The 72089-nt window shown below is 37.0% G+C and overlaps 1 protein-coding gene and 1 pseudogene across 3 annotated transcripts; both read right to left on the bottom strand.

Moving 5' to 3' along the window:
• Positions 1 to 20968: 20968 nt before the first annotated feature.
• On the bottom strand, positions 20969 to 22993 carry LOC101042213 (mitochondrial intermediate peptidase pseudogene; annotated as a pseudogene).
• A 21443-nt stretch (positions 22994 to 44436) lies between these two features.
• On the bottom strand, positions 44437 to 71495 carry TMEM168 (transmembrane protein 168). 3 transcript variants are annotated; one of them, XM_074379205.1, is made up of 6 exons: positions 71405 to 71483; positions 69696 to 69790; positions 64957 to 66212; positions 57848 to 57990; positions 55481 to 55755; positions 44437 to 50128 (listed from the first exon to the last, which is right to left on the bottom strand). In XM_074379205.1, the coding sequence occupies exons 3-6, from the start codon at positions 66082 to 66084 to the stop codon at positions 49581 to 49583; spliced, it is 2094 nt and encodes a 697-aa protein (XP_074235306.1). In that variant the 5' UTR covers positions 66085 to 66212; positions 69696 to 69790; positions 71405 to 71483; the 3' UTR covers positions 44437 to 49580. The 3 variants fall into 3 exon arrangements, with proteins under 3 accessions (XP_074235306.1, XP_003921122.1, XP_074235307.1); XM_003921073.4 differs by lacking the exon at positions 69696 to 69790 and having other exon boundaries at positions 71405 to 71495; XM_074379206.1 differs by lacking the exons at positions 69696 to 69790; positions 71405 to 71483 and adding an exon at positions 67229 to 69688.
• Between the last annotated feature and the right edge of the window lie 594 nt (positions 71496 to 72089).

Here is a 72089-nt window from a genome sequence, read left to right as displayed (position 1 = left end):
CTTGAAAAAAAAATCAGAAAATTAAAGTTCTAAAAATCTGAAGGTTTTGATTTTAGCTCATTTTATTTTTTAAGTTGGTTCAGAGCTGTTTTTTTCTATAAGTGATTTTTATGTGGTGACAAACAAAAAGATTTAATATATTTTAAATATGCCGGAGAGATTGTTTCAGAAAACCCTGTAGGCTTGGGAATTTTCAAGGCTGTAAGAAACACAATCACTATTAGAACTTGAGCTGGGTTAGAGGCAGGCCATACCAGCAGAGTGTAGCAGGTGATTAAGGAAGTTCTCTCAATGGATGATACGAGGTAATCAGTGCACAGGTGAACCATTCAGGGAATCTTGTAGCACGCAAAGGTCGGAGGTCAAGCCAGAAAGGTCGGAGGTCAAGCACGCAAAGGTTGGAGGTCAAGCCCTCAAAAGGCCCACTGCTGGCTCATTGGTCAGTGCACAGGTGAACCATTCAGGGAATCTTGTAGCACGCAAAGGTTGGAGGTCAAGCCAGGAAGCTCAAAAGACCCACTGCTGGCTCATTGGTGGAATTTCAGCCCTTGGGATTCCACAACACAAAAAGATCAGTGAAGAAATTGAAAAGGAACCAGGAAAGACCCTTGTGCTGGGACTAGAGTACAAAGATCCTGCTACTGGAACTGGGGCCGTTTCCAGGACATCCAGACATGAGGTACAGTTGTGAAATCATTTGTTTCTTAAATTTTACTGATTAAGGACTGTTTTGAGAGCTGAAGTGGGGCCAAGTCTTCAGGTTTCAGGTACATTGTCTTGAGATAAGTTCTGTGGGGGAATAGGTGAAGCCAAATTGCAAATGAAATTTTACTAATCCAATATAATTGCAGTGGTGATAAATCAGTAAATGATAAATTTCCAGTGTGAAAACCTAGCAGTTGCAAAATTTCACAAAGTGTTTCTGAAAGCATTTCTAAATTCTAATTATTATGGGACTAGAAGTCCTTAGGTGACATTTTAATAAATAGATTAAGATGCACGGTTGTATAATTAGCACATCAGCAGAGGTCCCCAAACAATTGTGCTTGAATCAATTGCTTTAGAATCACCTGGTGCACTGCAAATGGTCTAAGGAATCAGATCCGAAAGAAAAGCCAGAGAATCTGCATTTTCTGCAAGCTTCCCAGAGAGCCACTGATGTTGATGACTGAACTCCCCTTCAGAGTCCTGTCCAATTTATTCTACAGATAGCATTTTTTTTTTTTTTTGAGACGTAGTCTTGCTCTGTCACCCAGGCTGAAACGCAGTGGCATGATCTCAGCTCACTGCAACCTCCACCTACCGGGTTCAAGCTATTTTCCTGCCTCAGATTCCTGAGTAGCTGGGATTACAGGTGCACACCACTATGCCAATCTAATTTTTGTATTTTTCGTAGAGATGGTGTTTCACCATGTTGGCCAGGCTGGTCTCGAACTCTGTCCTCAGGTGATACATCTGCCTCACTTCCCAAAGTGCTGGGATTACAGGCATGAGCCACCATGCCTGGCCCACAGATAGCATTTGAAGTGTTTCAAATAATTGAAGGATTTGAAGTCTTTTTTTTTCTCAAATAGTTAAGCATCCTTTCTACCAATAGTATGTAAATGTGAGTAAAGACATTCTTGTATGCCATAATGTGTACCTGTAGCTCAATGTTTCTCAGAATTATCATGAATTCCAGTTTAATAAATCTGAATTAACCTTTAATTACAGAAAACTGTCTCCTTAAATCCCTCTATTTCATTACAATTCCATCATACTCCTCTGGGCACACCTTCTCACAGAGAACAATGTTTTTGGAATAATCCCTGCTGAATTCCAGTTGTGTGTGTCTTATGCCCCACTATCATTCCTGTCATGCTGGAGGGACTTTTGTCTGTTGTAATTGAGATGTGAGAAAAAGCGTTGATCCAGATCATCGGGATGTAAGGACTCTATAGCCAGTCAGATTTTTATCCCCAGTACACAGATAAAGACACAGGGGTTGCATCAGACTGGGACACCTGAGTAGGGTTTCTGCCACCAATTCTCTGGGCAACTCACTCTTTCTGGTTGACAGTTGAAAATGGTTTCTAAGTTTATTCATAAATCCTAGGCTATCTCAGAATCCTGGAGGAAGGGGAGTCGAGTGACTCAAATTCAGTACTAGCCAGCTGTGTGGCCTTAAGCTAATAGTTACTCTGCTCTAGGCTCAATTATCTTGTGTAGTGGTAAGAAGGGTTTGAATCCTCACTGCATTTCCTACTGTTTATGTAATTTTTGGCAAGTTATTAACATCTAGTGCAGGCGTCCCCAAACTATGGCCCGCAGGCCGCATGCGGCCCCCTGAGGCCATTTATCTGGCCCCCCATCGCACTTCAGGAAGGGGCACCTCTTTCATTGGTGGTCAGTGAGAGGAGCACAGTATGTGGTGGCCCTCCAGCAGTCTGAGGGACAGTGAACTGGCCCCCTGTGTAAAAAGTTTGGGGATGCCTGATCTAGTGTCTCAATCTCCTCACCTGTAAGCAGAGGTAATAAAAGGACTGTAATTGTATACTCTCATGAATTCATATTTATAAATTTATTGTTATAAATTATTGGAGCAGTTTACTCAGATATTGCAAGTTTTAGCTATTGTTTAGGAAGAAAGGAGATAATGGATATGAAAAACACTTTGAAATGACTGAAAGTCCAGATGTACATAAGAAAAGTGAAAAAGATACAGTATTAGCTATCTAATTCTGTGTAGCAAACTACCCCCAAGCTTTGCAGCTCACGTACTATCTCACATAGTTTCTAAAAATAAATGGTTTTGCCTTAGTGTGTCTCCTAAGAGTCAGGAGCTCAACTAAGCTAGAGGACCTGAGATGTCAGTAGCTGATTAAACAACAAGCCCACACAGAAGCGATAGGACTTTCATCACTTACTGTGACAGTGTTAGTAAGAGGTTAAAATGGGAGAAAGCTCCAATCACCTTCATTTCCATTTTTTCCCCTTGGAATAGTTTGTTGGTTGAGAGTCAGTGAATTGTCTCAGTGTTGAAGGAGCCCTGAACAGAAGACTGCTGAAGTTTTATGGATGTGGGGTGGGAAGGAGGACTAGGAACAGGGAAGTACAGTGATGCATTGCATAACATTTGAGTCAACCGTGGACTTCATATACCCAAGTGGTCCCGCAAGATGATAATGAAGCTGAAAAATTCCTATTGCCTAGTGATGCTAGAACCATCATAAAGTCGCAGCACAATGCATTCCTCGTGTGTTTGTGGTGATATTGGTGTAAACAAACCAATGGCATTATCAGTTGTATAAAACTATAGCATATACAATTATGTATGATATGTAATACCTGATCATAATAATCACTATGTTACTGGCTTATGTATTTAGTATAGTGTAGTTTTAATCATTATTTCAGTGTGTACTCCTACTACTTATTATTTTTTTAAGTTAGCTGTAAAACAGCCTCAGGCAGGTCCTTCAGGAGGTATCCAAAAGAAGGCGTTGTTATCATAGGCGATGACAGCTCCGTGTGTTATTGCCCCCGAAGACCTTCCAGAGGGACAAGATGTGGAGGTGGAAGACAGGCATATTGATAACCCTAATCCTGGGCAGACCTAGGATAATGTGTGAGTTTTTGTCTTAGTTTTTAACAAAAAAGCTTTTAAAAATTGAAAAAATTTTTCAATGGGAAAAAAGCTTCACAGAATAAGGATATAAAGAAAATATTTTTGTATAGTTGTATAATGTGTTTGTGTTTTAAGATAAGTGTTATTACAAAAGAGCCAAAAAGTTTTTAAAAATTTAAGTTTACAAACTAAAAAGTTTAGTAAGCTAAGGTTAATATATTTTTGAAAAAGAATTTTTTTTTAATAAAGGCAGTGCATCCTAAATATACAGTATTTATAGTCTACAGCAGTGTACAGTTACGTCCCAGGCCTTCACATTCACTCACCACTCCCTCACCAGAGCAATTTCCAGTCTTGTAAGTTCCATTTATGGTAAGCACCCTATACAGGTGTACCGTCTTTTATCTTTTAAAAGATGAAAAAGGCTGGAGTGAATGGTATGATCTGGGCTCACCACAACCTCCGCCTTCTGGGTTCAAGCAATTATTCTGCCTCAGCCTCTCAAGTAGCTGGGATTACAGGTGTGCACCTGTATCCCATGCCTGACTGGATCTTTTCTCTTTTTAGATAGTTTTAGATACACAAATACTTAGCATTGTGTTACAGTTGCCTACAGTATTCAGTATAGTGACATGCTATATAGGCTTGTAGCCTAGGAGCGACCAACCATACCATATAGCCTATGTGTACAGTAGGCTATACCATCTAGGTTTGTGTAAGTACATTCTGTTTCACAGGGTGATGTGCCGGGACCACCCATGTGGTCACCTGAGGAACCTGCTACACTCCAGGCCTGTGCTTGTTTTCTCACACACTAGTTTTGAAATGGAACCAGGACATTTAACATTTTAAGTTCACTTGTGATTTTGCCGCATACAACAATTTGAGAACCACCAGATGATGAGGCTGAAAAGGAGGGAGAGCATAAGACAGAAACAACCAGAAAGGATTGGCAATGGCACGGTCAGGCAATCCTCACTTACTGTGCACTACACATGCTCTACTTGTTTTTCCCTTTCCCATGTAGGAATGTTCCATTGCTGGCTAGATTCACCTGGAAACGCACAAGGAAAGGTAACTGGGAATTTAAAAGGTCGGGATTTAGTAACTAAGAACAGGTGTGGCTCTTATAATGGTACCCAGTGATAGCACTATCCCAAACACCAGGGCTTGTTTTGGTTATAGAATCATAGAAGTAAGAAATTCACATCTCTTGTTCTTGTTAACATGTTAGAGCATTATCAACATTTCATATTTTGCCTGCCATCCACACTGGCCCGAATAAACAGCAGTCTGGAAAATCCCAGAGAGTATGTATAAATTTCTTTCCTTAGGGTCTTAAAACGCCCAAGGGCATGGTCTAAGAAATGTGATTAAGTTTTCCACTCATCTACGGATTGCTTTCTGACCAGATTACACGTTACACAGAGCTCCAATTTAATGAAGAGAAAGATCTCATGCTTAAGACAGTGAGGATCTACTTCTAGGGGTATTGTGGGTCCAATACTCTGAAAAGCCATCCTGCTGAAACACACAGATCTTGAACAACAAATATATTTTTAAAAATGGGTGTGCTTGCAAGAAAGTGAATTCCCAAGAGTCAAAATTTAAAACTGAGCTGAAATCAGGGCTGCAAGTGAACATGGAAGCCTAGCCTACCCTAGGGCAGATGCTGATACCTAGATTCTAGAGCTTTGGGGTTTATACTCACTAAGAAAATTAAAGGACGGGCTTTGTGCCTATGTAAGAAAGGGAAATAGAGCCTGGGATGCAAATATAATGTCAGGGCCTGTTGAAGGAGCTATGACTTCAATGAAATAATGAGTTAGAAAAAAATCTGACAAAGGAGCAAAAGGCAGCTAAGAGGAGAGTGTCTGGGCTATAGCACTGGGTAGAAAACAACAACAACAAAATAACATTGTGTGTCTCCTGAGAATTTTTAATGTCATCCAGTCACTTGTGATTGTGGAGTTGACATTTATGCTGTGCATTGAATCAGGAAAATCCCAAACTGGAGAAAGTAAAGTAGTTCAGGTTGGTAGTATTTCCTGGTGCCTGTCATAAGCAAGTTCAAGTCATGGAGAAGCAGTACCTACTTGAACCCTTAGGATTCTCAGACATTAGATTAAATTAGATTAGATCAAATATAAACTCCTAACTGAAAAATTATCAGACACAAGAAGGCAAATCATGATAACTGAAAGTCAGCAAACACAACCCACATTAGAGTTAGAACATATATAATTCAGAGAATGGAACTTTCTGATATTGAATATAAGTAAGTACTGAAAGAAAGGAAAAGTAAAAGTAAAAAATATCTAGAATGAAAAAATAAAAGAATATTAGCAAGCAGAATCCACTACCATGTCAAGAAAATAAATCCTGACCAAGTGGGATTTATTCTAGGAATATAGAGGTCGGTTTAATATTAGAAAATTTATTATTATGTAACATTAATAAACAGAAGTGGGAGCATACCTTTAGATAGCTCTGTTGCAACATAACCCACAATAAATAGCACATATTTAAAATGAACTATTTAATGAATTTTGACACATGCACACCTGTGAAACCAGCACCAAAGGCAAGAAAATAAACACGTCACCTCAAAAAGTTTCCTCATGCTATTTTGTAATCCTTCCCTCCTTTTTCTTTTTGTGAGCCTTTTCCCATAGTCATGCAACCACTGATATGCTTTCTGTTACTATAGATTAGTTTGCATTTTCTAGAATTTTATATAAGTAGAGTCATACAGTAGGTACTCTTATTTCATCTGGCTTGTTCCACTCAGCATAATTATTTTGGGATTTGTTTGTGTTGTGTGTATCAGTAAATCATTCTTTTTTTTGCTGAGTGTTGTTCCAATCTTTGTTAGACTTTAGAATATTAGTGGTAGGTTATCTGCAGTGGAGTGGGCTCCAGCAATTCTGCAAGGTAGAGAGCAATGGAAGAATGGGAAAGGCCTCCACTTGCTCCTTAAGGTCAATAGCTGCATGTCTATTTGAATTCAGAAGTAGAGGTAATCTTTAAATTTGGTTTATGCCCTTGGAGTAAACAGAGCTCTCATGGGACTGTGGCTCTAACTTGTTCTGGTTTGTGTCTGTATTGAGGCATAGAATCTGGCTAATGAGCTTTGAATCTATATATATCTATGTTCCTGGGTGGTTGCACTAGCATGCATGTTGGGAGACTTTGACCCACAGTCTAGATTTTCTTCTTGATTTTTTTTCAGAAAAATCAAGGTCCAAAAGCTTGTTTAGTTCACTCTGGCCACACCCGGGTCCCTCTCAACCTCATCACAGGACCCCAGAAGGAAACTAACCCAACTCTTTGCTGGAGGTTATATAATGTGTAGTGGGGGCTGAGGAGTCCGGGAGATCACAGCTTTGAAATAATGACTTATAACTGTCTTCTCATGAACATATTGATCATTTCTTGGATTTCTTATAAAATGCTCAGGTAGGAGGAAGAAGATATAGAACAAAAAGTAAGAAAGGAGTTCAGGAGGATTCATAACTCTTCCCAGACACATGGAGACCTGTGAGTCCATAGCAGTTTCCTTAACTGTCTGTCATGCTAGGGTACAGCCAGCATCAGACCTGTGGAACTATGGGAAGCCAGGACCAAACAAATTGTCATAGGGTTTAAGTGAAGAGTGTGGAATCGAGAGTAGATCAGAATGGTCCTGAGATATACCCCAGTGGTGAGCCTCATCTGATGTCTGTGAACCACTGAGAAGAATCAGGACAAACATTGGCTGAGGGTCAGGAGGACAGATCTGAGTAGGCAGGGAGGATCATAAGGGTGAGAAAGGAGCCGGGGAACCAGCCTGTGACCATGTCAGGAAAAGTAAGAGTGGCTGGTAATAAGAAAAGTAAATGCATGATTTTCAGACTGTGAAGGTTTATCAGCTAAGGTCTTTTGCCATCTCAGCGCTTGTAGCTTCCTCCTTCCAATCCAGGCTGGAACCAGTTCTCAAGCAGGTTGTCACAGAGGCCAGCTGGAACACCTGCTAGGGGAATGTTGCAGCAGAAGGGAAATTTACTTTCTTATGGGAATCTTTCCTTAAAAAATTGATTATGTGCTTTAAAAAGTCTTTTGAATAGTGGCTCATCTAGTGGTTTAGAAATTACTTGATTCATACAAAGAATTCCTGAGAGTAACCAATGTATCATATTTTAAAAACAATCATGATTGTAATTCCAACATAACCATGATCCCACTCTGATCTTCGCTAATGCAGATAAGCAGGAATTATGTTTGTCAGCTGCAAAAGCAGCAACAGCAACAGCAGCCAAAGTGAATTTGGCTTGCTATGTGCCAGAGACTATTCTGAAAGCATTCCAAATATTAATTCATTTAATTCTCACCACAGTCTTATGAGGCAGGCATTGTTATTCCCGTTTTATGGAGTGACCTTGGTACATTTCACTGGGCTAACAATGTTTTCATTGAGTTAATAGTTCTGTACAAAATTCATGTAACAAATATGTTAATAGTATGTAGATAAAATTTAAAATCAATTCAACTAATGATATGAAATGTTTTAATCATAGTCATATTTAATCAATGAACTTCATTAATTAGAGTTTTGGGGATCATGTACAGAGAAGAGGATCTTAAGCAGAATGTATCTGTGATTTCTATCTTTTGAAACAGCTTTTGCTTGATTATAAGAGAAATAATCTTTATTTTAGACACACAAAATAGAGGGATCTGTGGGTTTGGTTCTGTTTTAAACTTAAGTCTCAGTAACTTCTGATTACTCAATTTTAGTGACAAATTGTATTGACCACTTAGGACAATTTATAATAAGCAAATTTTTTAGAAAGAGAAATTGAAATATGGATAGGATAAGTATGTTATATTTTGGAACTAATTCTTATAGATAATTTGGTTACATCCAGTATTTTTAACACTGTCATACTATGACAGAATCTCATTTTATTAAGGAGAAATTAAGTGTGAAATACATAGATTGAAAGTTCATTAGTAATATATCAAAGATTCTGGTGACACCCAGGTTTATGTAAAAAGGATAACCACAATATATAAAGGCAATGTTTTCTTTTTTCACAATAAATTCAGTTCACTGATGAGTGCATACAGGAGATTGACAAATCTCTTTCTGCTCTGGGTGCATTCAGAAAAGTGAGAAACAGGAGAACTTCTTCCAGAAGGACTGAAAAAAGGAATAATAGGTAGAGAAGGTAGCAGAGTCATGAAGAGCATGAAACTGCCTTCCTGTCTAAAAATGTATCCTATTTGACTGACTTGGATCTTTATATGATACCTGGAAAGGGTAAAGTATTAAATCTGTACCTTCCATTGACATTTCAACATCATGTTCCACTTTAGACCGCAATCAGTTTTCCTAATTTCTTTCCACCCGTTTCCCTTGAATAAAAGAGTTGGGAGAGAGAAATCATACCGTAGGGATGAGGAGTTTATTGTTCCAATAGGACAGATTCAAAATGAATGTCACCATAAAAATGCTGGGACCTGAACACCTTCAAGGCCCTCTCAGAGCATACACTACACTGGGTTTCCCACAGATGGGCGAGGATGATAATCAAGTGATTTGGCTATGACATAGGGTGTTAGAGAGAGCTGTTAACAATTGAGGTGGATGCTAGCCCTGGATCTTGTCTTTCCCTAGTCCCCCGCCTCATGAGGAGCTAGTCATTGTCCTGACTTCTGACAGCATCTGTATACAGCTGACTTCCATATTTTTAATTCAAGCCCAAACCTCTCTTCTCAACTAAGAATCCATGTAATTTCACTGCTTATTGAACATGTCTACTTGACTATTTCCTAAGGCCCTGGATGCATCAGTGAACAAAACAGGCAAAAAGTATCCTTGGAGAACTTACATTCTAGCTATCTACTCAGTATGTCCCAAACTGAATTCATATTCCCTAAATACACCCTATCTAATCAGTTGCTCTGCCTGGAAACCATGTCTTCTTAGCTTACCTCTCAGGTATTTTTCTTGTTATTTGTTGCCAACACAATAATACAAGAAATCCATCATTTCTTTCCTGAACTTCTATAAAAGGCTTCTAATTGGCCTCCCTCCATGTTCTCCTCCAATCTGGGCCAAAATGATTACTTATTTCATTCCTCAAGAGTGATCCTTTTAAAATGCAAATCTGATTATGACTGGGTTAAACCCTGCTTAAAAATTCTTCAAATGCAACTTGAATAACATTCAGAGCCTATTAGACCTGGCATAGTCTGGCTCCTGCCTACCCCCCTAGCTCTCCTCTTTTGCTTAACTCTGAGTTCCAATCACAGTGACATTCAGTGTGCTTTTAACTATGCCAAAAATTCTTCTCACTCTAGTGACACTTATTCCGTTGAACCAACTCCAAATCTTTTTCAGATCTCAGCTTGAACATCTTTTTCTTGCCTACAATTTTTGCTAGGTTATATTGAGTCCCTTTATGCATACATTTCCCCATACCTGCATATATACATACACACACCCCATACACACACACACACACACACACACATACACACACACTCTTTCTCACACATACTCTCTCTCTCACACACACACAATCACACACACACATGCACTTTTTTCTTATGCTTTCTAACATGGTAATTACTTGTGTGATGATCTGCTTAATATCTGTTTTCACCGTTGGGGGGAACTATATCTGCTTCACCACAGAATATCCAGTGAAATAGTAGAATATCACAGTGAAAATAGTAGACACTCAATGAATATGTGTTATAGTTGTATAGAAATATGTGTCACAGTTGCTATTGGGAAATGCTATAACTTCAAGTAAGTCAGTATTACATTAATGAGAGATAAATCATTATTAAGGGCTACATAAATATTGATAATAAGAGTGACAGGAACAGAGACATGGCAGCTCCAACCTGGCAATTATAATGGTAGAAATGTCATCAAAGATGAAAATTGACTTTCATTTGTATAAAATGAACCAGCAGACACTCATGATTGTACATAGGATTTCTGGTGATTTGCCCTGCACTGAATGCCTTTGGATCTATGGTCTCCCTATAACAGATATTCAGATGTGGTTGAGTAGAGTTGTATAGAGGGTAGCATGAAATGTTAAACTGGAATGGGCAGAAACCCAGGTGGCTGGTAAGTATGGAAAGAAAATCCTACATGGTGTGTATGCAGGTAGGTTCTTGTAATGGCTTTTAAAGTCTGGTTTAGTATGCTCATGCAGACATATGTAATGAACTGAAAAGCTTTAAGGTTGGGGGTGGTGCCCCACATAAGCAGAACATGAATGTCTTTTGCACGTAACTCCTGTTGACTTCAGATTTCAAGAAAACAGAGCAGCCCAAAAAATCAGTTGCTGTGCAGTAATGATTTCATAATGAATGTATTGTGCCTCAAGGTTTGGAACCTTCTAAAGTATTCAAAAAAACTCTGAAATTTTTATTTTTCAACCTTGAAGGATAGGGCTTATTTTGTTTGGGGAAGAAAAACTGCCTCTTTCTGAGAGCTTGTTCTTTAATAAAAATAAATCAAGATAAGTGTGTGTGTGTGTGTGTGTGTGTGTGTGTGTGTGTGTGTGTGTGTTTGTATATATGGCATATGTTTCCTATATCTTCATCCCAGAAAGTTGAGTAAAACATTCAGCGTCTGCTTACTGCCAAATAATTGCATCAATGCACCATGGAAGTACTACTGTTGTTGAGCTCCTAGGTCAACAGTGTACTTATCTGCAAAATTTTAAGTTGACTTTAGTAATAAATTACTTTTTTTTTCAAATATGCTTTGATCATAATGTACTGTTGCCTTTTCTCACTAATTAAACATGATAAGGGAGTCTGAATAGACTTCCAATTTCCTATTCCTATAAATGACCTTGAAAAAAGATATGTTTCCTTTTATTTTTTGTCTGGTCCTGGTTAACAATAAACAGAACTATTTTTTAAAAGAAATTCTCAGCCACTATGGAAAACAGTTTGACATTTTCTTCAAGTAAACATGTAACTACCATACAATCCAGCAGTTGTACTCTTGGGCATTTATCCCAGAGAAATGACAACTTAGCCTCACATAACATACATGACTGTCCATAGCAGCTCTATTTGTAACTACCAAAGACTGGAAACAACCTAAATGTCCTTCAGTGGGTTCATGGTTAACAAATTAGTATGTGTGGTACGTACCATGTGTATTAGGGTTCTCTAGAGGGACAGAACTAATAGGATGTATGTATATATGAAAGGAAGTTTATTCAGGAGAATTGACTCACACAATCACAAGGTAAAGTCCCACGACAGGCCATCTGCAAGTTGGGGAACAAGGAAGCCCCAAACCTCAAAAGTAGGGAAGCCGACAGAGCAGCCTTCAATCTGTAGGCAAAGGCCCAAGAGCCCCTGGTAAACCAGTGGTGTAAGTCCAAAAGTGATAATGCTGAAGAACTTGGAGTCTGATGTTCGAGGGCAGGTAGAATCCAGCACTGAGTGAAGGTCAGAAGACTCAGCAAGTCTGCTTTATTCTAGTAGTTGTCTTAGCGTCATTTGCAGAAAAGAGTTTTCTTTTTTCCACTGAATTGCTTGACAAAAGCCCCCACTCTCTTCTGGCTTGTAGGGTTTCTGCTGAGAGACCTGCTGTGAGTCTGATGGGCTTCCCTTTGTGGGTAATCTGACCTTTCTCTCTGGCTGCCCTTAGCATTTTCTCCTTTATTTCAACCCTGGTGAATCTGACAATTATGTGCCTTGGGGTTCCTCTTCTTGAGGAATATCTTGTGATGTTCTCTGTATTTCCTGGACTTGAATATTGGCCTGCTTTGCTAGGTTGGGGAAGTTTTCCTGGATAATATCCCGAAGAGTATTTTCCAGCTTGCATTCATTCTCTCTGTCACATTCAGATACACCTATCAAATGTAGATTAGGTCTTTTCACATAGTCCCATATTTCTTGGAGACTTGTTCATTCCTTTGTACCCTTTTTTCTCTAACCTTGCCTTCTCATTTTGTTTCATGGAGTTGATCTTCGACCTCTGATATCTTTTCTTCTGCTTGGTCAATTAGGCTGTTGAAACTTGTGCATGCTTTGTGAAGTTCTCGTGTTATGTTTTTCAGCTCCATCAGTTAACTTATATTCCTCTCTAAGTTTTCTATTCTCCTTAGCATTTCATCAAATCTTTTTTCAAGGTTCTTAGTTTCAGAACTCATAAACTCCCCCTTTTTCTCCCCTAGGTGCTCTGTCCCGGGTTGTTAGGGCTTTATTTATGAGTTTCCGTTGTGCTGCTGCCTTTTTATCAGGGTTGCCCTGCCCAGCGAGGAGGCAGCCTAGTCACTGTCTGCCTGCAAAGGCTTTGCTGAGCTGCTGTGGGGTCCGTCCAGCTGCTGTGAGAACTTCCCTGCAGTACTGTTTATGTGGGTGTAGTTAGAACTGCCTCAGCAAAGCCAGCCCACCTCTGTAATGGCAGACTCTCTTTGTAGTGGCCAGTTGCCTCAGCAACAGCGGGCTGCCTCAGCAATGGCGGACTACTTTGTGGTGGTGGACTGCCTCGGTAATGGCGGATGCCCCTCCCCCACAGAGCTGGACCTTCCCGGGTTCAGCTGTGCTTGCTGTGAAACTCTCAACACAGAGCATTTCCAATTGCTGTTTTTTTTGTTGGGGTGGGACCAGCCAAGCCTGATCACCTGACTCCCTGCCTCAGAGCCATTTTTTTTAGTTGAACGGTCAACTCTCTCCCAGGTGTTCCAGTTGCCCGTTGAAGAGGCCCCAGGATTTGTGTGATTTCCTGTGTGGCAACCCACTGCGCTGGCTGAAACAGTGGGGCTAAGATTCGTGGCCCTTTTTTGCCTGGGAATCTCCTGGCCTGGTTCTCAGTCCCCTTTTTAATCAGATGAATGGGCAACTCTGCCTTCTCAGAGCTCCAATCGCCAGCTAAAATGGTGCCCAGACCCGTGTATTTTGTATGGAGAACTGCTGCCCCAGGGCGCCGGCAAAGCAGCTGTGCCAGCCAAACCAGCTGCGCTGGCAACCCATGGGGCTCCTCTGCCTGGGAATCTCCTGGTCTGTGGGCAATAAAAATCCACCTGGAAATGCGGCGTCCACTCACCCTCTGCCCTTTCACTGGGAGCTGCATTCCTGAGCCGCTCCTAATTGGCCATCTTGGATCCAACCCATCTCACTATGGTTTTAATTTGCATTTCTCTAATGACTACTTATATTGAGCATCCTTCCATATGCTTGTTAGCCATTCATATATGTTTAAAACAAAATGTCTGTTCAAACCTATTGCCCATTTTTAAATTGGGTTACTTATGTTCTTGTGATTGAGTTTTAAGAGTTATTTACATATACTGGATACAAAAATACCTCTTTATCAAATAAATGATTGGAAAATATTTTTTTCTTAGACTGTGGCTCATCATTATATTTCCTTAGTTATGCTTTTTAAGGAGCAAATGTTTTTAATTTTGAAAGTGTAGTTCAACATTTTATTTAAATTGAACATGCTTTTGGTGTCATGTTTAAGAAATTTTTTCTAACCCAATGTCACAGAGATTTTTCTCATGTTTTCTAGAAGTCTTATATTTTTAGCTCTTATGTTTAGGTCTATAATCCATTTTTGATTCTTTTCTTTATAGTGTGAAACAACAATCTAAGTTCTGTTTTTTTGTTTGTTTGTTTTTTGCATGTGGACAGCCAATGGTCTTACCGTCATTTGCATCTCTTCTGTTACATCTCTCTTCTGTTACATCTCTCTTCTGTTACATTGATCTATATGCCTATTGTTATGTCAGTACTATACTGTTTTGATTATTGCAGCTTTATGATAAGTTGAAAAATCAAAAAGTATAAGGTCTTTACTTTTGTTCTTCAAAATTGTTTTAGGCCAGGTGTGGTGGCTCACATCTGTAATCCCAGCACTTTGGGAGGCCAAGGTAGGCGGATCATGGGTCAAGAGATTGAGACCATCCTGGCCAACATGGTGAAACTCCATCTCTACTAAAAATACAAATATTAGCTGGGTGTGGTGGCGCATGCCTGTAGTCCCAGCTACTCAGGAGGCTGAGGCAAGAGAATTGCTTGAACCTGGGAAGTGGAGGTTGCAGTGAGCAAAGATCGTGCCAGTATACTCCAGCCTGGCAACAGATTGAGACTCCATCTCAAACAAACAAAAATTATTTTGACTCTTCTAGGTTATTTGTATTTCAATATGAAGTTTAGGATTGATATATTCATTTTTATAAAAACTTTGCTGAGATTTTAATCAGGATGGCACTGACTCTAGATAAATTTGGGAAAAATTACCATCTTAATGATATTGAGTCTTCCAACCTATGAACAGGTTATGTCTTTCCATTTGAGTCTTCTTTAGTTCCTTTTAGCAATGCTATTATGAGGGAAATTATGTTAATTTTGTTTTCAGATTAATTGCTAGTATATAAAAATATGATTGATTTTTATGTATTAATATTATGTCCTTAACACTTGCTAACCCTGTTTATTAGTTTTAGCAGCTTTTTGTAGATTATTTAGGATTTCCTACAAATAATGCCATGTCATCTGCAAATAGAAGTTTTGTGTCTTCCTTTCTAATCTGCATAACTTTAATTTCTCCTCTTGCCTTATTGTGCTGGCTAAACCTTTGGTACAATGTTGATGAAGTGGCAAGAGTGGACACCTTTGCCTTTTTCCCAATTTCAAGAACAAAGCATTTATTATTTCACCAGTATTATGTTAGCTGTACAGGTTTCTTCTCTGTTGTTTGTTGTGTGGTATAAAACCTAAAATTAGGCTCAGAATTATATGCTGCCTTGATGATTGGTAAAATTGAGATGTCCTCAAATGGCCTAACAGCAAGTTTCTCATTCTGCTCTGTTCCCATGGCTAAGGTCGCATAAAAAATTCCCCTTATCAAACAGATCAGGTGCAGTTTCTGCTTATCTCTAAGTAGTGGGTTTCAGTTTCCTACCAGCCCATGGAATTATTCAAACAAGCCAATCATATCCTCCCAGGGACACCACAGACCTCCCACAGATGAGGGTCACGTGACCCTCTTGATGCTACAAAGCCTGCCTCCCATATCCCCTGGATGTTCGATTTCCCAGTGCAACCCCCAAATGGGCCCACATGACATATGCTGTTCTCCTCCCCTAAGCTGTGAGTATATGTGACAAATAACTGTTGTTGATCTCATCTGTCCAGTGTCAGGTGTTATGTGTCTAGTTATCCCTAGAATCCTAGAACAAGAATGCCTCCTTCGCCAATGAGGTGAATAAGAGACGACAAAAACATTTTTGTAGACTTCCTTTATGAGGCTAAGAAAGTGTATATCCAGGTCTAGTTTGTTTTTAATCATGAATTGATATTAGATTTTGTTAAATAGTTTTTCTATTAAAAAAATCTGAGATAATGTCATTTTTGGATCTAATCTATGAATATGCATTAATTGATTTTCATTTGTTAACCAAGTTTGCATTCCAGGGATAAATTCCACTTGGTCATGCTATATAAGTCTTTTCATACATTGCTGGATTCGATTTCTATTTTTTTCCTGGATTTTTGGGTCTGTGTTTATTTTGGTCTATTTTTTCTAGTGAAGTCTTCATCTGGCATTGGTATCAAAATATAAATAACTTACTAGAATGAGCTGAGGATTTTTCCTTAGTCACTTTTATTTCTTCTGCTTGTTTTGGTTGAATTTGCTCTTTGTCTATTTTTCTTAAGGTGGAATAAGCTTAGGATATTGATTCAAGATTGTCTTTTTTCAAATATTTGTTTTTAAAGCTATATATTTTGAGCACTGCATTAGCTGCAACTTACATCTTTTAAAATATTGTGCTTTTGTTTTCATTCAGGCCAAAAAAATTATAATTTACCTTGTGATTACTAATTAGTCCTATGGGTTATTCAAAACTGTATTATTTAATTTTCAAATATTTAGAGATTTCTTAAATTTATTTCTATTAATTGGTAATTAAATTCCATTTTGGTCAAATAACATACTTTGAATGATTGTTTTATGGCTTACACATGGTCTATCCCAGAGAATGCTCCATGTGTACTTGAGATAAACATGCATTTCTCTGTCGGAAATAGACAAATGGGATCTAATTAAACCCCAGAGCTTCTGTACAGCAAAAGAAACAATCATTAGAGTGAACCAGCAACCAACAGAATGGGAAAAAAATTTGCAGTCTATCCATCTGACAAAGGGCTAATATCCAGAATCTACAAAGAACTAAAACAGATTTACAAGAAACAAACAAACAAACCCATTCAGAATTGAGCAAAGGACATGAACAGACACTTTTCAAAAGACATATATGAAGCCAATAAACATGTGAAAAAATGCTCATGATCACCAGTCGTTAGAGAAATGCAAATCAAAATCACATTGAGATACCATCTCACACCAGTGAGACTGGCAATCATTAAAAAATCTGGAGACAGCAGATGCTGGAGAGGATGTGGAGAAATAGGAACACTTTTACACTGTTGATGGGAGTGTAAATTAGTTCAACCATTGTGGAAGACAATGTGGTGATTCCTCAAGGACCTAGAAGGAGAAATTCCATTTGACTCAGCAATCCCATTACTGGGTGTATATCCAAAGGATTATAAATCATTCTATTTTAAAGACTCATGTACATGCATGTTCATTGTGGCACAGTTTACAATAGCAAAGACTTGGGACCAACCCAAGTGCCCATCAATGATAGGATGGATAAGGAAAATGTGGCACATATACACCATGGAATACTATGCAGCCATAAAAAACGATGAGTTTGTGTCCTCTGTAGGGACATGGATGGATCTGGAAACCATCATTCTCCGCAAACTGACACAAGAACAGAAAATCAAACACTGCATGGTCTCACTCATAAGTGGGTGGTGAACAATGAAAACACATGGACACAGGGAGAGGAGCATTACACACTGTGGTCTGTTGGGGGGGCCTAGGAAAGGGACAGCGAGGGGTAGGGAGGTTGGAAAGGGATAATATGGGGAGAAATGCCAGACATAGGTGATGGGGGGATGGCGGCAGCAAACCACATTGCCATGTATGTACCTATGTAACAATCCTGCATGATCTGCACATGTACTCTAGAACCTAAAGTACAATAAAAAAGATATATATATATTTTAAAAGAGTGGGAGAAAATATTTGCAAACTATTAATTCGACAGGGGATTAATATCTAGGATATACAAGGAACTCAAAATCTCAAGAGAAAAAATCAAATTAAAAAATGGGCAAATAATCTGAACAGACATTTCTCAAAGGATACACGGGGCCAACGATTATATGAGAAAATGCTCAACATCACCAATTATCAGGGGAATGCAAATCAAAACCACAATGTGGTATCATCTCAACCCAGTTAGGATGGCTATGACAAAAATGACTAAAAGAAAATGTTAACAGGGATACAGAGAAAAGGGAAATCTTATACAGTATTGTTGGAAATATAAAATACTACAGCCACTATGGAGAACAATATGGATATTTCTTGAAAACTAAAAATAGAACTACTGTAAAATCCTGCAATCCGACTCTTAAGTATTTACCCAAGGGGCAGGAAATCAGTACATGAAATAGATACCTGTACCCCAATGTTGGTGGATTTTGTTTGCTAGTATATTTTGAAGATTTTTCGTGTATATTTTTCAGGGATATTGGCCCATAGTTTTCTTTTTCATTTGTGTCTTTATTTGGTTTTGCCATCAGAGTTATGCTGGCCTCATAGAATGAGTTAGCAGGAATTCCTTTTCTAATTTTTTTGGAATAGTTTCAGGAGAACCGTATACTTTCTTAAAGGTTCACTAGAATTCAGTTGTGAAGTCATTTTGTCCTGGGATTTTCTATGTTGGGAGGTTTTTATTACTGCTTCAATTTCATTACTTGTTCTTGGTCTGTTTAGATTTTCTATTTCTTCTTGGTTCAATTTTGGTAGATTGTATATATCCAGGAATTTATCTGTTTTTTGTTTTTTTTTTAGATTTTTAAAATTACTGGCATATAGTTGTTCATGGGAGCCTCATAACCACTTGTATTTCTGTGGCATCTGTTAAATCTTTTTCATTTCTTATTTTATTTCTCTTTTTTTAGTCTAGCTAATAGTTTGTCGATTTTTGTTTTAAAAAATTTCATAATAAAAATTTAAAAAGAAAAAAATAAACTTTTTGTTTCATTAATGTTTTGTGGTTTTTGTTTTGCAGTCTCCACTTCATTTATTTCTACTCTGTTCTTTCTTTTTGGGTTTGTTTGTTTCTTAGGGTTTTTTGTTTGTTTGTTTGTTTGTTTGTTTTTGCTTTTTTGGGTTTTTTTTTTTTTTTTTTGCTTTTCTACTTCCTTGAGATGCATTACTATGTTGTTAATTTAAAATAACTTTAGTTTGTTTAGATTTGGGTTCAGTGTAAGTTCATTTTATTTGTTAAATTATTTGTAGAGGTGGGGGTCTCACTATGTTGCCCAGACTGATCTTGAACCCCTAGCCTTAAGCAATCCTCATGTCTCAGTCAATTGATTGATTGACAGGGTCGTGTTATATTGACCATGATGGCCTTGAATTCCTGGCTTCAAATGATCCTCCTGTCTCAGCCTCCCAAAATTCTGGAATTGAAGATGTGAGCCATTGTGCCTGACCTTTTCTAGCTTTTTAATATAGGCATTAATTGTTACAAACATTACTTAATACTGTTTTTGCTCTGCCCTGTAGGTTTTGGTTTGCTGTGTTTCTATCTTCATGGTTTTTTTAAAAAATTTTTTTTCTTACTTTATTTCTCATCTATTGGTCATTCAGGAGCATGTTTAATTTCCTTGTATAGTTTCAAATGTTCTTGTTAATGATGTCTTATTTTATTCTATTTTGGTTAGTTAAGATACTTGATATAATTTTTATTTTAAAAAATATTTGGGGGGCTTATTTTGTGTTTTTACATATGGCCAATCCTGGGGATTGTTCCATATGCCAATGAAAAGAATGTATATTCCACAGCTGTTGAGTGATGTTCCCTCAATATATGCTAGACCCATTTGATTTATGGTACAGTTTAAATGTGATGTTTTGTTTTTGATTTTTCTGTGTTGGTAATCTGTCCAATGCTGACAGTGGGGTGTTGAAGTAAGTCCCTGACTATTATTTTATTGGGGTCTATCCCTTTCAATAGAATAATATTTGCTTTATGTATCTGGGTGCTCTGGTGTTGGGTATATGTACATTTACAATTGTTAAATTTTCATTCCAAAGTGTTCCCTTTATTATATAATGTAATTTTTTGTGTCTTTACAGCTTTTGTCTTGAGGTCTGTTTGTAGTGCTACTTCTGCTCACTTTTAGCTTCTGTTTGCATAAAATAGCTTTTCCATTATCTCACTTTCAGTCTGTGTTTACGGCAAAGTGAATTTCTCATAGGCAGCATATTACTGGGTCTTGTTTTTATTAATCTATTCAGTCAGTCTGTATATTTTAAAGAGGAATTTAATCCATTTACTTTCAAGGTTATTATTGATGATAGGTGAGGACTTACTCCTGTCGTTTATTGATGTCTTTATGGTTGTTTTTGCATATTTACATCTGGTTTGTTTTGTATGTTTGTTCTTTACTTCCTCATTGCTTCTTGCAGCTGTGTAGTTTTCTGTAGTGATAAGGCTTTATTCCTTTCTTCATTTCTTTTGTGTATTGGCTTTACCATTGAGTTTTCTAGTTTCTTGTGTTTTCATCATGATGGTTACCATTTCTTCACTTCCAGATGTAAGACTCCCTGGAGCATTTCTTGTAAATTTCCTTAATTTTTGTCTATCTGTGAACTATTTTATTTAAGCTGCATTTCTAAAGTGTAGCTTTGCTGGGTTTAATATTCTTGGTGACAGTTTTTTTTTTCTTTAGCACTTTGAATATATGATTCCATTCTTTCTTGGCCTGTAATGTTTTGCTGAGAAGTTCACTGTTAGTCTAATGAAGATTCCTTTATATATGACTTAATGCTTTCCTCTTGTTGTTTTAAAAATTTGTTGTCTTGACTTTTGACAACTTCACCACAACATGCTTCAGAGAGGACATGCTTGGGTTGAATCTAATTGGGTTTCTTTGAGTTTTCCAGATCTGGATGTCCATCTCTCTCTTAAGACTTGGGAAGTTTTCTACTATGATTTTATTAAATATGTTTTCCTCTCCTTTTCCATTTTCTTCTCCTTGTGGAACACCCATAATATGAATATTTATTCACTTAATGGTGTCTCATACATCTGTAGGCTTTCTTCATTTCTTTATAATTAAAACAAATTACTTATTCCAAGTTCTATCAATTTCAAGTTTTTCAGAAGTTATTACAGAAGTCAACACTGAAATTAGAAACAAGCTTTCACAGCTGTAGCATTTATAACAAAATCAATATCTACATGACCTTGATGTAAGAGATTTAGGGTGTTTCCATTTTTCAGGCTCCGTGAAGAAAGTTTCAAAGTCCAAATCCAAGTCAGAAACAAGGGCACTTACAAAGTTATCAATAGAAGGGCCTTTCTGAAGCCCACCTTCAACGACGAGCAAGGGCTCCTTGCCTCTGCAGTGGGCCAGCATCTCCCTGCAATAGCACTTCCTGGTGGCCCTGCTGAAAGGATTTTGTAGAAAATATTTCTTCCAAACCATGAAAGTGACTGCCCTTGACATATGGTAAGAGTGATATTTGGCACCATAGCCCAATAGATAGCTGAACCACAGCTTCCAGGCAGTATTTGGAACATATGGTAAGCCACAGTATTTCTCTTGTGTTTCCTTGATAATGTCTGTGGTTGAATTCCTCAAGGGATACTTCCCATGGTAGATTTGATCCAGAGTGGCATAAAAGACCTGAAGTTTCGTATGAGCTGCAGCACAAATCTTTTTCCATTCACAAAGCTGAGACACTGTATTTTTTTGGCAGTGGCTGCCCATTCTGATTATGTCTGGCAAACTGGTTAGCTCCTCAATAATCATTTGCAAAGTACTCCATTAGAATAAAAGGAACCTCTGCAAAATCAGCAGGATACTTGGTCCCATTGAAGTGTTGGTAATAAGTATGTCCTAGCACTGAATGCATAGCATGTCCCATTTCATTCAGCCCAGAAAGATTTTCCATCATTTCAGGAGTTAGCAAAGTTGGTGAACTCCTTGAGGAATGGGGAAGATTCAGCATAAGAACTATGACTGGGAGTTGATAGTCTCCAGCTTCCTTTAATCTGCCTCCATGGATTGTAAAATGGCAATCCTGATTTTTTTTTTTTTTTTTGGTTTATCTGCTTGCTGAATAAAATGACAGTAAATGCACCCCAACAATGCTTCAGATTCATGAATGGCAGCCAGTTTTCAGACATCTTCACATCATACCTCTCCTTTTGCAGGCTGTTCCGCATGTAATGAAATCCCCAACAGTTTGTTAAGCAAAATATTCAGGCCTATCATGCTTGCTTCAAGGTAGAAAAACAGGCAACATAAGCCAGACTCAATATTATGCGTTTGTGCACGAATCACACCACTGTGGTAGCAGGGCTCCCAAGGCATTACTTCAGAATTTTGATGATTCTGTTTCATTTTCATCCCTTGTATTATCTCAAAATCTTTTAGAGTATTTTTAGAAAGTTTGTTAGAAAGTTTCCAAGAAACTGCATGACAGTCTCTGGATTTTTAACTATTGTTCCTTGGAAAGCCCTGTGGGAAAACAGAATACCCTGCCAACTTTGCCAGAAGATCTCTGTTGCTGAGGGATTTTTCTAAATATTTTAATTGACCAGTATTGGGATAAAGAAAAATTTTGTAAGCAGTTTCTGGCACTAAGTCATCTGGTGCTTCTGCATGGAGATCATCAATTATGATACAATCCCCATCAGATAAAAGTTATAGTGACTGTGTTCTGGTAAGAGGGCTTCTCTATCTTGTTGGGAAGGTTGGTTGCCATAAGGCATATACTGCTCAAATCCCAGATTTTAACATTGAGGTTCATTGCTCTTTTACACTTTTTTTTGTGTGTGTGTCTAGATGGATTCTACTAATTTCCAAATCAAACATAAACAGTTCAGCCAGTTGCCTGGTTTCTGGATCAAGGAAATTCACAAGTTTGTTTTTTTTTTTTCAATCAGCTAGTAATTTTTTGCGAACTTTGACATACTTCCAAATTTGTGTTCAACCAAGTCAGCCACTCTGCAAAAGAAATCTGAGAACTCATCAAAGATGAGCATGGTCTGGGGTCCAGAATGTGGACGTTCCACAAGCAATTCTTTCTCACGGCTTTTTCTTGAGAAATGTTTCTTGAAATCTTTCTGGGGCGCGGAGCTCAGGACCTCCAAAAAGATCCCAGCACTCACCAAACAGGTCCAGGCGGCTGCCCTGCGGCTTAACATTGAAAGTGGAGTCCAACAGGAACCAGCTGATGCTGACCATTCTGCAGGGGTCTCGGCTCTGAGGCTGCCCCTGCCTGCCTGCTGGCCCTGACCACAGGACTGCTACTCTGGCTCTGAAGCCACATAGCCTTTGAGCACATAGTGTTCATGGAGCAGTCCCATGCCCCGCTGCAAAACCCTTGCCCCAGTGTTGCAGCTCCAGCTGGGAGTGCACGTTCTGTGTTTTCTTGGCTTTCTTCATTTTTAAAATGCTCTCTTCTTTTTTCTTTTCTTTCTTTCCTTCCTTTCCTTTGTTCACCTGTTATATTTCAAAAGAACTGTCTTCGAGTTCAGAAATTATTTCCTCTGCTTGGTCTAGCGTGTTGCTAAAGCTCTTGATTGTATGTTGTCATTTCATTCATTCAGCCCAGAAAGATTTCAAGAAAGCTTTCTTAAGAAAAAGCCTTGAGAAAGACAGAATTGCTTATGGAACGTCCACATTCTGGGTCCCAGACTGTGAGCATCTTTGATGAGTTCTCAGATTCCTTGTGCAGAGTGGCTGACTTGGTTGAACACAATTCTTCAGTTCTAGGATTTCTGTTTGGCTCTTTTTTAATGATATACGTCTTTGGATTTCTCATTCACATAATTAATTTCCTGATTTCATTGAATTGTCTATCTGTATTTTCTTGTATCTCACTAAGTTTTCTTAATATTATTTAGAATTATTTTTCTGGCACTTGATATATTATGAATGATGTCTATTATTGGAGACATTGTTTTCCTTTGGAGGTGTCATGTTTCCTTTCTTTCTCATGTTCAACATGTTCCTACATTGATTTATACATATCTGGTGGAGCAGTTACCTCTTCCAATTTCATGAAGTAGGTTTCATAGGGAAAGACGTATTTGCATGAATGGGTCTTAGGGTGTTGGCCTTGGTTCTAGGAGGACACCGTAGTATGGTCTCCATGTAGTTTTTTCCAGCTGTAATCCACACTAGTTACATTTATGAGTGTCTCAGTGGCCTAGGCTATATGGTAGTGTTGTGGCCATGCTAGGAATGGGCTCTCAAGGGGTGGCCTAGGCTAAGATTTTGATGGTAGTGGTATGGCTATCCTTGGAGTGGGCTCTCCAGGATTTTCTTGGGTTGTGGGACTGTGTGTGCACATAGTGGTTCAGTCACCTTGGGGTCTGGCTCACTGAGATTGGGGCCACAGGGTTGTTTGGCTGGGAGCATGGGTATACATTTGCTTGGCTGGCCTGTGGCATGCCTGCCATGAGTAGACTGTGGTATGTTTCTCAGGCTCAGAATGCAGGCACACAGCTGGTCAGCTGGCTTGGGAGTCTATCTACCAGAGACAATCCACAGAATTGTTTTTCAGGCCTGAGACATGGGTGGAAGGCTGCTCAGATGGTCTGAGGGTACGAAGGGAACCCACTGAAATGCTTCTTAATTTTGGGATACAGGTGTTAGGCTGCTCAGCTGGCTCAGGGTAGCCTTTAGGGACTGTTTCTCAGGTCCAGGTCATGGGCTTCAAGCTGCTTGGCCAGCCTGAGGTTGTGTCCACCAGAAGCCAGACTGTGGGGCTGTGTCTCAGATCTTGATTGCAGGCGCAGGGCCATTGGGCAGGCTAGGAACATGTCTGCTGGGGAGTGGGAGGACACTACAAGGACAGGGCTATTATTTAGGTCCTAAGCAGAAGTACTCAGGCTGCTCCACCAGCCTACTGTGTGCATTAGCTGTTCAAAGGTGTAGATGCCTCTCCCACTTCAAGGGGGGGTGTGTGCAGTGGTTTGGTTGACTCAAGGTTGAGTTCACCCTGGGTGCGACTGCCAGACTGTTCATTCAGCTGGAAGTTTGGCAGCAGGAATGGGTGGGTTTCCTTGTTGTGCAAGACCAGAGTCACAGCCTACCCTGGCCCTGAGCTTTGTGCAGATGGAGTTGTGGCATTCAGCCACCTGTGTACGCTTGGTGAAATTAAGATGGAGCCCCAGTATTGGAGAGGAACAGTGGCTACTAGCCATCAGAACAAGGTGCACTACAGAGGTAGCTCTATTCTCATGATATCGTGCTGCACCAGCTTGTTTTTTCAGAGGGTGAGTTGTGCTTGGAAAGAACACATGTCATGCCCCTAAACTGGGGCAATGCAGCTGTATGAATTCCTGGCAGTTCTCCAAACTGGGCTCAGGGCTTGCAAAGAGCGTGTGTTTCTCCTGCAGTAAGGACTGTGGGTGTTTGTGGTGGCAATGACGACTAGTGGGGTCTTTTGCTACCTTTCCCCCTGAAATGGTAAGTTCCTTTTGATTCCGGGCAGATTCAATCTGAGCAGGGGAGATGGTTGCAGATACCTCCATGCCGCCCTTCTCGATTTCCAATCAATTACCACAGGTGCATCTCCACTCCCTCGCTGCATGCCAGCACTCTCCCTTCAACACGTCAGTAAAATCTTAGCCGTTTGTTTGTTGTCTTGGTCCTTTATTGTGAGAGGGATGAGTGTCCAGCATCTCTAGTCAGCCATTTTGCTGATATCACTTCCTTACTTGTACATAAAAGCAATAATTATTTCTTTCACTTGTAAGAGAGATGAAAGTTAAAGTTCATTTGAGAATATAATCCCAGGCTCCCAATATAATGATAGAACTAGCAATCTATCATTCTTTTAAATTTATTTTTAATTTTCCTATAGCAAATCATTAAATAATGCATACTTCCCATTGAGTGTAGATTTTAAGCTGCTAGCACCACCATCGTCATTTTATTTACCAAGTAACAAATAGAAAATTAGACCTAGAATCTGGCCTTTCCAACCCACGTATGATACATGCAGTCACAGGTCTAACACAGTTCATCTACACCATAAAAAGGAGCAAATTACAATATTTACAATAAACATTTTGCCAAAAATAAAGGAATAAAGTAGTGTCTTACATGTCTCCTTGTTAGAAGAAACTTTGCTTTTTTAAAAAGTTTTTTTTTTTCTTGCTTCCAGTGGAGTTAGAGAAATTTTAACAAAAAATGACTATCAAGGGAAGATCTTTATATTAATAGCTCTGGAAGAGTATTGTGACTATCTTAGGAGGCACGCTGCTTCACGTAAGTGAAGATAAGAGACTTGGCCTGTCTCCATTGTAACCATTAAGATCTTGTCAGGATATAGTAGTCACACTACTTATTTAACAGAAAGTATAACATAAGGAATTTTTAATTAGGTATAAAGTTGTTAGTTAGGTGCCTAAAAAGGCAAAAAGGCAACATAAAGCAACTGCAGGAGCAGATACCACCCCTAGGGCTGGAAGAACAAAGGCAAGAGGTTGCACATGCAGGTTTGAGTATTTCTTATCCAAAATGCTTGGGACCAGAAATGTTTCTGATTTCAGATTTCTTCAGATTTTGGAATATTTGCATATACATAATGAGATACCTTGGGGGTGACACGCAAGTCTAAACATGGAATTCACTATGTTCCATGTATATATATATAGGTGTATATATATAGCCTGAAGATAATTTTATATAAGATTTTAAATAATTTTGTGGATGAAACAAAGTTTTGACTGTATTTTGGCCGTGACCCATCACATGAGGTCAACTGTGAAAATTTCCACCTGTGGTGTCATGTCAGCCCTCAAAGATTCAGATTTTGGAGCATTTAAAATTTCAGGTTGTTGAATTAGGTATGTTCAATCTGTCTTAAAACTTGGAAGCTTGGAGACAAGCAATCTTGAAACTCGGATCTCTAAAAAGGGGTCTTTAAACAACTAGTTTTTGTGTCTCTAAGGATGTGCAAGAAGGCTGGTTCTATAAGAGTTGTGATGGGAAGGACTTGCCCTCTCAGGGTGAGGCAGCATTCCTGGGCAGAATTGCCTTCCTAGAGTGAAGAATTGTAGGGTTGATGCTTCCAGAAGAGGAAGCAGGCAGGAGCAAGTAGTTCTTTCTTCCTCTCTCCCCATTGTGTTCTCCTTCTAAACAGCCTCCTCTCATCACCATAATTGGCAGAAATTAAGAGGGAGCCAGCTGGAATGTGGTTTGTAAAGTCTCAGTTCCAGCATCATGTAGCACAAAATGGATAGATTTGGTGCTGAGATATAAAAACTTAGTACCTGGCACATTCACTTAATTCTAAATAAAATGTTTCCACCACCTAGCCAATATCTTTGCTTCATGTGTTCTTTATATTATCAGAATGTTTTGACATGAAATAATCAAATATTATGGTAACTTATGTTTTCTTACCATTTTAACCAAGGCTGAATCCAAGTTAATTTTTACTTCTTTCTTTCTATTATTATGGGGGAGGGAAGAGGGGTGTACACAGGGATTAGTTGGGAAGAGGGGAAAGATTACTTTTAATTTCTATAATAGGCATACTACTAGTATTGCTGACCACCCAAAATATGCTGGAGATACATGGAGTATAAATAAATAAAACTCAGCTGTGCTGACTAATAAGAGACTCTCAACAATTCCCCAATTGTCTAACCTTCGGGTAGGGGCACGAATGTACAATTTTACTGGTGAAGAATTAGTAGCAGGAGATGATAGAAGAAAGATAGTCTGATAGTCTGAGCAGGCACACACAACACCTCCTCAGTCTCAATTCTGTTTTTCATTCACCCAAAGGCTACCAGCCTAAACACAGTGCCTTCCAGTTTCTGGGCAAAAAGCCACTTGGGAGATAGAGAGAACAACAGAGGAAGTACGTATTTAAAGTGAAAATGCTAGTTAAGATTCCCATAAATTAAAATCAAGATGGAAATAATTTTATTTTGAGAACCTTCAGAGAATACTGCTGAATAATCTATGGTTCCTTAACACAAGAAGGGGTCTTCAATTATCTTTTTTCCTTTAACTGAGATTTTAAAATTAATAGTGTCTTTTTCAATTTAGAAATGAAAGAAACTTTAAAATTGCTGCAAAAATATATATTGTTACGTCTTGTTACATGATGGTGGCTAACATAAAACAGGATGTTTTACTCATGGCCAGGAAAGCTTGTTATATAAGTACATTTAAACATAAAGCTCTCCTCCCTGCCTTAAAAAAATAAAAAGGTCTATAAATTCCTAAGAATTTTGAGGAATTGAGGAAATGTAGGTTATGCTTGATTGTTTTTTTTTAAAAATGGTTGTTTTCAACAAAATATAATCTGCAGAAGGGAAGAGTAGGAGGGTATGAATTATTTAAAATCTTTTCCTGAGTGACTTTAGTATCCACTCCCCAACCTAAACCAGTTGAAGACCAACGGAAAAAATAAACATGAAGGTGGATGGAGAATTGCAATGGCAGGAAAGAAATTACCCTTTTGAAAATATTTTCCATGTTTATGATTATTTTATTTTATGTTATAACCCATCTTGATGATAACCAGAGCACTAACAACAATTAAAAAAACAGAAAAAACAAAAAACAAAAAACAGAAAAACAGATACCTGGGTATTAAAATGGCCTGTCAAGGCAGGCAGCTGAGTGTGACCAGAATTCACTACAGGGAATATAAGATTGCTCACAGAAATAGAAGTGCTGACAAAATTTAATTAGGAGAGGGCTGGTAGAGGCTCTAACAAGGCCAGAGGACAGAGATTAGGGCCTGTGGAGCCTTCCTCTAAGAGGGAATAGGAGGTAGTGAAACCTGTTTGGAGTTAAGCTGCTGTAGCCTGGGGCACTTTTCTAGGGAGAGAACTCTTGTTTTTAATTTTTCTAGAATACAGCTAAAAAGGCTAATGCCCCCAGGCTACCAGCCCTGCTGAGTGTTTTTTTTTTTTTTTTTTTTCTCCCTACTGATGAGGTTTGTAATTCTACAATTTCAAATGTCCTTGACTTAGAAAAACAGTCTATGAACCAACCCAACTTCCTCATTACGCAAGTATCGTTGCCCTACATATCTCTTATATTAACTTATTATGTTAGTTTGTTTTTCTATAGTATTCCTTCCCATTGTGACTCTTACAGAACCAGATATGTTGATATCTGTGGTCTCAGGTTTTTTAGGCAACATTTTTTCATAAATCTTTCATAAAAAGGATGTAGTAATATATAAATGCCTTGGCATTTTCAGACTTTATATTTGTGGTGTCAGTCCATGTCATGTGTTAATTTTAATAGAGAAAATGAAATCCACTCTATAGGGTTGTTATGAGGATTGAATGAGATGACATAGAGTATTTAGCAAGAATTTAAATGTCAGGGGCTGAATATTTGCAGGGTTTGAAATATTACAGGGCTAATCTTTTTGTTAGAGCAGGAATACAGTGAAAGCTCAATAATCCCACTAATGATTGGTTCAATTTTGAAGATTCTTCAAGGCCTTCCACATATACTAGAATTCTTCCAAATATACTTCTATGCCTTTAATGAAAGAACATTGCCACTTGATTCGAACACTCAGTTGAACAGAGACAGCTTACCATAGTGGTTAGAATCAGACTTCAGAGCCAGACCACCCAGGTTGGACCCCTTCTTCTCCTCCTTGGTGATCTTGGGTGAATTATTTTACCTCATTTTACCTCTCTGCCTCATTTTCTCATTCCTAAAGTAAGAATAATACTACTTCCTTGAAAAGATTGTGAAAAGATTAAATGGGTTAACATATGTCAAAGGCTTACAACAGAGGTTGGCCATGTTAGCCAATGTTAGCTACCCTCTAGGGATAAGTTCAAATGCATCTCCTAAATCATCCTAGCTTCTGGCAATTTATTTTTAACTTAGTTTCAGTAACAACAAAACTATCTTTAACAGTTTTCCCCCACCACTGGTTATAAGCAGGCTTATTAAACTCTGTTTTGAAACGTTATTTTCTGTACTTGGTTTTTAACTTCCTATTTAAAAGAATTATTCTAAACAACGCTACAAATCTGAATGAATTGCTTACTGTGTCTGTGAAACTGTTATTTCTAGAACCCACCTTGAAAACTAGTGTGTTTGGCTCACTTTAATCTGCTTTGCTTTAACTTGCATCAATTTCTAAATTCATATCTTTCGATCAATAATATATTGTGATGTAGATGGCATCACTGTTATATTGCTAGAAACTTTCGCTGAAAGATACCATAGAAATATAATAAATCAATACAATTTTGATTTTTCCAAAAGTATACTTCACAATATGTTGGTAATTTTTAAGGTCATTTCAAATAGAGTGGCATTTATAGCTGCCACATTTGACATTTAGTTAATTTGCATCACGAAACAACAGGCTCATAAGCTTTCTATTTCTCCTCTGTGAATTATTCTTTGAGATTCTTTATATAGATGATACAGTGAACGTCACAGTATAACTAGTTCATTTTATAAAGCTTAATTTAAAATATATGTAAAGAATATATTTTTAAGAGCTCATAAATGATGAACACAGGCATTAAAAATCAATTGCTGATAGAACTTGGGCATAAAGTTAATGAAGCAGTTCATGTTTTCTAGTAATGTTTCATCTCTTGCATGGGATTTTCCATTAGGAACAGGGTTTAGGGGCCAACATGTCATCCATTTATCTTTTCTAGCAATTAATTTTCTTCAACTTATTCTCTTGTAATCTTGGAACAAGCTGCAGTCACTTCATTTGTATAATATTAGAATACAGTTAACAAGTCAGTATAGAAGGATTCAAATAATGTGAAGGAAATAAAAGTGAATGTACCTGGAAACAAATGACTGGAAGGAAAACAACAAAAGCCTCCCTTTTTTTATGGTTTGGGCAAAGTTCTCATTTTGTGGTAAATAGATAATGCAATCTTCATTTCTGAAACAGCATAAAACAGATTGGATACTTTTCAAAAGCAATATGGTTGAAAGATAACTGTCATGTGAAGAATTATAGCCAACATCAGCTTTTTCCTGGGAAGTCATTAAAAGAGAATTGATTAGCAGGTTTGATATTCTTTAGCATAAATTAGATTTTATTTTCCACAAATCTTAGCTGGAAATGAATTTGCAAATTAAAATGTCTTCTAATGTAATTACACTGTCTTTTATTATAAATCATTTCAGAACTGAAAACTCTACTTTTAACAAGAAATGAATGCATGTTCTTAGCAGAATTAAATGGAGACCCAAACATGACCTAAAATGCATGTGCAGTATGGGCCACAATATGGGAAAATATAGGATGTGTAACACCTCCATAAATTCCTCAATATGAGTAGCTGTGTACAGAACTATAGGCTAAGTTTAGTACATTTGTTTTGAAAACCTATTTTGTAACTTAAGAAATCGCAAGAATTTTTTTTAAGAAGCTTGGTTTGTTGCAAAATGTTTGTCCATCTGTTTCTTCTGAAAAATTAAGAACTCAGGATATATATGAACATCATGACTAAACTGTATGCTATTATGCCTAACTGTCATTGTGGGATGTGTATTTGAGTTGGGATGAATTAGACCTGGTTTGAATCCTGTTTTTGCCACTTACTATCTGAACAACCTAAGAAATCCTTACCTCTAAATTGGGGATACACAATTTAGAGGTCCTAAAAGTTCATCATGAGGACTAAGAGATCTAATGCATGCAGAAGGCCTTTCTGGTGCTCTCTTGATCTTAAAGTATCCAAGAGCTAACCATTTTAAAACTTCTGTGCATAGGAACTTATTAAAAAGTTCTTAGGGCAAGGCAAATTGAATTAACTAAATCAGGTACATTGTTTTCTATCATACTCCTTAATATGGTTTGGATCTGTGTCCCCACCAAATCTCATGTCTGATTGTAATCTCCAGTGTTGGAGGTTGGGCCTGGTGGGAGATAATTGGATCATGGGGGTGTTTTCTCATGAATGATTTAGCACCATCCCCTTGGTACTGTCTTCATGATAGTGAGTCATCATGAGATCTGGTTGTTTAAAAGTGTGTGGTATCTCCCTCCTCTCACTCTTCCTCGTGCTTTGGCTGTATGATGTGCCTACTCCCACTTTGCCTTCCACCATAATTGTAAGTATCCTGAGGCCTACTCAGAAGCCAAGCAGATGCCAGCATCATGCTTCCTGTACAGCTTGCCGAACAATGAGCCAATTAGACCTCTTTTCTTTATAAATTACCCAGTCTCAGGTATTTCTTTATAGCAATGAGAGAAAGAACTAATACATTCCTATATATCATCCTCAAAAGTCTTAAAGTAGTAAATGTGGGTTTAAATCTACCTTCTTACTGTGTTATTTATCCTGCCTATTCTGTTTTTTTCTCTCTCTTGCCTTCTTGTGAAGTAATTGATTTTTTAATTCTGTTTTTTCCTGTTAGTCTGAAAACTATGCAATTTTTTTTTTTACCTGAGAAATGACAAATTAATTAGTACCTTAACCCTCTAGTAGGTAAATACAACTAATATACTATTGTTGGACATACATTTATTTTGATTCTCTATATATTTTAAACTCCACAAAACTTTACTGTTATTATTTTACATAGTCAATTGTTCATTTAGATTTATCTACTGATTTATGACTTTTGTTTTTTTAACATTATTTCTTGCCTGCATAGCTGGTATTTTTCTTCTGCCCAACATGCCTTTTTTTTTTTTTTTTCATGGAAGTCTGCTGGTAGCAAATTCTCTAAATTTTTCACTGACAATGTCTTTATTCATTTTCATTCCTGAAGGATATTTTTGCTGGGCATATAATTCTACGTTAGTCATTATTTTCTTTTAGTATATTGGTTATATAATTGTTGTCCCTTGATTTTTCTTGTTGCTGCTAAGCCAGAGCTGACAGGGTACATTTTGCCTCTTTGAAGATAATCTGTTACTTTAGTAATCTATTTGCCAGCCTGGACAACATGGAGAAACCTATCTCTACAAAAATTAGTTGAGCATAGTGGCTCATGCCTTTAGTCCCAGCTACTTGGGAGGCTGAGGCAATAGTATCACTTGAACTGGGAGGTGGAGGTTACAGTGAGCTGAGATCATGCCACTGCACTCCAGCCTGGGAAGCAGACAGAGACCCTGTCTCAAGAAACAAACAAACAAATAAAAAATCTATTTGCTTTAGATTTTTCTTTTTTTCCTGCAATTTCACTGTGAAATGTCTAGATAGAGACTTAAAATTGTTTATCCTGGTTAGGGTCCATCACTAAAACTATTCCTTTTACATGCTAGATAAAGTTATAAGCTCATTCCTAGATGGAAATGCCTTAGATACAAAATACTAGTTTATGTAGAGAGAATGGTTTCATGTGAGGAAAGTTCTGAGTTCATTCTCTTTTTGGAGGTTTTATCCTCTGTGACTCTACAATGTTCCACAAGGGGGACATGAGGCTCCTTGGATTTGAAAAATGGCTTCAGGTTTCTTATGCAGTCATGTGCAGCATAACAGCATTTCAGTTAAGGATGGAGCACATAGATGATGGCGGTTACCTCATATAGCCAGAGTGTTTAGCAGGGTATACCATCTAGATTTATGTAAGCACACTCTGATATTCACAAAGCAAGGAAATAAATTAACAATGCATTTCTCAGAATGTATCATCTGCATTGTTAAGCAATACATGACTATATATCAATACTTGGCAAAATCTTATAATTTGGTTGTTATCTAAAATATGCCTTTAGACATAAATAGATACTTCTCAAAAGGAGACATATAGCCAAAAAGCATATGAAAAAAATGCTCAACATATTCATCATTAGAGAAATGCCAATCAAAACCACAATAAAATACCATCTCACATAAGTCAGAATGGCTATTACTAAAAAGTCAAAAAGTAGCATGTTGGCAAAGTTGTGGATAGAAGAGAACACTTATATACCATTGGTAGGAATGTAAATTAGTTCAGCCACTGCAGAAAGCAGTTTGGAGATTTCTCAAAGAACTTAAAACGGAACTACCATTCGACCCAGCAATCCCATTACTGGGTATATACTCAAAAGAATATAAATTATTCTATCATAAAGACACCATGCATGTATATGTTTATTGCAGCACTTTTCATTCACAATAGCAAAGACCTGGAGCCAAACTAGATGCCCATCAAAGGTGGACTGGAAAAAGAAAATCTGGCACATGTATACCACATAATATTATATGGCCATTAAAAAAGAGTAAAATCATGTCATTTGCAGCAACATGGATGCAGCTGGAGACTATTATCCTAAGTGAATTAATGAAGGAACAGAAAACCAAATATTGCATATTCTCTTAAGTGTGGGCTAAACACTGAGTACACATAGGCACAAAGGAACAACAGATCGGGACCTATTTGAGGGTAGAGGGCAGGAGGAAGGTAAGGATTGAAACACTACCTACTGGGTACTATGCTCACTACCTGTATAATAAAATCATTTATATACCAAATCCTAGCTACACACAACTTACTCATATAACAAATCTGCACAGGTACCCTCTGAACATAAAATAAAAGTTGGAAGGGAAAAAAAAGCATATTTAACATTAGTATATATTAAAAAGTCAAAAAAAGAATAAAACAAGATAAATACAAATCTTTTAAAATACAATTTATAATATTTATCATCTGAAAGAAAAAACTGTCACACCTATTAAAAATATCTCAATCTTGACGGTTGTTCAAAATAAAAAAATATTAAGTTGATTAGCACATTTATCTCACATCAATATTTTTAAAGCATTTGAAGGTTCTGAAAAACTTTTTTTTCAAAGAAGGCATCATCTGATGAAAAGTTTTTCATACACAATTATTTTTATTCTGCTAGTGTTAATTTTGGTGAGACTATTTGAAAACATCAATTAAGTCAGCATCTTTTGATGTTAGGTTATTGTGAAAGATTAAAAAAAGGAAAAAGACAAGAGTAAAATATACCTTTACATATACATTCATTGACAAACTTCTTTCTGATATTATTTAACTTGTACACATAGTAAAAAAAAAAAGGAATTTCTATATTCTACATATTGGCATGAAAATAATCCTGCATCAGTGCCAGCTTTACTCTAGCACTTGCTTAAAGTACCAGCAAATCAGGAATATAATACCCAATTATTTTGAAGAACTTTGACATCATTGAAAATATTTTTGTGATTCTTTGTGATTCTTTGGCCCAAAGAAAATCCTATGGGTCAAAAAAAGTCTTTGATCTAAAGAAATATTCTACTCTTTTCTTTTTTTTTTTTTCTTTTGAGATGGAGTTTCGCTTTTATTACCCAGGGGAGTGCAATGGCGCGATCTCGGCTCACCGCAACCTCCGCCTCCTGGGTTCAGGCAATTCTCCTGCCTCAGCCTCCTGAGTAGCTGGGATTACAGGCATGTGCCACCATGCCCAGCTAATTTTTTGTATTTTTAGTAGAGACGGGGTTTCACTATGTTGACCAGGATGGTCTTGATCTCTTGACCTCGTGATCCACCCGCCTCGGCCTCCCAAAGTGCTGGAATTACAGGCTTCAGCCGCCGCGCCCGGCAGAAATATTCTACTTTTATTGGAAGTGTGTTACTACAAAATACTTGCAGATTTTTCTAGATATCTTTTCATTACTGATTTTTATTTCTGTTGTGGTCAGAAAAAATATTTTGTTTGGTTGCAGTCACTTGTAACTTAATAAGACTTGTTTGTTGACCCGGCATATGATCTTTCTTGGTGAATATTTTGGGTGACTTTGAAATAAATGTATAGACTACAATTGTTGAGTGTAATATCGTGAAGGTATCATTTCGGTGAACTTGGTTGATAGCATTATTCAAGTACTGATTTCCATCTAGTTGCTCTAGCAATACTGGAAGAGCAGTGTTTAAATTGTCAAATATGATAATGGGTTGTCTGTGTTTTTCCTTTATGTCTATTTATTCTTGAGGTATTTTTAAGTTCAGTTATCAGGTACTTGCACATTTAGGTCCTTTTGACAGAGATAGTTCATGATGATGAAAGGATCTACCTATCTCTGGTAATGTTCTTTGTCTTCAAATATACCTTGTCTGATATTAGCGTAGCCCCATCAGCTAAAAATTAATTTAAAAAAAGTTTTTTAGAGATGGTTTCTCCTGTTACCCAAGCTGGAGTGCAGTGGCATGACCATAGCTCACTGCAACCTCAAATTCCTTAACACAAGTGATCCTCCTACCTCAAGCTCCCAAGTAGCTGGGCTACCATGCCTGGCAACTATTTCATTTTTAATATATGCATGGAATGTCTTTTTGGATCCTTTTCTTTACAACTATTCATATCTTTGTACTTAACATGTATTTCTTTTAAACAACATATTATTGGATTTTGGTTTTTATCTAGTCAAGTGGTTCTCAACCAGGGGTGATTTCTTTCCCCCCGCCATGGTGCATGATATGGTTTTGGCTGTGTCCCTACCCAAATCTCATCTTGAATTTCCACGTTATGGGAGGAACCTGGTGGGAAGTAATTGAATCATGGGAGCAGCTCTTTCCTATGCTATTCTCATGATAGCGAATAAGTCTCACGAGATCTGATGGTATCATAAGGGGTGTTTCCCTGCTGGCAATATCTAGTAATAATTTTAGTTATCACAGTTGAAGGGGAGGAGAGTAGCACTACTGGTATCTAGTGGACAGAGGTCAGGGATACTGTTAAACATTTTGCAATGCACAGGAAAGGCTCTACAACAAAGAATTATGTGTTCCAAAATGTCGACAGTACTGAGATTGAGAAATTCTAGTTTGATATGATTTTTAATAAAGCCATTAGTCTAATTTCATTTAATATAATTATCAATATGGTTAAATGTAAACCTAGCATTTGCTATTATTTTTTCTGTTCATCCTATCAGTTCTTAGTTCCTTTGTTCTTTTTTCTTGCCTTCTATTGGATCAAACCAGTATTTCCTTAGTATTCTGTTTTCTTCTCTTCTTTTATGCCTCTTCACTTATTGTTTTAATGTAAATATCCTGCTCATCAAAGTTTTCATTTGTACCTTTATTCATTTTTATCAGTATAGACACATTATTTCCTTGTTAATCATTGGGCTATAGTCCATTACTGTAATTGTTTTGACACTCAATTTCCCCATCTCTGGCCACTAGGAGTTGTTTCAAACTAACTTTCATGCTTTTTTTATTTGTTCTTACCATTCATTGAACAATTTTTCCTTTCTGGAACTAACATATTTCAAGCTCATCTGTATCTCTGCTGCCTCAGCAAAATATTCAGCAATAATCAGTTATTTCTCCAAGGAACCCTTGTTTCTTTCAGTGGGGAATAATATTCAGAAGCCAAGATCTAAGATATAGGTATGTTCATTGCTAGTGGGGACTGGTAGCCTCAGGCCCTTTCAGTAGACAGATCTATCAAATGAATGTGAAAAAAATACACACATACATGCTTACACATATTTATGTCTACATTCATTTCTATATATATCTGATACTTTATTTTTCAATCCAATACCTTAGGGAATCATTCTAGTTTTCTCCATTTCCATATTTGCAATTTATTTCTTCAACAGAAGAACCTGCTCCCATGATCTTATTTGATAAATTCACCTTTATGTAGACAATCTCTCATCATCATACCACTTCTATTGCTGTGGATGCCCTCCTCAGCTTATGCCAGACCATTCCTTTTTGTGTACTCCTTCAACATGCTCTGATATCCTATGCCAGATGCTCTTCTTCCCCTAACACACAATGAGTTCCATTTGTAATTTATTTTTAAATTTAAGATATATTTATCAATCCTAAAACTTCCATTTGTTTCTGAAATGTCCTATCTAGCCTCACGGAGCACAACTCCAGAGAGGCCTCAGAGATTTCTGGTAGATTGAGGAAGAAGTTAAGAAGTGGGGCTGATATTTGTGCAATAATTGAAGATCTTTCTATTGACCAAATGCCCTTCTCCACTATGTTCATGTGCTTATAGCCAGGTGTTTTACTCTCTAGGCAAAATCTCAAACAGTTCTCTAAAGGGCATGTAGGTATTTATACTTGAGAGTAAAGCCTGCCTTTTTCTGGCATGTGGGGAATCCCCCACAACATAAAAGCTGGCTTCCCACCTTTGCACTTAAATATGAAGCTCTCTGGTTGACAGTTTCCACTATGGATAAAGAGATTTAAATCAGCCTTTTTCACACTCAGTTAGGTAGCATATATACCAGCCTTTTTATTGCTGTCTCCTTAAACATGAACTGGTAACCCAAGATCTTCAGATATTTAATAAAAGCCTAGAATTTAAAAGAGAACCTAAGGAATACTAACATGAATGACAACAAATGCCAAAGGAAGCAAAAGAAATTCAGAAATCCAAAGATAACTTTAAAAAAATCTCTCCTAATGCTATCCCTCCCTTCTTCCCCCACCCTCCCACAGGTCTCAGTGTGTGATGTTCCCCTCCTTGTGTCCATGTGTTCTCATTGTTCGACTCCCACTTATTTAGTGAGAACATATCTAATGTAGATGACGGGTTGATGGGGGCAGCAAACCACCATGGCACATGTATGCCTTTGTAACAAACCTACATGTTCTGCTCATGTATCCCAGAACTTTAATTACAATTTTTTTAAAAAAGGGGGGGAGTTCAAGGTCTTCTTTACTGCCTTCTAAATCTCCAATTTCTTACCATCAATCTGAATTTGTAACATTTCCATGTATATTTTATAAAATATTACATTACCCTTACTCTCTTATTACTTTTATTATATATGTATCCAAAATCAACACATAGCATTGCTTTCCAAGTTTTAAAATTGTATATAAATGGTATCATACTTAATGTATCTACAACTTTTAAAAGACAGTATGTATATTTTTGAGATTTATCTACGTTAGTCAGTATAGTTCCAAAGTTTTCATTTAAATGGATGTATGAAAATGTATTTATCAGTCCATTTTCCTGTAAACATTTATGTTGCTTCCTTAAAAAAATTTTTGCTATTAAAAATGCTACAATATTCTTTTTAAAAATCTCTAGCATTTAGACAAATCTAAGATACTAAATCTGCATCATGAAAAAGGAATTACAAAGAATGAGAAAGTTCTTGGAAATTAAATGTACGATTGCTGGAGGAAAAAACAATCTCACTAGTATTGGAAGACAAACCCAAGAAAATCTTCCAAAATACAGAACAGCAGCAAAAAAGAACAAATCAAGTCCTACATCCCAGCAGTAGGACAATAAAGTAAACACACAGAAAACAGAGAAAGGGGAAATAATAGAAGATAATTCTCGGAGCTCTAGGAAGATGCACATCTTCAAATGAAAAGGGCTTGCTGTGAAATGCTAAGAATGACTACAATATATGCCCATGCCCACACCGTTATAATTTCACAACAACCAAGTTAAAGAGATTTTAAGAGGACATCATAAAAGCTTCTATAGAGAAAAAAGACTAGATTACTGACCACTGCTAAAATGGAGCAATAAGGGGCAATGTCTTTAAGTTTCTATGGACTAGAATTCTCTACCCAGTCATACCAGCAAGGACAGAGAGCAGAATAATAACTCTACAGGACAAATATGGTCTAAGAACATTTATGTTCCATGATTTAGAACTTGCTTCATGAAGTGCTCCAATTAAAATGAAGAAATGAAAAAGAGGAAGATGTGGGATCCGGGAAATATTAGACCCAACATATGAAAATAATCAAGGGAAGTCCTAGGATGACAGCCTTGGAGGAGCTCTAGAGAATAATTGATACTGACTAGAAGAGGCAGAGTAAAATCAAAGGGCAGGAATTTGGGGGGAAAGAAGATTCCATGAATTATTTATTTACTGGGGATTCAGGAAGAATATAAGAGAAATTAGGACTTCAGGTGTGATGGGGGTAGACAATCAGAAACTTCAGGTGAAAATGGTTACACAAAAGAGGAAATGTAGTCACAGCACATTTGGCTATGCTATGAACAAGATAATAAAGTTATTAATGTAATTGTTAGTTCTTAGAATCAACCATTAAATAAGGTAGGAGATTTGACTGTAGTTAGTTTACGAAGAGACTAAAGTGACAAGTTGGTAGTATGGGAAGTAAAAGGTGAGGAAAGACCAGAAGTGCTAATTCCCCCTCATCACAAAAGGAGGGGAGACAAGAGAGAGAGTGTCCACAACTGAGGAAATAAGAGTTTTGAGTATATCAAAATGATGAAACAATTTTATAGAACCATTTGGAAGAATGAGTAAAGATAAACTGTGTAAGTGAAATAAGCCCTCATCTATGGGCCATTAATACATAATCTCTAAAGTCGATAAATTTAGAAAAAGACAGTATTGTAAGTTATAAAAAGCACATTATTTATAGACATGAAGTTGATTACAATAAGAAATAATACTGGTTTCCTCTTGGGAGTGGGACTTGAGTCAGAAATGTTGGAATAGGGGACTGTTAATGTTTCATTATGAGTCCCTTCAGTATGATTTGATTCCCTCAATGTATTTAACTTTATTCTTAAGGGTATAAGATTAAACACAGTTATAGTCAATATTTCAGAAAATAGGGGAAAACACTCAAAACACTTGGACTATAGATAACTGTTGACATTTGACTACAATTTAATTAAACTTGTTTTACTATCCTGTTAAGAACTGAGATAATTACAATATTTATTCATTTCCTTAATAAACACCGTCTCTGTATTTAGTAATCTTCTCTATATTTTAGTGCAGTTATGCTTTTCTTATAGGCCCCAAATATTTCTGATTAATTATATTCTCTATTTCTGTTGGTAGAAGAATCTTTTTCCCATTATATTTGAAACAGTTATTGCTGGTGAAAAGGATGTTTAAGCAGAGAGACTCTCAGGAGAGTCTGACAGAGTGGTAACTCAGACAAAGAAGAAAAATGCCAAAGAATAAGTCAACAACTCATATGACTCTGAAATCCCTCACCTATGTAGGAGTTATAAAAAGTTCAGGAGCTGGAGATGAAAGGCAGGTTCATAAAGAGGATTCTTTGGAGAGAGTTGTTATAATGCTGTGAGTTACCCCGCTGGGAGTGGGTAGTGGGGTGACTACCCCTTGCCTCAAATTCTAGTGGAAAGGGATTTAATTGGGTCCCTCAGAGAGACTGGTACATGGCCCTGAAGTTGGCAGGCCCAGTGTACTGGTGTTGACTCTTGACTGTGAAACCAGAGTGCTGGCCAGGTGCTGAGAACTGAGTTCAGGAGGTAGCTGTGGATCTGCCCACATTTGCAGGGCAAAGGTTGTGAAAGTGTTTCTCACAGAGTGCAGGAGGCCAGTGAAGAGAGTGCCTATATATGGCCATGGGAGGTCCTGCCCATGAGGGCCACCTGAACAGCAGACCAACCTTGGTAGAGAGAAGCTGGGGTATCAAATGAATTCCTAAAAGCCATGGAAAGAGTAAGGTAAAGATGCAACTGCATACAGGTGAGAGATCTCCAGTATTAGGAGTATCGGTGCAGGATGCCACTGTGAACATCAGATGATGCAGTCTGCCGGAGCCAGGTACCACGGTCCTAGTCACTTTCAAGCTTCTGCCCTCCTTATGTCTCTCTCCTCCCTTTCACATCTCTTCCATCCCTTGAGGGGTCAAAGACTGCAAGCTGAAGAAGGAAAAGAAGAAAAGAAGCAGCTATCCCTATTTCCTTCCCCAGCTAGAGAAAGTAAGAGTAGCTGTAATTTTGACAAGGTTGGAATCTTTGCCCTATGCATTCGGTCATTTTTACTACTATAGTGAGACTGTATCTTCAAAACATATCCTGGAAAAAAAAATGAAGCAATTTGAACTTTCAGTCAACCTATCAGAACAACTATACCTACCAAACAAATGTAAAGAAAGAGTGGGAAATGAAGTTACTTTATAAGTATACTTCGTAAGTCCTGATTATTCATCAAACCAGCTGCACTCCTCTACTTCAGGAAACAAAGTGCACAGCTTTTCTCCCTGGCTCTTGCAACTTCTCTGTACCCTTTGTTGTCTCAAAATCCCTATTGCTTTCATCTGGTTTTTGTCCCGTCGTCCCAAGGCTGAATTCTTTCACTCTGCCTAATTCCCGAGCGATACTCAGTTTAACAGTTTGCTTGGTTTTCATTTATTTCCCCCTCCAAAGGGGGCTGTCTTGACTCTTTGCTCCTTTTTGTTCCACACACCTGATCAACTAAGTTCAAGGAACACCATACCCAATGCCAGACCCCTATCGCTGCCCAGGAATACGGGAGGGGTAATTCCCTAACCCTAACAAGAGGACTGTTCTTCCAAAGAACAAAGGCAGGTTAATAACATTCAACTATAAGTTATACATTGGAATTGTCTTTTCTACCACACTGCATTAAGTAAACTTGCCAAAAAAGGTGGGAGGCTAGGCTATTACCCCCTTCCTGGACAAGATAGTTCCTTGGAGTTTTTAGCTTTTCTCCAATTCTGACACTATGACTAGTCCAGACATCCTGATGTATTTCAGGGTTTTACTGCTGAGCTTTACCCTCTGTTTGTGATCAAATCTAGGTCAGACAAGACCCTTACTCTATATCCCATCCTTGCCTGCACCTCCAGCTTTAGTCATCACTTCTAAATGTATGTATAGACCCTTGGGTGCAGCAGAGTGCCATAACCTTGACTAAAAAGTGACTTCCAAGGTAGATGTTTCAGCCCATATCAGATTTCAGCGCTGAGATCTGAGCTCTGGTCTAGTGTAAACAAAATGGTTTACTCTTCTGAAGCTAATGAGCCTGCCTCTCCAAATACACTAGGAAGCCTGGCACCCTGCAAAGCATTCTCATTCAGAAGTTCTAGATATCTTAGGCATCAAATTCAAGGGGGCAACAGAACACAAGGCATTTCTAGTCTGAAGTCTCGCAGAAGATGCAAACAGGTGTCTCAATAAAAACAAAAAAAATTCCCTGAGCTTCCAGGACTGAGCTTTGGATCTGGTGGTTCTGCTGGGAAAAAGGTGCCTGATAACCCCATCGAGAGGATGGTAGGATTAGGTCATGGTTCCCTTCACTGTGGAGTTTGGGTAACTTCTCAGGACACCCAAGACTTTGTGTGGAATGTCCAAGGCCTGAGGATGAAGTTCTTAAAAGGTTTAGGGGGTGGGAGTTGTGCCTCTTGACTGTGAAACTGCATCATTTGTAATGAAGCAGAACTCTATTCTACCAGTTACTGGATAACATGGAATGAGAAGAGTCCTGCATCATAATTAGCACAGCTCCAGAATTAGTCTCTCTGAACTGATAAGCCTCACTTTGAGGACAGAAGGCCATGTGGGGAATGCTCTTAGTGTTTCACAGATGTTGGCCATGCAGCTCGCTTACCAGCTCTGCTGAAATGGCACTACCTGCAAGGGGGTAAAAAGAAAAATCACAAAACAAGATGGTGCATGGTTTCCAAAGGGGCTGCTTATTTCACTCCTGCACTTCACAGCTCCGATCCGATTTTGCACTGCCTGGGTAATAAGCATTTTCCTATGTTTTGGTAAAGCTAGACTGGCAAGCAAGTTCCTGCCTTTGGATTAAATAGAGACTTAGTGATGCTGCATAGTTTTGTGGACCAAGTCTTGCACTCTAGACCTACCTCCCAAGGCTCTCCCCTCCACCTGCCATGATCCGCCTGTCTCCATCATGTCCTGGTGAGGACCAATAACATAAAAAGTCAGTTAAGTTGTTATAATCGTTAGTCAGTATCCATGATTCTCTACTCCCAAGTATCTCTCCTGGATACAAAACTGTGATTCATACATAATATAGGAAACAACTTTTCATGCCAGATTTATGCTACCAGCACGATCTATTCTCCCTGCTGAGCCTTGCTTCACTTGTGACTAACGTGTTTTGAGACCAGCATATATTTTGAACCCACATGGAACTGGTTTTTAAAAATTATGTAATACTTTCACAGATTTATGAACAGTTCTAAATGACAAGAGAGAGGGTGATTGAGATGAGGAATAGCTAGAGATTCTGGAAACAAGCTAATCACGAGGCATGCCTGATAAGCTAACACAAGGAATATATCCTTTATGGTGAAAGTTATATGGAGTATAGACAGATTGTTTTGGCAAAAATATGGAAGTTATACTGGAGCAAAATGAGACTTGAGACAGGAGAATAAAAACAGTTAACAAGCTATAACAATAACTAGTGGAAAAAATGGTGAAGGCCTTTATAGGGTAAAGGCAGTAGGAATGGAGATGAGGGGATGGTTATAACGAAATACTAGGTAGGAAGTAGAATTAGTAGGACTTAGTGACTAATGGGATGTGGGTGATGAGGAAGAGGGAAGAGTCAAGGATAAAACCCAAATTTTGGTTTGAGTAATAAAGCATCAGTGGTACCATCCACATGTACATAAATAAAGGGAACTAAGCAATTTGGATGAGGCTCTACCTGATTTGAATTTGAGTATGAGGAACCTGTGAAATGAAATGTTCAGTGCATGACTGAATGCATGTACCTGGAGTGCCAAAGATGCGTAGATTGGAGATAGACATTTGGGAGTAATCGGTGGAATGTGTTATAGCTGAAATCCTGTGTGAATGAGATTACTGAAAGCAGGTGCTCGAGAAGGAATATGAGAAAATCCAAAATATAAAGAAAGAGCTGGCAAAACACACTATGAATGTCCAGAAAAATAGCAGAAAAATCAGGAATAGTACTTACAGAAGCCCAAAAGGAGAAAATAAAGGAAGTAGTTCGTAAATGCTCTAGAGATCAAATGTCTCTTTATTTGGCAATATGGAGGTCACGGGTGATTTAGTAAGAACATTGTCAGTGGAGAGCTGAGTAGAACCAGATTGCTATGGATACAAGATATAATAGAAGCTGAGAAATTGGAGGCTGAGTACAGAACACACACTTTCAAATAACCTCACTGTAAGAAAAAAATAAGATCTGATGTAAAATTGTGGGAGGATTTCTTTACTACTAAAAGGCCTTGAAAATGTTCATGCTGTATCCTGAGGGAAAAGTGCCAGTAGAGACAATGAAGATAACAAATTGATCAAATTGATAGAATTACAAAACATTTTTTAAAAAAAGGAATTTGGGGTTAAGAGCTGAGTTTGAGACCCAATTTCTTAGAGATAACTTTGTCATTTTGGTAAAGTTATACCTGTTTTCTTCATTCATAAAACTATGTCTACCATAAAAGGTGGCTGAGCAGATTCAATGTAATCAGTATATAGAAGTGCTTACCGCAGTGCTAGAACCTAGTGAAAAATAAGTAATAGCCATTGTCATTTTTATTGTTATTAAGTTGTTTCATGGGGAAAAAGGAATCCAAAGGTTAGCTGTTATAAAGAATACCTCTTCTAATTAGATAGGAGAGAACATGTATAAATACACATGGAAGAAGGGCATGGATGTGGATTACAAATTAAAATCTGCACACCCTGTAGTTTTCCTTACCAATGCCCAAGTGTGTAGAAAAATTACATATATGGACTTTGAAGAGTCTAGAAATATCTATCATAAAATGCCATTAAAATGGCATCCATCTGAAATTCTATATATAAACAAAATGATTTGTCTAGTGAAAATTCGTTGTGCTATTCATATTCCAAGTCATAAGACAAAGGTTTTTTTGTTTTTGTTTTTGTTTTCAAAAATTGTTTAGAGTATCATTAACATCCAGTATTGTGTCCAACGTGTTCTGAGATGAGAAGGATAACTCAAATGACCCGCTGCAAGATTAAATTGCTTTGAAGTCTGTAGTTTATATTAAAAATTAATGTTAAAAGAAAAAAGAAAAAAAGGTACCCAGACACCAGGTTAAAAGAAAAAATTAATGTAAATTTGATTCATCAATACATTGGTATGTGTTTTAATATAAAAAATACTTTCGAACTTAAAGAAAAGTTTACTTGGCACTGAGTGAACGCTGCTTGTCTAGGAAGATAAGCCATATTTCTCACTTATCCCTGGCACATTGCTAAAAATCTTTAAGATAAATCAATGTCTTTTAGGCTAGACCAAACGAAAACAAAAGATTACTAAAACTGTCTACTTCTATTTTAAGTTCAAACTTATAAAATGTTATGAGGTCATCATACAAGAGGACCGGTCAACTTCATTTTTTAAAATCAAAATGGCTTTTAGGTATTGAATATTTCAAAATAAAAAAACCTTATGGGTAGCCCAGAGTTTCCAATTTTAAATCAACTTTGGTCTAAGTAATAACATTTCCTAATAAACATAAATGTAAATTATCAACAGAATGGTTGGTAAAAACACTGCTTAAACTTCATTGTTTTATATTGTTAAAATGTGTTATAATTAGTGAACAGGTAAAATAGTATAAAAAAGGAGGTATCTGTAGTTTCCCTAGCTTGTCCTTAACCTGCTTGTTTATAGGCCTATTTTACTGACCTTACAATTTAGTTGTCACTGATATGCACAGCTAAATTCCTTCTTTGTTCGTCAGACTTTTAATAATTTCTATTTGTGATAAATCTTTAATCTGTCTAGATTTAATAGTGAGGAAATGAATGATTCAATCTTAATGATATTGGAGTCATGATGGAAATGGACTCAACCCACAAAAAGCCATTTTTTGGGCAACATCAGCTATGTTTTCATGCAAACCAGTTCTGAAACGGTTTTTCCTTCCCTAACTTTAACACTTACTAGTCTTAACTACAAATTTGAGATTTTTTTCCTTTTACGGATTCTGTAAGTTTTTACTAAATTACTTGCTTAATGAAGATCCTGAAATAGCATCAATTTAAGTAGAACTGTAAAGAAACTGTAGTAATTTACAATCAAGTTATTCCAATTTCTCTTTAGAATTCTAAATTTATTCACTCAGTCCAAAATATTTATTAAATGCTTCTCATTATGGACAAGGCACTCTTCTCACTAATTGTGTACCAGAAATACCAATACGTGTAAGCCTCTGCCTAAAAAGAGGTGACAGTCTAATAGTTTCCAATACAGGAGACATTCAAAAGTACTGACAGATCTAACTTCTTTGAGCATTTACTGTCAAATATATCTAACTGCATTCTTAAAATTAAATCATTTTCCTCTGGCATACATTATATTAACTATCATCACTTGTGGGAAAGTAATGTAAATATTACTTTAAAATAGACTAAGTTCTCAATCTGAATACATATAAAAAAGCAGTACCCAAAAGAGTAAATATGTTTAAGCCCCAAATTATAACACATCCAGTTACAAATGGATTCTAATGAAGATTTTACTGAAAACAAAAATCTACCCAATAATACATTAAATATAAGTGCATTTTAAGAATTTAATTTTTTTAAAGCATAACTGGTCACAAGAATAACCTTCTGAAATGCATCTTTTCCATAAAACTTGAGTTTATTAAGAGCAAGATAGAATTCTATGGAAATATATCCCCAAGTTTCCTAGGGAGGAATAGATTAGATCAGAGCAAACTAAAAAATGTTTTTAAAAATGACAGCATAACTGAAAAGTCATGGGGAGAGAAAGAGCTTGGCTCCTTATTTACTTTGCAACAGTGTGTACACTATTTAAAAGATGTTTTAGAGGTTAGTACTTTTGTGGTTTTAGCAAGGTATCACACGAGGAACAAACATTAAATCAAATAATGCTGAAAATACTTCCATGCTACCTCTTTTTAGTAGGATGGTAAAGTTTTGCCCTAAAATAATTCCTTTCATTCCAAGCAACTCTTTCTTAAATATAACAGCCATAAACAAATTAGTCTCATTGTCAGACCTATTTTTTAATCTTTAGGTGAAAGTAACCAATTACTTTATCTTCTTACAGTATTCCTTTTCTAAATCCTTAGTTATTGTTTTTTAAATGTCAGCTTTGTGACACCATCCCAAAGAGTCATTTGTAGTTTTTTGTTTGTTTGGGTAGGAGAATTCACCAAAGTGGATATTCTATAAATTCTGGTTAATAAATTTGTTCAAGTCACATTCTTGGCCCAAAGACCTTTTTTGGTTTTACCTTCACAGAAAATATGTATCAAAAAGTTAGGTTTGTGGCTGTCAAACGGTCAGCTGTTTTTATAATTTTTAGTACCACCTTAATAGTACCTTATAAAGATTGCAGAATATACTGTTATTTCTGGCTTTGTTACAGTGAAGAAATAATGCTTTAGTTAAAGCTAACTTGCTCACAAATCACTAAAAAATTTAAAAAGAGATTCTACTTAACATTAACTTTTTTGAAGCTAAACTCATAATTTTAACATTTGGCTTTTCTACTACACTACTGCTGAACAGAACAATAATGAAACACTATACTATTTTATTTGGACAATGCTAATATAAATCCTTAACCTATACTGGAAACTTTCAAACATGAACTCTAAAACATGGACATTTTTAATGACTACTACTTTCAATATACTAGAATATTCAATATTTGCACATTAAATGAAAAACATTTTTAACAAAATTTTATTCAGAGCATTAGGAAAATCATATTCAAACCATAGAAACAGACTATAACAATGCTGCATAGATAGTGGTATACAAGTTCCCTGACTCTAAGTAACTTCTTCCTAACCTAAAACTTCAATTTTCAAGTCACCAGGTAGAAAATGGTGGAGGCATTATTTCCTCTCTCTGAGGCTAGAAAAAATGGCTTCAATGGTGAGAAGTCAAACCATTTAAACAATGAAGATTAGATTATCCCCCAATTTAATTCTATTCCCCTCTTGTTATTTCTCATAGATGAAAATTTAGAATGTAATAATTATTGGAAGGAAATAAGAAGTGAATTACCTCTTAGGAGATACCCTGATCAGTGCTTGCTTTAATCAGACAAAACACTGAATTAAGTTTTAAAAATTACAACCACACTATTATGCTTAACTAAAATTGCCAATATGAATACTTTTTTACGTAATACATTACACATATACAAGAAAAGAAATGACCTATTTCCTATCCTTTGACCTTCAGTAGAAAAAAAATGTTATCACTAACAAGGATCAGAAAAATAATTTTCATGGTGGAGCATTAGCTCAATAGGAATCAAAATCTTTTCTGAATATTTAAAACAGACTGAGTCAGTCAATGAGAAATTGCTAAATTTCTTCTATGAGAGTACCTTTTCACAAAGGGAAGACAATTTATTGGAAGAAATTTGTAGCTGAAAACATTGTTCATTAAGAAAACATTAAGTTACCCTGAGAAAGACTCTTAATATTACCAGTGTTTTCAGGGCCCCCAATCAATTCAAGAAAGAGCAACTTGTAGGCTCTAGCCTTTTAACAATGCCCACATAAAGAATGATTTGATCTAAAATGTAATTAGGGTTCTCTGCTACACTGGTAGAAGGTCACAACCAAGACATCCGAATGTGATGGAGTATAAGCAAATTTTGCATTTATTTTGGGCAGCCCTCTTTCTTTTCTAAGAGAAAGAGTTTGTAGTTCTTCAAATCGTCTTGGATGAAACCTACTGTTTGGAAAAAAGAATCTTCTGTAAGTAAACTGGTAGTTTTCTTAAAATAGTAAACAAATTTATCTGGTCTACATTCTCTAAACTATCATATGCCTAGAAAATAAGGCATTAGTAATTCATCATTGGCCACTGTAGAGCACAGACAACTGTTTTCTTTCTAATCAGGACCATATGCAAACATTCCTGAAAGTGCAGTATTATTTTTAACATCTCTTACGCATTTACAGTCAGCATTTGACTCCCTATATACTTTCAGCACAAAATGTTTTTTCCCAACACCTTACATATACCATAATTATTTAAGAAAAGACAAAGTGAGAGCAGCTACAGAAGTAGCAAGGTATTTTCCACAAATAAAAAATACAGCATACAAAAAATGGCAAGTTAGTGGTAATTGGTAGTATGAGTGCTTAATAATATCCCACTTTGGGGTCCAAATTAAGATTTGACAAGTTTGAAGCCTTGTCCTGTGTCCAGCACAGTAGGAAGAAACCAACTCATTTTTAATCTTTTCAAGCACCTAAAACAAGTTTTGCAGATCCAAAAAAGGTTCAGACCGCATAACCAATTTGCCAAATGCACTAGGGGATATGTAATACGAGGAAAGTGTAACATCCAGTGCTTGGCCACGTCGCTTCCCGTTGGCAAATGCAGAGTGTAGTCACTCCACCGTTTTGACACACCATATACTGCTTTCACTGTGCGTCCCTTTTCAGTCCAGCAGATATTATTACTGGAATTGCAGTTATATTCTACCCAGTCTTTTGTAAAGTCACCTAGCTGTGGTGGGTCAGCTTCTTCAATATCTACTGTTTTTATCAACTCTGCTCCTTGTACTGCAATATACTGGTCATTAATTTTCCTCACTTCTTTCACCCAAGGGGTTGAATTTTCGCTGTCTAATACGATAATAAGCCGGGAACAGAAGGAACCATTCTTTTCTCTCCACCATTCTAAAAGTGTGTCAAGGCGTAGTATATCTCCACCTGTGAACAAAAGAAAATTCAATGGAGCAATAATCTCTGTAGCCTCATTAAGACAACTGTCTTAATCGGTTTCTCTTAGAAAATACTCTTGTCTTACATGTATTTTCCTTAAATTCTTAGAATTAAATAAGCAAAAAAATAAAGAATGACACTTTCAAAGTATCTTTTGAAAAGATAGTTTTACAACAGATTTTCAACTTGAGGTTAAAAAAATCCTTATTACATAAAAAGGAATATGCTATTATAAATTAAGAAAACAGTTTTACATAGTTGTATTTAGTGAAAACAACTACACAGGAAAGCTAACATTCTATAGCAGGGGCAGCAACTACAACACATGGGCCAGATCCAGCCCACCACTTCTTTCTGTATGGTCTAAAAGCTAAAAATTGACTTTATATTTTTACATGGTTGAAAGAAAATCAGAATATTTTATGACAGCAAAAATTGTATGCAATTTAAGTTTGATATAATTTTCGTAAAAGTTTATTGGAACTCAACTATATTCATTCATTTACACTCTTTATGGCTGCTATTGCTCTAAAGTGGCAGAGCCAAATTGCTGCAACAGGGATCTAAACCCACAAAGCCAAAAATATCTGGCCCTTTACAGAAAAAGTTTGGCCCGCATTCTATACCATTGTTTCCTTTTCTTCCTCATATGCAGGTACCAGCTAAATGAAAATAAACCCTATTCCTACCTGTACAAAAATGAGTTAAAGAATAGATTTACATTTAAATCAGTTTTATAGCTGAAGAACAACAAGGGATTAAACATATATACCCAGAAAGTTCTAAATAAACTTCTGACTACAGGTTTTTAATCTAGTTCATTGTGAATTTTTTTGTATTAATTTTGATTTTTAAGTATAAACTACATTAAAACGTTCATTTTGATTACTGAGTTTTTTGGCATTCTCTTATGTTCTGTGCCTGAGGCAACTGCCACCCTCACCTCATCTGGCCCTGCCTCAATGGACACTGATATAATCATTCCTATTCTAGGATTCTATCCTAAGGGAAGAACAGACTAGGAACAAGAAATTACATAAAAAGGCCTCCTTCCCACTTGGGAAATGGAAATAAACTATAGCCTAAAACCTTAAGAGTAAATCTTATAATATTTATAAAGAAAATTTACTGATCAGAATATGTCTATATTAGAAAAAGCATGACATTGCATCTACAAAAATTACTGCAGCAGCTATTGCTGGATGTTTCACTTCCAGGTGGTTTTTAAAGTACTCTTCTGAAATTTCTACATTAAGCATAAGTTACTTTTACAATGTACCAGGACAAAACCCAACAACCTAACTACAGAATACATATTTCCCCCAAATCAACTGTCCTCCTGGGTTCACCATTAAAAGTGGGTATCACCAGAGACAGAATCCTTTAGCATTGGGATTCTATCATATTCTGTACGTGTAATTGATTAATACTTTATTAAGTAGCCCACTATAGCTTAAAAACCTGAAAATAAATTTGTTTTATGAATCGATCTAACACTCACACACATTATCTCAGATACACTATTTCAGTACATGGTCTCTACATAATATCAACGTGTTATTCCACTGACACCTCCCCAAAAGGACACTTTTTCAAAAATGGCCAAATGTTAACTCTCCATCATTTCCAGCTCTATTAAATTTCTCTGGAGATTAGAAGATGACACAGATTACAAGAAGTATTATATAAATTCCATCTGCCACAAAACATCATTGCCCAACATGCCATCCACAACTATTTCAATAAACATTCTTTAGCATATTCTACCCTCATTCTCTTATATAAATGCTCTTTAGCTATCAACAAGACACTTTAGGCAGCATTAAAGCTTTCTAAATGATTTCTCTTGTTTTACTCTGCTTTCCCTCTATGAATAGGTTCTATGCTACATTTGGCTTTTGGCCCAGATTCAAAGTACTTACATTTATCTAAAATAACAGCCATCTGATGCATTACAAGTAATGGAGACTGCTTTTTAAAGGCTTTGTTTATTTGTAATAAACAGCTTTATAAATTATCTATACTTTCTCCATTTATTTCTGTCTCTCTTGTAATTACCATAATTGTTTTCTACTCTCAAGCAAAGAGGCAAAAATATTAGGTTCCATATCGTGAGACTCCATAAATATAAGATTACATATTCTAAGTACTGTAAGTAAAGTTATGGGATAAAGGGCAAATATAGATTCTCCTTCCCACAGTCATATTAATATTGGGCCTGTTATTAACTTGCTAACCGAAGTAAAATCCAGTTGTGATGTTTCCTATTTCAAAGGTTGCTAAAAAAAATAAAGACAAAACAAAACACCCTATTAATAAATTAGCAGAACTTAAAATTCCTTGTCACTTAATTTGGAATAAATTAAAGCATTTTCCTCAGAGCAGAGATATTCAATACTATTTGTGAGACAGAATCGGTCCTTGAGGGCTATGTTGAAAGCAGGCGAGGGCATGAACTAACTGAAAAGAATGCTTCTGGGCCTGGTTCAACCTGACTACCCATAAGTATGCCAGATGCCTCAGGCCATGCATGACAGTATGCAGTTGCTGAATTATGGGAAAAAATCTACCTTTGTCAGGGAAGGGAGATCAGTATGCTTTCTCTCTTTTTTAAAATTCTTATAATAAGTTCTCAAAGTTACACAAGAACAAATCTTAGCTAATAGAGCAATTCTATAATGGTCAATTTACTGGTAACATACTGCAAAAAAATTACAAAGATATCATTCTAGAATGTAACTGCTAAGCATTTACCTAAAATATAACTCTATTTTAGAATTCCTAAAGTCTTAAAAAAAATTACTAAACAATGAATGAAAATTTAGGAACACTGATTATATATATGTTTATCTTAGCATTTTTTTACTTTTTAAAAAAGCTGATATAAGTATTAGTAAAATGAACATCTAGATTGATTCCCACGGGTATCTTTAAGAAATGCTTAATGAATTTTAAATCACTTGAGAAAAGTACAAACTTTTTGAAAAGTGTTTCTATTAAGTAATAAATCCTTAATGTAAACACACACAGAAAGCTTACTTCTAAAACTACTCTCTTACAATACTTTAACTAGGGATATATGCATGGCCACCAAAAATTAGCCCTGTTTACATTTGATCTGTGTAGAGTTTATTATCATAAGCATTTTAGTGTTTTCAGTAATCAATCCCTGCTTTTAGATCTAAAATTCTACTTCTGTAAAGACTGTTTTAATTGACTAGAGCTTTCTCTTGTATGCTGAGTTGGAATACACAGAATGTTATACTTTAGTATAACCTGAAACTGAAGTAGCCAAAAAGGTTAAAAAGATGCTTTCTACATTGTAATTAAAAAGTTGGGCCGGGCACGGTGGCTCAAGCCTGTAATCCCAGCACTTTGGGAGGCCGAGGCGGGTGGATCACAAGGTTGAGAGATCAAGACCATTCTGGTCAACATGGTGAAACCCCGTCTCTACTAAAGATACAAAAAATTAGCTGGGCATGGCGGCACGTGCCTGTAATCCCAGCTACTCAGGAGGCTGAGGCAGGAGAATTGCTTGAACCCAGGAGGCGGAGGTTGCGGTGAGCCGAGATCGCGCCATTGCACTCCATCCTGGGTAACAAGAGCGAAACTCCGTCTCCAAAAAAAAAAAAAAAAAAAAAAAAAAAAGTTATAGGTTGTGGGGGGGGGGTGTGCAAAAAAAAAAAGTTATAGGTCAAGTAAAATACTTTTAAAACTATATTCAAGTAGCTTTAGTGTTCAATACATCTTTTAGTCTTGTACATTCTAATTTTTTGAAATGGGTGATCCATGCTAACAAAAATACCCACTTAACCAGAACATGCCATTTCTTTATCATCATGGCATTCACCTTTGGAGGCAACATGGTACAGTGGGGGAAAAAATACGCTTTAGGAGTCTGGCAGATCTGGTCCTTAATCATGTTCTATCACACAGTGGTATGATCATAGATAAGTTACATAACAACTTCCAATTTCCATTTGAAGATAAAAGAAGTGATGGTATCTATCTCAAAGCATTTCACATGAAGATTAACAATGTGTATAAGGTACTAAGTACAGTAAGATAAGCTGATGCTTAAAATGTGCTCAGTAAATATTACCTTGTCTTTCTACTAGAAAGCCACTGAGTTATTCAATATTTATTGGCAAAAAAGAAACATTTTAAAAAAAATTTCTCTTTAGAACCAGTTACAAATCTGGCATGAAATTAGTGAGATCACGCCGGTTTAAAATCATCTCTACTTTAACCATTTGTTTCTTTCTGGAGTTCTTAATACTGATATTGGCAACTCTCCCTCTGTCCTTCTATACTACTTCTATTTATCCTTTTCTTCATCCTGAATATTTCCACTTTATTTTATGACTATTTTATTATTTATGTATTCTTAGTTTACAACATCTACACTCTTTTACAGAAAAACATGTAATTAAATCTAAAATAACTATGTCTAATCTAAAATAAGAAAATTACCTTTCTTTTAAAATGATTTATTCAGTGACTTCATCTATTTATCAACTACTTAAGGATCCTCTACTATGTACCGGGCTCTGTTATAGGTCCTAAGCAAATAACATTTAGGTCATTTACTTGACCTATTATCACATGATCTACTATTTAAAATTCTGGTGAGCTTTCTAACATAAATAAAACTACAGATGTGAAGGACTACTGAAATCTGCATCCATAACATTTAAAAACTTAAAAATTACTAGTCAAGGCCAGGCGCAGTGGCTCATGCCTGTAACGTCAGCACTCTGGGAGGCCGAAACGGGTGGATCAGAGGTCAGGAGATAGAGCCCATCCTGGCTAACACAGTGAAACCCTGTCTCTACTAAAAATACAAAAAATTAGTTGGGTGTGGTGGCACACACCTGTAGTCCCAGGTACTCAGGAGGCTGAGACAGTAGAATTACTGGAAACCAGGTGGCAGAGGTTGCAGTGAGCCAAGATCACACCACTGCACTCCAGCCTGGGCAACAGAGCAAGACTCCATCTCAAAACAAACAAACAAAAAACTAGTCAAAGAAGTTTATCAGCTTCTGAAAAATATATTTAGTGTATCTGAAAATATTTTAAGGGAAACCGATTATAAGTCTCAAAGCATTTTTTTCCTTCTAATCACCACAAGACTTAATTCTCAATCTTATCATTAGAGATTACTAAATTAGGCTAAACAGGTATGCTAGAGCAAAGAAAAACAAATTAGAGTCATATATACAGTTTGGTGAACTGAAGTGGAAAACTGAGAATCCTGAAATTTAATGACTATATGAAATACAGATTTCTACAAATATATGTGTATCTTTACAATAGTGAAACTACCAAAGGTGAATTTACCTGCTAGAGCCCACTCTCCTGTGCCATGGGTGTGCCCACTGTAATACAAAATATACGTATCATGTCTGGGTCCATCCACAGTCCGAAGTTCGAGGAAAGCTTTCAGTTTGGAATGCAGAGTATCAAATGACAGTCCACTTGTGGAATAGTCACATCCATAGGTCTCAATCATATGATATGCAAAAAATCTTTGGATAGCATTGAGCATGCCAGTAGACCTCAAATTTAACTCCTGTACATGTTCTGGGGGAAGCAGTGTTGGCTGACCATCAGGACTGAAGCAGGAGAAAAAACAATTATTTTGGTGTTTAAAAAGTATTCATTCTATATTACATTCTCATCTGTCATTTATAACTAATTAAGAATCATAATAGTTGCTGCTAAGTGACAGGATTTTTTTTTTTTTAAAAATCATCCTTTCTAAAATTCCCACAGTACTAAGAATTAAGCTTAGAAAATCAAAACCTGGTTTCTAAATATTATATTTACTATCATTAAAACAATAACCAAATTAAAATTTGGGATAATATCTCCAAATGTAGATAGTATTACTCTTTGTTCCTTATTTCCATTTTCTTACATGATAGATATTGGACATGGCTTTTTAAAAGCAGAATTATACCATTTCAAAAACATCTGGGTGGGGACTATTTAAAAAAACTATTCGTTAAGAATATTGTAACACATAAAATATAAAAGCAATATTTTAATTATTTCTTTTTCTTTTTTTTTTTTTTTGAGACAGTATCTTGCTCTGTGGCCAGGCTGGGGTGCAGTGGTGTGATCTCAGCTCATTGCAACCTCTGCCTCCCGGGTTCAAGAGATGCTCCTGCCTCAGTCTCCCAAGAAGCTGGGACTACAGGCACATGGCACCATGCCCGGCTACTTTTTGCATTTTTTTAGTAGAGATGGGGTTTGATCATATTGGCCAGGCTGGTCTCAAACTCCTGATCTCATGATCCTCCCACCTAGGCCTCCCAAAGTGCTGAGATTAGAGGTGTGAGTCACCGTGCCCGGCCTAGTTATTTTATTTCTGTATTGAAAATAGTCTTTATAAAATTGTGTTCAAATTTTACTAACTTAAGGTACACAAACGGTAGAAGAAATTATCTATTAATAGGCATTTTAAAAGTTATTAAAATTTAGGTCCATTGCCTTATACTACTGAACACTATTAGATTTGCTCTTGGAACAAATATAAAATGGTACTCTAGTAAAGATGATAAAGCAAGTCTTTTAACTAGCTAAAATACCATTAATACTGAGAAAGAAAAAATCATTCTTATCCAGAAAAGGGATTTCTATCAAGAATTTTGAAAACCTTAGATTTTCCTTCATGTATCATCAATACTATTCTACTAACTTTTTTTCATTACAGTAACAAAAGAGAATAAGCAGTACATTAAAAAAATTACAATGGAATAATACCTAACTGTGTATATTACTATTTCCACATATTCTTTCTACAGGATTGTCATTTCTTACTTGATGGGACATTTCCAAATCTGTTTCCTTCAGTTCTTGAACCTTCAACTTTTTATCAAGTCTTTAACAGGAAAGAAAATCTTTCCTACAAATAGGGTATTTGGGGATTTTATGTCAAATACTTGAAATTAGAAAAAATTCTCCCCTCTCCCTAGGAAACTGTGATGAAAACTGTCATCAGAATTCATTTATGGCAAAGAATTATTTTAAAGGTATTTAGCTATAAAATAAAAATCAAGATGTAGCAACATTTTCAGATTTATACAAATGTCACGACCTTTGTGGGTAAAAATTATTTTGGAATAAAACTGCAATTAAATAAACATTTATAAACTTCACTGTCAATCCTCTGAATTCCTAGTATTTGCATGGCATTTTCAGTGTGCATAGTATTTTTATATATATATTTTTTAAGTTCTTCATACTATTCCTGTCAGATGAGCAGAATAGGTATCACTATTTGCATTTTAGATAAAGACAAGACACTGAAGTTCAAAGTAGTTACAATTTGCTGAAGGTAACATAGAACTAGACCTCTAGCCTATCAGCTTCAGTGCACATCCTATTATATTTCACTGTGTTGTTTCATAGGACACTTTCTTAAACAAAATATTCCCTTTAGGGCAAGACCTCTCCTTAGAAAAGTTATTCATGAATACATTCTGGTATCTAGCCAAAATATAAGCTTACTGTATTCATCAAAACATTTCAATTGAACTGAAGATATTATCACTTGGAATAAAGTTTGTTAAAATTTTGGAAGAAATGAAAAAGTTATATTTTGAAAATATAATTTTGAAAAAGAGCTATATTATATTCATATAAATATTAAGAAATGTTATGAAATGAATAGTTAACACTAACTATACTAGATTACTATACCTGCAGAAGTTGGTGGGAATCACAATAGCATATCCAACAGATGTTCCTCCTAAGCAGTTACCCAATTCATGGAAGAGCCCATGAGCCATGGATTCCAATGGCAAAACAATTAGAAACATGCTCAAGAAGATTCCATTTGTTGGCTAAAAGAAATCCAAAACATGTTTACACAGTATGTGTACATATGTGTATATTATTTACATACGTGCACATTGATTTACATTTTTTAACCTATACTTTCAAAAAGGATAAAAGGAACAATTAATGATCTAAAAACAATTTTCACTTAAAGCAGACAGGTATACATGAATGAGCTAACTAGTGCAATAAATACTAAATTTATCTCTCAGTTTCTTGGAAGTTGTGGCAAAACACAGTACATCATTTTTTAAAAAGATTTGTCATAAAACATTCTATCCAAACGAGAAAAAAAAAAAAAAAAAAAAACCCAAACCAAAACCACTCTTTGATGTGACAGAAAAATGCCTGAAAACAGTATCTTGTTAAAACTCACATGCCATTTTTTCAAATAACATATTCATTTACTTTATCAAAAAGGGTACTTTAGAAAGGGCTCATTTTTCCCCATGAAATTATGAAAATAAATTCTTAAGGAAATTAAGGACCCTAAACCTACAAAAACAAATTCCGTTTACATGATACAGTTTACCTTATAAAGCACTGAACTCTCCAGATGTGTAAATTCAGAATTTTAACAGAAGAAAGTATTAAGAACATGTAAGCATTATAAAAGCAGAATGGAAAGTAGAGAGGCAGAATAAAGAGAAGGAGGCAATCAGGTATTAATTGCAATGAAAATGCAGAAAAAATTAAGACTCATTTAAGTGAAAAGAAAATGGAAGAATAGCACTTAGTCTTCAACATATCTTTAGAATATTAAACTATCACATTCTTTCTGTATTGCTACTGCACATATTATATGTGTAGGTGCACAAACATATGCTTTTAAAACTAAGGGGTGGTTCATCTGATAAAAATTTAATAATAGAAAATATATTCCTGCAATAAAAAAAGGATATACTGTCATATTTTGGACACCTATTTTATCAATTATATGAGTAACACAGTACATGCTCAATTTGGAAACACTGGAAAATACAAATAAGTAAAAAAAAATACATGATTAAAATCATTCCAAATACCATTATCTATATGCAGAGCTACTCTGAAATATTCCCAGACTTCATGCAATATGTTTTTCACAAATACATATTCATGTGTACTTTTTTTTTTTTTTTACCAAATGGCATATATAATCTGAACATTTTAATCGAAGCTTGTTAACATAACTCTAAATCACTTGTAAAGACCAAATGGCATTCCTATAATACGTATGAAACTGTAATTAGTTGATCCTATTATTGGTAAATTCCTTACAGTTTGCCATTATATCAAAAGGACTAGAATAAATATCAAGTTCTCTGATTATTAATGAGGTTAAGAACCTTTCACCATGTGGGTATCATCTTTAATGAAGTGTAATATCTTGCCCACTTTTCTATGGGGCTAACCTTTTCTTCATTGATTTGGCTTTGGTTCTGAACATAGTTTAAATGAAAGTCTTCTGTTGGTGATTCTGTGACTACTTTAATGCTGTTTTTTGCTTAACATGAGTTCTTAATTATATAACAGTCACTTTATGCCTTGTTAAATAAATATCTCTCTATCCAACTACTAAGAAGAGATTTTAACACTATCCTCTAAAGTCTTTATTGTTTTGCCTTTCACATTTAAATCTATAATCCAAATTAATTGATTTTGTTTATGATAATGGCCCAATTTTTTCTTCTACAGAAACAATTGCCCAAGCAGCAATTACTGAAAATACCAACCACTCCACATTACAGAGCCACCTTTGTCGTAAGTATTAATGGATCTTTTTTTGGTCTCCGTCTTCTGATCTGTTGTTCTATATTTTATCCTTTCACATGTGTCCTTTGGTCTTCATTTCTTCCATTTTTGGGACTCTAATCAAACAAAGATGAGATCTTCTTACCATATCCTATTTGAGTCTTACCTTTTTCTTCTGTTCAGTATTTTCCATACTTTTCCTTTTTCATGCTTTTTCTTGTATAGCTTATTCTGAACTGTATCTTCCAGTTCACTAATGTTCACTTCAGCTTTGTCTAATGTTATGTTTGCAACATTGAAATAATTTGTTATTTACTGATCTGCCTTGTCACTTTTTAAAGTTTCCAGAGTACTATCATTATGTCCTGATCTCTGCTTTTATTTTTGCAACTTAGCATGATGGTTTTCTCTGTTTGATAGTTCCAATACCTGAAGATTTTTTTCTGTTGTCTGTGGGTTTTGCAGCTTCTTGCTCTTGGCGGGGGGAGGGGGGGTGGGGTGTGTGTGTACCTGGTTAAATGTATGAGCCGAACAGTGAATATAAAAATTATATTATTATTTAGGCCTAGGATAATGATACCTTCTCCTAGAGACAATCGGTTTCTTCCAGGGAATGACAGACATTACAAGTCTACGTATCTTAATCCAGGTTTAACCACTTAATCCCAGGTTGAACTACCAACAGGGCACAAGGGCAGAAAGCAAGCTCATGAGAGAACTATAACACACATGTCTCCACATTCTTCTTTCAGTATGTAAGCATAAAATGAGAGGTAATTTACCAGAGATCTCACTTCTGGAGGCCCTGGGCTTGGCTCTGATTTTTGCTACTCTTGAGGGGACCAAAAGTGCACCTCTGCTTTGAAAACAATTTCCACTATGTACACAAATGCCTGCAGGGCTCAGCAATGAGTCTTTTCATCCCAGAAAGTATGGTGTGTTTTTCCATTTAGTCAAGTCTTCTTTTATAGCCTTCGGTGAGGTTCACAGTAATTTTAAAATAAAAGTTTTATAAGTTTAAAACTTATTTCTAGGCATTTTATGTTTCTGTTCTTATAAATGGAATCAGTCTCAATTCTCTGATTATTGATTTCCAGGCTATTACATTTATATATTTACATATTTTTTCTAGCCCAGTGCTTCTCAATCTTCAGTATGCTTTTACTGTTAGAAAAAAGTATTACAACAGAGCAGTAAACTAAGCAAATTATAAAGTTTAATTGCCAATCAATTTGTAGATGGCTCAAATGAAAAGCCTAATAATTCAAAATCTAATTAAAGTGTTAATTGATATTGATGTTATTCAATACCCTAATGTTGGTTATGCAACACTGATGATGATATTTGATACAGTAGAACTAAATAAGCAGATATTCAGGGGTTTACTGATCACAATTCATAAATAACGGATGACCTGTTACTACATGCTTCTTATATTAAAAAATCTTAGAAGTTGAGAATTTTATGCTGATTGACAGGGTCTTACTCTATCATCCAGGCTGGATTGCAGTGGCATAATCACAATTCACCGTAGTCTCGACCTCTCAGGCTCATGTGATCCCGCCAATTTAGCCTCCCAAGTAGCTGGGTCCACAGGTGCATGCACCACCATGCCCTGCTAATTTTATTTTTGTAGAGACAAGGTCTCCCTATGTTTCCCAGGCTGGTCTCAAACTCCTGGGTTCAAGCAATCCTCCCGCACTAGCCTCCCAAATGGTTGGACTTACAAATGTGAGCCATCATGCCTGGCCCTGTTATACATTTTTAAAAGGCTAATTTATCAAGAAAAAAAATCATTAAGTACTTCTATTAGGTTATTTTGAAAAAGCAAGCTTAGAAAAACAGTATTAAATATTCTATTAAGATCACACACAAGTATTTTGGCAATACAAAAATTCATAATCTTAACTGAACAGATGGCAAGTATGTCCAGGGGAAGCCAAAATAAATTTTGGATGTTTTATCCACTTGCCACTTTCAGAGAGCTTCAATTTTATTGGTCTGCAAACCTTTATTCTATAGCTTCAATCTAGAGCCATGTGTGACTTTGGAGTACTCTTCACACCTTAATTCCTAGTAACAAATAAGATCAATTGATTAAAACCTGTACATACTTTCTCTCCTTTGCTTCTCCAAATTATTCTAAGCTCACTATCAAATTTTAAGACATGGTTCATATCTCAGAGCAGATATAAACTAAGCATAAAAGAAGATCAATAAACAATCTGTCAGTAATGTCCTTTGAATCAAAGTTGTTACCAGTTATTAGATCTCTATTCAACTGGGCTTTCAAGTCATAGTCAAAGTATTTAACATTTCATATCCTAAAATTTTTCAGGTAACAGGAACAAAATTTCTTTATGCAACGCCATTTTAAAAATGTAACGTTTACATAAGAAACATATAAGCCTTGTTTGTTTAGAAGTATTTTTGTATGAGTCACCTTATGCAAACCAGATTTGGAAAACATACATAGAAGTCTAAAGAAAGTAAAGCCCAACTAAGAAACAGCATACATAAATGTGGAAATATATAAATGGAAAGACTGTGAGAAATCTAGCTTTAAGAAACACAGGCAACTTTCAAAACTTTACTTGGTTCAGGAAACTTAAAAACATTATGAAGGCTACTGCATAATTTTAAAATCAAATGACTTGTTTATGTAGAAGTAGAGCATAGTGGAAAGGACCCAAGCTTTGGAGTTAGACTTTGATTCAATTGCAGCTCAGCCACTTACTATATGTACATGAGTAAGTTAATTAACCTTTTGAGTCTTGATTTCTAGAATATATAAATAATATCATGAGCTTATTCTGCAAATTTTCTAGAAATACATATATATGGCAGTATAAAGTTAAATGCTTTCCACGTGACCCAGCAATCTCACATCACATCACATTAAAATAAAAGCTCATATTAACGCAAATAGCAGCTTTACTCATAATTACCAAAAAACTGCAAATAATTTCAGTGTCTCTCAACTGAATAAGGGATAAACTGGAACATGTGTACAATGGGATACTGCTCACAATAAAAGTAACTAACTTACTAACACGTATAATCCTAGCACTTTGGAAGGCCAAGACAGGAGGATTGCTTGAGCCTAGGCAGTCAAGGCTGAAGTGAGCCATGATTATGCCACTGTACTCTAACCTGGACTGCAGAGCAAGACCCTGTCTCAGAAACAAAAGTCAGGCTCAAAAGGCTACAGTATTATGCGATTTTATGAATATGACATTCTGGAAAAGGAAAATTTCTAGGAATGGAAAACAAATCAGGTTGCAAGTACCTGGGGTTAGGAGAACAACTGAAGTGAATGTTTAAATCACAAAGTAAATGGCTAATATACACATGAAAGATGCTCAATATCATTGGTCATTAGAGACATAAATTAAAACCACAGTATCACCCCACGTCTAAATTGAGGGATTAAGTAGATCAACTTTAGGAAGGAACAGAATAGAAGGTGAGAATCTGGAAACTGATTCTCTTAAAATTATCTCTGCTGATAGACTCTTGGAAAGTTTTCATGTATCTCCAGTGGTACACACAGTATCTGAAGACCACTGGCAAAAGAAAAAATTTGGAGACCAAGCAAATAGTAATATTTGGTTAACAGAATTTGATAGCCTGGAATGGTATCCAGCATGAATGAGGCTGACTTGGAAAAGAAAAAGTATTTAGGGCTGGGAAAGGAGCCAGCAGAAGAAGAGAGGCAAGTTAGGGGAAGAAAACTCATGCTCAAGTTTTTTATATCACCATAATTCTGATAGTCCCTAACACCAGCAAGTAAAGCAAAGTAAGGACAATATCTTCAGGCAACACCCAAGATCTTTTCTTCATTTGGTTGACTCCCACATAGGATCCCTACCCTAGCCCAGCTGACTAGAAAGCACCATCTCCAAGCAAGTCTCCACATCCCTCCCTTCAAGACACACTTCTAGAAATCTCTCAGGAGCAACAAACTGTTACAAAGCAAAGAATTCCACCAAGCAGGGCTGACTCTCCTTTTTGCCCCACATCCCAGCCTGATGTACAGAGGATATAGTATTTGTCACACTGTAATCGTAATTTACATGCCAGCCTCTTCCTCCTCCCTTTGGAGACTGTGCCACCTCTGACAGACATCCTGAGATCTTCATACCCAGAATAGTGCCTGGCATATATATAGTGCATAATCAATATATGCTCAATTAATCAAAGACTGGGTTTGTTAATACTGCAGATGCAAACTCCATCTGTACAAATGTCTTTGTCTACAAGAACTGTTTTAAAAAAAATTCTGGGCAGCAAAGGTATGGTGAAACTCAGGTTTTCTTTCTTAGGATAACCTCTAATCTATAATTAAGAACCTGAAATGTTATTATATCTAATCACCTTTTATATAAAATCTTCAGAGAAATGGCTACATAAAAGAAATGTGTTGGCCGGGCGTGGTGGCTCAAGCTTGTAATCCCAGCACTTTGGGAGGCCGAGGCGGGTGGATCACAAGGTCAAGAGATCGAGACCATCCTGGTCAACATGGTGAAACCCCGTCTCTACTAAAAATACAAAAAATTAGCTGGGCATGGTGGTGCGTGCCTGTAATCCCAGCTACTCAGGAGGCTGAGGCAGGAGAATTGCCTGAACCCAGGAGGCGGAGGTTGCAGTGAGCCGAGATCGTGCCATTGCACTCCAGCCTGGGTAACAAGAGCGAAACTCCGTCTCAAAAAAAAAAAAAAAAAAAAAAAAGAAATGTGTTACAGTGAGGAGTCCAGGAAATAGACAGAAGTTAGGTAGGTAACCTTGTTCCTGCTGGTACTAGTGACTCTGGATGCCTTCCTTGGCTTTCAGTTTCCTCATGGGTAAAATGAAAGAATCAAAATACAATCTTTAAATACTTTCCAAATGCTAGTATACTAAGATCTAGTGGGAAATGCTAGTATACTAAGATCTAGTATACCTGCCAAATATCCCCACATCTTTTTAATTGATGAGTGTTTCACTAAGGAACAATTAGGAAGCAGGAGGCATCTCAATGCGGAGTGTTCATAACATTTTGGTACTTCTTTGCTAGAGATCAAATAAATTATCCTTTGAAACACATTCAGTGCTTCAATTCCAATGACAAAATAAAATAAGAGCAAATATGAATAATATCCTTTTTCAGGAACTTGACCTTACAACTTTAATTTCAATTCTTGAAGCCAGCATTTTATTACCTATCTTTGGGATTGATGGACAAACAATAAGCTTACCTGCCAGGAAACTGCTCCCAAAACTGCTGTTGCAAGAAGACTAAAAAACACCAACTGCTCTGAAATCAAGCAAAAATGGCGCATCCCTTTGGATGCCATGATTCTATCAAGGCTATTATTATCTGTCCTGTGGGTAAAATATACTTTATGGCAGTCATTTAATTTGGTATGGAATCCCCAAAGAGTTAAAAGAAAAATAATATGACAAATCATCCAGAAAATTCCAAAAATGGAAAAGCCAGGTATTACAAAATACCAAAGATGAGTGTCTCTAAGTTTAAATGCTGAAAGAATAAAAAATGTGAGCTCAATCATTCCAGCAAAAACGACCGAAAGTCTTCTGCAAATTCTTCCACGGTACAAAAATGGTTTCCATCTTTCAGTTACCGAAAGGCCACTAAAATAAATGTCAAGGAAAGGATCAGTTATCAAGCAAATAAAAAAACATGCAAAAGCAATGGGATTTTTGGGAGTTTCTAATGAGGAAAAAAATAACAAAACTGCAAAAATAAGTAAGTTGGGAATAGCTAAGAAAGATTTCATTCTCAGATCAATAATCAGCATAGCCAGAGCTACAACAAGCAAAATGACACTCAGAGACTTCTCCACCAACATAGTTGTGCTGGCAATGGCAAATCCAACAAGTTCCAGAAATTCAACTGTGGTTAGTAAAGTGGGTCGATGACGGACATAACCAGAAATTCTCTCCACCAGAGAGCACAGTATCCTTAATACTATGGACGTGAGAAGCAAATATTTGGTTGATTCTTCTTTTACATCATTTTTAAAAGATGAATTATCAAGAAAACATAGGAGGCCAAGCAAGAATCCAAACCAAAGATTGGAGAGACTTAAACTTGCTGCTTCCATTGAAAAATAATAATAGAGTATGCTGGCGATTCCAAGAACAAAAAGACCAAGAATAAAAATTACTAAAATTAAGGAATTTGCTGTTTTCTCCCATCTTACGTATAGGCCTAAGCATATAGCAACCAATAAATTGATTCTGGCTAAATAGCCAAGATACCGCACTGACGAATGCATGTTCACTTCTCTATTTACTTCTTCCAGTCTCGTCATTGCTAAATACAGACAATGACTAAAGCAATAACGCAGTGATTTACACATGTAACCAGCAATGTGGGCTTTTCCCCCACGTTACAAAAATTAACCGCTTGTATTTCATCCAGTATATCCAATGTATCCGCAACTCCTATTTCAACATTTTCTCTGGTGGAAATTTTGTTTATAGTGATCTAAAAAGAAAAAAAAAAAATCAGTTAATTTTATGTAATGTACTCATTATTTTATATAGAGATGCATATAAAAAGTAAAAAAATCCAGTTTACACCCTCATTTGCAATAACTTAATGACAATCGTTCCTGGCTTAAAACTTGGCAATTTATCCAAACAGACATGGCTGTGCTTTCTACTCATCATATGCTATGACTGCATGAATAGAATTGTTCTTCCAGAGATGGTGAAGAATTGACCTAATCCATTCTAGTTTAAATACTGGGTTTTTCAACAACAAGGAAAGGTGACATGTTCGCTTTAGCTTAGACTGTAGCAGGTTTTGGTACAACCAAAAGCTACTTAGTTCTTTTTTTTTTTTTTTTTTTTTTTTTGAGACAGAGTTTCGCTCTTGTTACCCAGACTGGAGTGCAATGGCGTGATCTCGGCTCACCGCAACCTCTGCCTCCTGGGTTCAGGCAATTCTCCTGCCTCAGCCTCCTGAGTAGCTGGGATTACAGGCACGTTCCACCATGCCCAGCTAATTTTTTGTATTTTTTAGTAGAGACGGGGTTTCACCATGTTGACCAGGATGGTCTCGATCTCTCGACCTTGTGATCCACCCGCCTCAGCCTCCCAAAGTGCTGGGATTACAGGCTTGAGCCACCGCGCCCGGCTCCGCTACTTAGTTCTTAAAGTGAATGAAGGACTTCATCATTACCTCCAATTTGAAAAGCACTCATATACATTAGTAGTGACAGCAATCATTACGACCTGCCAAATATTCCCACATCTTTTTACAAGGCAGTTCTAGGATGTTAAGAGTGTCTTTACATTATTTAATAAACTTACTAGAATTAAAGTTTAACTATATTAAAGTTACTCAGTCCCTAAAGTTGAGCCATAATTCTCCCTGTACTTTTACCTCTATTAAATTACTTTGATTACTCAATTTGCTTTCCAAATCTAAACACTATCTCTATAGCAAACCAAATCCTACCCAATTCCTAGTCAAAAATGAAAAGCTGAAATGCTCACCTAAATAGTCATTATAAAGTAAATGAAGAACTTTTCAATTCTACTCAAACAAATGTTACTATAATTGTTAGAAGACCCAGGAAATTACTTCAATCTCAAAGCTTCCACAAGTCACACCTAAAAAATGATAGTAGTCAAAAAATGATTTAACCATCTATTATAGAATTCTTCAAAATTTCCTAGTATACTATTTCAAAAGAACTGATCAATGGATCATGATTACACTATCTAAAGAGAACCCAATCAGATATTTAAAAACAAACTAGGGGCAGTCATGGTGGCTCACACTTGTAATCCCAGCATTTTAGGAGGCTGAGGTGGGAGGATCACTTGAGGTCAGAGTTTGAGACCTGGCCAACATGACAAAACCCCTTCTTTTCTAAAAATACTAAAATTAGCTGGGCATGGTGTTGGGCACCTATAATCCCAGCTATTCAAGAGGCTGAGGCAGAAGAATCACTTGAACCTGGGCGGCGAGGTTGCAGTGAGCTGAAATCGCCTGCCACTGCACTCTAGCCTGGGGGATAGAGTGGAACTCTGCCTCCCCCCCAAAAAAAAGAAAAGAAAAGAAAGAAAAAAGTAGTTTGTTATTAGTTTACTTGTACTTTCTTAATAGCTGTACACTAAAAGGCTCAAGAGAAAAATGAGAACCTGGAATCAACTTTTAGTATTCCTCTGGCTAGAGAAGAATGTTACTAAAGCAACCTTAGAGTCTCTTGGAAGTTCAAGTATTATTTCTTATTCTACTTCTGTATGTTCAACAAGCATATTTTTTTTACAAATTTATTTAAGTATTCCAACTGATTTTCCTTAATTCCAACTACATTTTTAGTCACTCATGTCTTAAGGTACCACATAATTTTAAAGAAAATGTCTTCCTTTGGTATATTTTGGTTTATCTTTTTAACTTGAGTGTGAGAAACTGACAAAATCTGAAGTGCGCTAAGGTTTTTTTTTTTTTTTAATTCACCATTGTGTGTTATATAATAATTCAAAAAGTATGTTAGACTATATCCTCAAAGAGCTGATGATACAATCTAGGCTTAGACTACTTAACGCTGCTGGATGGGGGCAAAAAAAAAAAAAAAAATCACACACTAGGTTAAATGGTGCCACTCTAAATTCATGGGACATCCTTCCCTGGTCAACATTCTTTCTCATTCTTGTGACAATTCAAACCTCTATTCCCTCTCCTCAAATCTCTGATACCCTACTTCTTCCAATTGCATTCTCACCAGATGACTCTGCCTCCTTGAGGGTCATTAAAAGGGAGTTCCCTTGAGTTTCCAAGTCCAGAAACCCACCTCTATTTACATCTCCAAATATAAGTAAAGAAAACTGTTGCTTCTCTAAGGCTAAACCTTTCAGTCATATTGTGCATCTGTTTCCTTCTGCTCTTCCAGAACATCAGACTCTCTCCTCTCTCTGAAAACCTCACTTTTCTTTTACCCATTGGTATTTAAACATTTATAAACCTCTTTCTTTAAAAAAAATACCAAAAAAGTAAAGAAACAAAACAAAAACAATCCTTGCTCATCTCATCCCCATATCCTCTAGGAGGCTCAATCTTGCGTCCTTTTGACAGCTGATATTTGGTTGCTTCACTTCTTAACCACTCACTTTTCAAACCACTAAATGGTGTTTCCCACCACATGACTGCTCTGCCAAGTGCTGAAATGACCTGTAAATTCCTAAATCCAGTGGGTACTTTTCACTCAGTATCCTGCATTTTTTTTTTTTTTTTTTTTTTTTTTTTTTTTTTTTTTTTGAGACAGAGTTTCACCCTTGTTGCCCAGGCTGGAGTGCATTGGTGTGATCTTGGCTCAATGCAACCTCCGCCTCCTGGGGTTCAAACAATTCTGACTCAGCCTCCTGAGTAACTGGGATTACAGGAACGCACTACCATACCAGACTAATTTTGTATTTTTAGTAGAGATGGGGTTTGTCCATATTGGTCAGGCTGGTCTCAAACTCCTGACCTCAGGTGATCCACCCACCTCTGCCTCCCAAAGTGCTAGGATTATAGGCGTGAGTCACCATGCCCAGCCCTATCCTGCATATTCTTTTAACAAACTTACACTGTTGACTTCTCTCACCTTCCAAACCATTCCTTTTCGTGGGCATCCAAAGACTAAGTCTCCAGATTTTTTCCTAATTCATTGGTTTCCCCTCCTCAGTCTCCTTGAAGGCTCTTCATTCTCAATCCATCCTTTGGATGTTCAACCCAACCCTAAGCTTTTCTTTCACTATATACTTTCTCTAAGCAATGTCATTTATTTCTATGTCTTCATTATTCTCTCTCTACTTAACTGCACACAGGTATTGGTCTACCTACAGAAACTGAAGGACCAGTTCTGTTCCGTACTGTTAACAGAAGTAAAAACTTGAAAACAAAGTAAATGTAAACATGTAAAAAATTATATTAGTAAAGTCCAGTGCATCCATATAATGCAATATATGCAGTTACCTTCTTACAGGCCAAAATCAACATGGAAGATAATTGTTTTCAAACAGCTAATTTACAAAAGTCTTTCCTCATCCTGACTTTCTTCAAAAGACAGCCTGAATTAGAGAATAACAGAAAAATATTATAATCCTTTTCAATTGGTTTACCATCACTAATGATTCAATGGAAAATTATTCCAGAGGTAGATTAAAATGGAGCATAGAAGCGTCAGTATGCATATGGGAAAAGTTAACTAATCATTGCCAGAGTCTGATTATTTCATAAAACCCTACATACTACTCTAACCCTCCTCTCTGTCATCATCTACATTTAATCCTCACCAAGTCCTGTGTATTCTTCTTCCTAAACATCTTTTAAGTGTTTCTACTTCTTGTCCCCAGGGTTGCCAACCCAATTTTGGCCACCATCATGTTGAACATCTCCCTGTATCCACTCTCGCCCTTTTCTAAGAAGTGTATTTTTAAAACCAAACTTTTGCACTCCACTATGTAAAATGCTCCAATGGTGTTCCATTACCCTTGGCGATAAAGTCCAGACTCCTTACAATGCCTTATAAGGCACTGCTTGTTGGGCCTGAATAACTCTCCTGCTTTATCTGTTACCACTCTTCCTCTCACACTTTGTTTTCCAACCTTACTGACCTTTCAAATACAAACTGCACAAATGCTAGTCTCTTGTCAGGTGCACTCTTTCCCTCCTCCTGGCCCCACCCCAGTGCTCACATCTGACTTACTCCAACTCTTCTGGTCTCAGGTAAATCATTTTCTTAAGAGATTACCTCTGGCTCCCGTATTACATGACCCCAGTACTTTCTCTGTTACATACCATCACTTATTCAGTGTCTGCCATTTCCCACTAGATCAAAATGTCTCTGAAGGTTTGTCTTCAATACTGTACACCCAGTGACTAGCAAAAATCCGGCATCAAGTAGGTATTCAATAAATCATTGTTGAAAAATAAAGACTAATATAGAAATAACTATGTTTAACAACAGCGGTCGCGATTGGACACTTATTAATACGTAAAGAGAATACAGAACCTGGCTAATATCCCACAGCTAGTAAGTAGCAGAACTAAGGGAGATTCCATGAATGTCTGGTTTCTCTTTCAGCTTTACTCTGTCTTAATTCACTCAAATTCTTCCAAACCAGTTCCCTCTCCACGTCCTACCTCTAGGGAATGGCTTGAGGCATACCGTATCACTTGCATTATCTTTCACTCAAACTTTCTGTTCCATCTAGAAGTGTCAATGCTGAAAGAACTACAGCTAAAAAACAGAGTCGGAGAATATCTGTGCTTCTGTTCAGAGTTACTGATAACTCTTTAGGCCATCTCATACAAGGAAAATGGCATCTCGAATATTAAAGTCCTGGGCAATTGAACAGCCACAGCAATTTCTCTCCCTTTCGGCCTCCTTCTAGTAAGATGTGGTAGGTCCAACAAGGAGCTTGGCTGTTCTCCACCACCCTCTACTTCGGGAGAACGCGACCACAACGTGGCGCCCAGTTTGGGGGAACCCTGGCGAGATACGTAGAGGCGCTCCCACACCTTCCAATCTCCCACCGCCACTGTCAACTCCTCCAGGGGCAGGTATCCTACCCCTGCCCTGGGAGGCCGGCTGGGCGGAGCTCGGGGTCCGGACCATGCGGTGCCCTGGCGGTGTCCGTGCCCAGATCTCGCCGCCCTGCCGTCCACCCATTTCTCCCTACCTGACTTGGCCGTCGCCACCAACGCTCTCCCAACCCTCGGAGTCAGTTCCAAAACCAAACCAAAAAGAAGGAGGGCAGACAAGACTTGAGCTTGCGACTGAGAACACGGAGGCGGCACGCCTTTGGGAACGAGGGCCCGAGGCCACAAGCGCTAATATAGACCAATCTTGGTGGAAACTTTCTCCGTGGCCGGTGCGGCCGCGGCCGCCATGTTTCCGCCGCCGAAATCCGCGACGGTACGGAACGCCGCTGGGGTCAAACTGCGCGGCGCGCGTCCTCACCGAGGCCCGGCCCCTTCCCCGCCCAAACCCGCCGCGCCGCCGCGCACCCAGGTGAGCAAGGCGCTCCCCGAGTGTCAACCGCCCCACCTAAGGCGCCTGCCTTCCTTGAGCCAACGTCGTCTCCTGGGACCTAGAATCAGCGACTGAGAACAGACAGCGGGAAGAGCACCAAAGATCAGGCTGACAGTGCCCATCAAGCATCTAGGCCACCGCCTCGGTCCGGACCGAACGGGGACAGGACAGACCGGCCTGCCGCGCGTGGGCTGTAAATACTGCGGGAGGCGTTGCTGCTTTTTAATATATATGGCATAATATACGGCTTTGTAACCAGCTAAGCCCCAAGCTCCTTAGGTCCGCCGTCAGAGCCTTTCAGTTCCTCAAATGCAGGGACATATCAGGTTTTG

The sequence above is a fragment of the Saimiri boliviensis genome, chromosome 10, assembly GCF_048565385.1.
Source record: "Saimiri boliviensis isolate mSaiBol1 chromosome 10, mSaiBol1.pri, whole genome shotgun sequence".
Lineage (NCBI taxonomy): Eukaryota > Metazoa > Chordata > Mammalia > Primates > Cebidae > Saimiri > Saimiri boliviensis.
The sequence above is the reverse complement of the archived record's forward strand: the minus strand, read 5'-3'. Positions and strand labels throughout refer to the sequence as shown.

Excerpts from the sequence above, each read along its gene's own strand:
- TMEM168 (XM_003921073.4), bottom strand. The coding sequence starts at position 66,084 with ATGTGTAAATCACTGCGTTATTGCTTTAGTCATTGTCTGTATTTAGCA. Across the intron at positions 55,756-57,847 it reads ATTCCCACCAACTTCTGCAG|TCCTGATGGTCAGCCAACAC; the intron begins GTATAGTAATCT and ends CTCCTGCTTCAG. Across the intron at positions 50,129-55,480 it reads AGGAGAGTGGGCTCTAGCAG|GTGGAGATATACTACGCCTT; the intron begins GTAAATTCACCT and ends TTTTGTTCACAG.